This window comes from Acinonyx jubatus, chromosome A3, assembly GCF_027475565.1.
Source record: "Acinonyx jubatus isolate Ajub_Pintada_27869175 chromosome A3, VMU_Ajub_asm_v1.0, whole genome shotgun sequence".
Taxonomy (NCBI): Eukaryota; Metazoa; Chordata; class Mammalia; order Carnivora; family Felidae; genus Acinonyx; species Acinonyx jubatus.
Genome location: NC_069388.1, coordinates 8639582 through 8711468, shown reverse-complemented (window position 1 = coordinate 8711468; position 71887 = coordinate 8639582). Strand labels below are relative to the sequence as shown.

General features: G+C 46.2%; 2 long non-coding RNA genes across 3 annotated transcripts; both read left to right on the top strand.

Annotated features, from left to right (window-relative positions):
• Positions 1-32795: 32795 nt before the first annotated feature.
• LOC128311087 (uncharacterized) lies at positions 32796-50491 on the top strand. The gene is made up of 3 exons (XR_008289037.1): positions 32796-32905; positions 33972-34148; positions 50320-50491. It is a non-coding gene; the product is annotated as an uncharacterized LOC128311087 (long non-coding RNA).
• Positions 50492-50521: 30 nt separating this feature from the next.
• Positions 50522-70237, top strand: LOC106970337 (uncharacterized). Of its 2 annotated transcripts, XR_008289036.1 has the most exons (4): positions 50528-50656; positions 58373-58642; positions 66223-66328; positions 69680-70237. It is a non-coding gene; the product is annotated as an uncharacterized LOC106970337 (long non-coding RNA). The 2 variants fall into 2 exon arrangements; XR_003416335.2 differs by lacking the exon at positions 58373-58642 and having other exon boundaries at positions 50522-50656.
• The last annotated feature ends 1650 nt before the right edge of the window (positions 70238-71887 follow it).

Genomic DNA, 71887 nt, shown 5'->3' with positions numbered 1-71887 from the left:
AAGTGGGGATCCCCGCTAGACAAAAACCTGATTGTGGTCATGTGAATGGAGGGTTGATGATATAACAAAGTGTTTCCCTGTTTGTGGTCTGGGAGAGGACTTCAGTGGTACAGGGACAAGGCATTAATCACACAGAGTCCCAAAGTGAGAACATAATACCCTCTTCATTGTCTAGTCCCTCCTTATGATTAGTCAAAGAAGAAAGTCTCAGCGTGACGCTAATATGTCTTTAACACCTCTCTAACACTTGCAAATCTCCTTTTGGAACTGAGAGCAGGTCACGGGCTCAACCGAGAGCGGGCAGCAGGCCATGCTACATGGCGAGAATTTAGCATAAATAAATAAATAAACAAATAAATAAATAAAGTATTTAAATGATTACCTTCTATTTATGGAATATGATTTGATTTTTCATTGATAGCAGTGATACAGAGTGTCCTTCTAAAAATGTATTTAAAGTGGGAAAGTATTTTTAAACGTAAACAATGGGGCGCCTGGGTGGCTCTGTCATCAGTTAAGCGTCTGACTCTCCATTTGGGCTCGGGTTGTGATCTCACAGTTCATGAGTTCGAGCCCCGCGCCGGGCTCTGTGCTGACAGCTCGGAGCCTGGAGCCTGCTTCCGATTCTGTGTCTCCCTCTCTCTCTGCCCCTCCCCCGCTCACGCCCCCCCACCCCCCCCTCAAATAAATAAACATTAAAAAGTTTTTTTTTAATCTCTTTACTGACCGCTTGGAGCCTGGGCCTGCTTCATATTCTGTGTCTACCTCTCACTGCCGCTCTCCTGCTCATGCTCTGTCTGTCTGTCTGTCTCTCGCAAAAATAAATAAATTAAAAAAAAAATCCCTTTAGTGTGGCAATCACAGTTTTAAGATTTTTACACCCATCAACTTTGTTCCACACTGAGGTAACGGATGCACAGAGGGGCTAAGCAACTTGCTCAGGGTCACAGAGCTAGGAAGTGTCCGGGCTGTGACACGTACCCAGGCAATCAGTACTACCCACCCCCGCCCCTGTTAGGAAAGTGGCCTGGGGATGCCTGAAGCTTGGAGAGTCCAAGGTGGTACGTTTTGGAGCGCTGCCTGCTCGCCAGGACTCTTGAACTGCCTTTTCCCCACCCCCTTCCACGGAGTGGGTCCCAGCCACGAGCTTGAACTGAAGGACCATGCTCCTCCAGCTAATGTCGAGGAAACAGGCAAGACTTGACCAAGGCAGGGCGAATCCAACTGTTCCCTGAGAATTAGCCGTCAGTCTCCGCGGCGGAATTGTATTGCAAGAGATGTGGTGTCCCCAGTGGCACTGAAATGTGTCAGATGGAGAGCCTCGGACACCTATGTTTTCTGCAGACCAGTCTAGAAAGAGAACGAAGATGCGCAGAGAGAGGCAGAGTCGAGGGGTGGGGTCTCCCTGTGCTCCTAGTGGTTTCCACTTCCGGATGGACTCTAAGTCAGGCGGTACCCAAGCCTTTCGCTCTGGACTGATCTCCTGCTTTCTGAGATAAATGTCCATTGTGACCTAAGCCAGCTAGGTTGGGTTTGTGTCCCACCCCCCTCCGCTTTTTTTAAATGAAAACATTTTTTTTTAATTTTTTTCAATTTTTATTTATTTTTGAGAGAGAGAGCATGAGTTGGGGAGACACAGAGAGAGAGGGAGACACAGAATCTGAAGCAGGCTCCAGGCTCCCAGCTGTCAGCACAGAGCCCCATGCAGGGCTCGATCTCACGAACCTCGAGATCATGACCTGAGCCGAAGTCAGACGCTTAACCAACTGAGCCATTCAGGTGCCCCATTAAATGAAAACAATTTTTTTTAATCTTTTTTTTTTTTTTTTAATGTTTATTTATTTCTGAGACAGAGAGAGACAGAGCATGAACAGGGGAGGGTCAGAGAGAGGGGGAGACACAGAATCTGAAACAGGCTCCAGGCTCTGAGCTGTCAGCACAGAGCCTCACGCGGGGCTCGAACTCACGGACCGTGAGATCATGCCCTGAGCCGAAGTCGGCCGCTTAACCGACTGAGCCACCCAGGTGACCCAATGAAAACAATTTTTAAAAAGAAATGGAAACTATGTGGAAGCAATAGGGGGAAGGCGGGGGTCTCCAGATCTACAGGAAGAGCTTTCAGGAAATGAGAGGAGTATCCTCAAGAGTATTCATTCTTCCATGAGTTCATCTCAGCTAGCATACATCGAGCACCCCGTGTAGCCCAGAACTCTTCCTGGCCCCTGCAACACAGGGGTGAATGGGATACGAAGGCTTCAACTCGGGGCGCCTGGGTGGTTCAGTCGGTTGAGGGTCCCGCTCTTGATTTAGACTCAGGTCGTGATCTCACAGTCTGTGAGATCGAGCCTCGCATCGGGCTCTGTGCTGACAGTGCAGAGCCTGCCTGGGATTCTCTGTCTCCCTCTCTCTCTGCTCCTCCCTCCCTCTCTTTCAAAACAAATAAATACACATTTAAAAAAGAAGAAGAAGATGGGGCCCCTGGGTGGCTCAGTCGGTTCGGTGTCCGACTTTGGCTCAGGCTCAGGGCATGATCTCCGGGTTCGTGAGTTCAAGCCCCACGTCGGGCTCTGTGCTGACAGCTGGGAGCCTGGATGCTTCCAATTCTGTGTCTCCCTCTCTCTCTGCCCCCCACCACTCATACTCTGTCGTTCAAAAAAATAAATAAATGTTAAAAAAAAATTTAAAGGTTTGTAGTGCTTATTACTTGTCAGGCATTGTACTAAAAGTTTTACTTCTCACCGTCTCAGTTGAACCTCACAACATGTCTGTGAGGCAGATACAATTACTACCTATATATTTCAGATGAATTATCCGGTTAAAGAAAAAGTCCAGATGGAAATTAGAGTCTGACTAGAACTATACAACGAGAATGGAGGGCTCTACATGAAAACCCGTGGGTTGAGGGCAGAGCAGAATGCAGAAGGAAATACGTAGCTTTAAGATGCATTTTCAAGGGGAAAGAGATTGGCAACAAACATATTAACTGAAGAAACTTGGAAAAAGTAACAAAATAATTTCAAAGAATGAAAGACAGGAATGGGCAAAGTTAAATGTAAAATGGATAAAATAGAAACCAAAAAGGTCGGGCGGGGGGGGTTTGATTATTTCACAGATGAGGAAGCTGAAGTGTGAAAAGGTTAAAATAATGTGTCCAAACCTGACAGTTAGCAAGGGGCAGAAGAATTGAGACTTGAATCTGGATCTCTTTAGATTCTAGAGCCTGATTCCTTCCTTCCTTCCTTCCTTCCTTCCTTCCTTCCTTCCTTCCTTCCTTCCTTCCTTCCTTCCTTCTCTCCTTCCTTCCGTCCACCCTCCCTCCCTCCCTCTCTCTCCTTTCCTTCCTTCCTTTCAAGATTTTAATTTTTTTAGTATTTATTTATTTATTTATTTATTTATTTTGAGAGAGAGAGGGAGAGAGAGAATGCCAGCCTGGGAAAGGTCAGAGAGAGAATCCTAAGCATGGGATGGGAGCTCGATCCCATGCACTGTGAGATCATGACCTGAGCTGAAATCAAGAGTTGGACACTCAACCGACCGAGCCAACCAGGCACCCCAAGATTTTAAATTTTAAAATAGTCTCTACACCCAACGTGGGGCTTGAGCCCACAATCCCAAGATCAAGAGTCACACACTCCTCTGACGGAGCCAGCCAGGCACGCCCAGGGCCTAATTTCTTAACTACAGAAGGTTTGGCCTCTAAGGGCTCTCAAATGCTAACCATTCATCTTTCTTACAACTTTTTCTTTTGTTAATTTAATTTAAATTTATTATAATTTATTTATTTTTAAATCCACATCCAATTAGTTAGCATATAGTGCAACAATGATTTCAGGAGTAGATTCCTTAACGCCCTTTACCTATTTCGCCCATCACCCCTCCCACAACCTCCAATAACCCTCTGTTTGTTCTCTATATTTGAGTCTCTTCTGTTTTGTCCCCCGCCCTGTTTTTCTATTATTTTTGCTTCCCTTCCCTTATGTTCATCTGTTCTGTGTCTTAAAGTCCTCATATGAGTGAAGTCATATGATTTTTGTCTTTCTCTGACTAATTTCACTTAGCATAATACCCTCCAGTTCCATCGACGTAGTTGCAAATGGCAAGATTTCCTTCTTTTTGATTGCCGAGTAATACTCCATTGTATATATATATACCACATGTTTTTTACCCATTCATCCATCGGTGGACATTTGGGCTCTTTCCATACTTTGGCTACTATTGATCGTGCTGCTATAAACATGGGGGTGCATGTGCCCCTTTGAAACAGCACACCTGTATCCTTTGGATAAATACCTAGTAGTGCAATTGCTGGGTCGTAGGGTAGTTCTATTTTTAGTTTTTTGAGGAACCCCCATATTGTTTTCCAGAGCGGCCGCACCAGTGTGCATTCCCACCAACAACACAAAAGAGATCCTCTCTCTCCGCATCCTCGCCAACATCTGTTGTTGCTTCAGTTGTTAATGTGAGTCATTCTGACAGGTGTGAGGTGCTATCTCATGGTGGTTTTGATTTGTATTTCCCGATGATGAGTGATGTTGAGCATTTCTTTATGTGTCGGTTGGCCATCTGGATGTCTTCTTTGGAGAAGTGTCTATTCATGTCTTTTGCCTATTTCTTCACTGGATTACTTATTTTTTGGGTGTTGAGTTTGATAAGTACTTTATAGATTTTGGATGCTCACCCTTTATCTGATACGTCATTTGCAAATATCTTTTCCCATTCCGTCGGTTGCCTTTTAGTTTTGCCGATCGTTTTCTTCGCTGTACAGAAGCTTTTTATTTTGATGAGGTCCCAGTAGTTCATTTTTGCTTTTGATTCCCTTGCCTCCAGAGACATGTTGAGTAAGAAGTTGCTGAGACTGAGGTCAAAGAGGTTTTCTGCCTGCTTTCTCCTTTGGCATTTTGATGGCTTCTTATCTTACGTTTAGGTTTAGGTCTTTCATCCATTTTGAGTTTATTTTTGTGTCTGGGGTAAGAATGGGGTCCAGGTTCATTCTTCGGCATGTCACTGTCCAGTTTTCCCAGCATCACTTGCTGAAGAGGCTGTCTCTATTCCATTGGATATTCTTGCCTGCTTTGTCAAAGATGAGTCGGCCATACGTTTGTGGGGCCATTTCTGGGTTCTCTATTCTGTTCCGTTGATCTGAGTGTCTGTTCTTGTGCCAGAACCATACTGTCTTGGTGATTACTGCTTTGTAGCACAGCTTGAAGCCCGGAATTGTGATGCCTCCAGATCTGGTTTTCTTTTTCAAGATTGAGTCGGCTATTCGGGGTCTTTCTGGTTCCATATACATTTTAGGATTGTTTGTCCGAGCTCTGTGAAGGATGCTGGTGTCATTTTGATAGGGAGTGCTGTCTTTGTTATGACTTTGACAGAAAATGCACTCTGTTTGCCTCTAGAGGGCTGCTTCTGCCAACCCTTCTACCTGTGAAGTGACCATGAAGCTGGGGGTCCCAGGGAGGGGAATTCGCTCTGTTCAGCCAGCCTCACCTGGCGAAGTACCCAGAGGAGAACCTGAAGGACTCTACTGACATTTCTGCATATGAAGGAGCGACTTTGGCCCTTTCGTTGCACCCTGAACTCATAGGGTGACCAGCTGGTTCCGACTGGCCCAGGACTTCCCCCGTTTCAGCACTAAAATTTCCACGTCCTGGGAAACCCCTCAGTCCTTAGCAAGCTGGGATGGTTGGTCCCCTTAGCAGATTGCCCCCAGGGCTTGGGGATTCCAGAACCTTCTGAGGGTAGAGTCCTGAGAATCTAGGCCAGTGGTCTTCAAGAGCAGACTATGTATGTGGCTGAAAATCGGGGCGTAGTGAGAAAAGGGGTTTCTGAGTTGAACAGACATCTGACTTCCCATCTGTCCCTGTGCAAGAAGCCAGCACCACGGTTCAGTTTTCTTAGGTATAAAATGGAGATAATTAAAGGAAATGGTACACGCACCCCTCCCCCCTGCACCTGGTAACTGCGTGATAAATTTTAGTTCCCTCTTTTTAGACTGTGATTGAAAATCACTATAAGAAGTGGGCATAGAGAGCAGTTCTGCACATGTAGAAATTGCTTCTCAGAATATTTTCCCATGATGACGCCACTGTAAAATATCTCCTGGGAAGTGTCTTTTAGAATTTAGCATCTGACAAATAAAGTCTTTCCCTGCCCCCCTGCCCGGGCTCCGACTTTGTTCTTTTTTTTGTTTTGTTTTGTTTTGTTTTATTTTTATTTTTATTTTTTTTACCAGATTTCTCCTCTTTATGGCCGGGCTCTTAGAAATCTCAGGGTCATATGCTGAAAATGTATGTAATTATTTCACTTTAAAAAATTATTTACTTATTTTTTAATGTTTTATTTATTTTTGAGAGATGGAGAGAGACAGAGCGTGAGCAGGGGAGGAGCAGAGCGAGAGGGAGACACGGAATCTGAAGCAGGTTTCAGGCTCTGAGCTGTCGGCACAGAGCCCAATATGGGACTTGAACCCACAAACTGTGAAATCGTGAGCTGAACCGAAGTCGGATGCTTAACCAACTGAGCCATCTGGGTTCCTTTGAAAATGTAATCATTTTAAAAGTCACTGACTCTTGGGCACCCGGCTGGCTCAGTCGGTGGAGAATGCGACTCTTGATCTCGGGGTCATGAGTTCAAGCTCCATGTTGGGTGTTAGAGATTACTTAAAAAGAAAATCTTTTCTCCAGAAACCAGTCCATAGACCTGCATGGCACCGTGGGACAGTGTGAAAATCGTTAGGCTAGATAAGCATCACAGGTTCTGCATCCATCGAAGTACAGCAAAGCTTTGCCACCTTAGTCTCTCAGACTTCTGTTTGTAGACACAACACCACATTATCAACAGTGGCTCAAATTTTATTGGCCTAGTCAGCCACCATTTTAACCAAGGATCTGGGAACCTTTTCCAAATGAATTTTTGTGGCCATCCAGAAATAAGTCACATTTGATAATTACATGGGTATTCCATTAAAATTTTTTTTTTAATGTTTATTTATTTTTGAGAGAGACAGAGCATGAGCAGGGGAGGGGCAGAAAGAGAGGGAGACACAGAATCCGAAGCAGGCTCCAGGCTCTGAGCTGTCAGCACAGGGCTTGACGTGGGGCTCGAACTTGGGAACCGTGAGATCATGACCGGAGCCGAAGTCGGAGGCTTAACAGACTGAGTCACCCAGGCGCCTCGATGAATATTCCACTTTTAAATAATAAATCATATTACTATGCATATACACTTAACAATACTGTATTATATATTTGAAAGTTGTTAACAGTAGATCTCTGAAGTTCTTATCGCAAGAAAAAAAAGCTCAGCATGTGAGGTGATGGTAAACTCATCGTGGCAAACATTTTGCAATACATACGTGTGTCAAATCATTATGTTGTACGCCTCATGTTACGTGCCAGTTATATTTCAATAAAATTGGAAAAGATAACAATAAAAAAAAGAAAACCTTAAAAAAAAAGCGACTCTTAAGTAGTCTGTCCTCCTTTGAATGGACTCAATCTACTGACTTGTTCTTATTGGATACATACTATTGAGTTTTAAAAACGATTTATTTCAAGTTTATTTATTTTGAGAGAGACAGAGAGAGTGCGAGCAGAGAGAGAGGGAGAATCCCAAGCAGGCTCCGTAGTGTCAACGCAGAGCCCGTTACGGGGTTCAGACTCACCAAACTATGAGATCATAATGTGAGCTGAAATCAAGAGTCAGACACTTAACTGACTGAGCCACCTGGGCACCCCTCCACAAAGTCATTCTAAGCTGAAGGTGATGCCGTGGATATATCTTATAAAGAGATAAGGAAAGTGAGGCCCAGAGAGCTTAAGACACTTGTCTAAGGTCACAAAGTCGGTAGTCTGGCCCAGAGCCCAGACTCTCAACCACGACCCCTACCTGTCTGCAATGCCACACACCTGTGACATCATCCCCAGGTCTCCTGAGCACACCCAGTGGGACTGGCTTTCCTGGGAATCATTGATGCCATGGCTTGCCAAGCAGATATTATTCAACACATTCGAACCAACTTGTAGGAGTCAAATTCCTCGGGCTCACTCTCTTTTCTTTTCTTTATATATATTTTAGTAATCTCTACACCCAACGTGGGGCTCAAACTCATGACCTCGAGATCAAGAGTCACATGCTCTTTCAACTGAGCCAGCCAGGCACCCCCTTGGGCTTTCTTTCTTTAATGTTTATTTATATTTGAGAGAGAGAGAGAGAGAGAGAGAGAGAGAGCATGAGCGGGGGAGGGGGAGAGAGAGGGAGACACAGAATCCGAAGCAGGCTCCAGGCCCTGAGCTGTCAGCACAGAGCCCGACTTGGGGCTTGAACTCACGAACCGTGAGATCATGACCTGAGCCGAAGTCAGATGCTCAACCGACTGAGCCACCCGGGCGCTCCAGGCTTGCTTTCTTGACAAAAGAGCAGGTCTTTGGATACAACAGCTGACAGTAAGTAATACAATTTTAGGTGAAATTTGAGATTCACAGAACGGAAGGTAAGCAGAAGCAAGATAAAATGTCCTGATATTATGGGTATCACCTGTTTTTATACAGAACGCCAGCAGATTCAATTTCTATAGCATCTTTTTTAAAAAATGTTTTCTTTTATTATGGTAAAATATACATAACATAAAGTTAGCCACGTTAACCATTTTTGAACGTACAATTCAGTCCCGTTGATGCCATTAACAATGCTGTGCAACCATCACCCCTATTTCCAGAAGTTTTCATTACCCCAGACAGAAACTCTGTTCTCATTAAACAATAATTCCCCATTCCCACAGCTACTTTCTGTTTCTATGAATTTGACTAGTCTAGGTATTTCCTGTAAGTAGAACCGTGCCATTTTTGTCCTTTTGGGTCTGGTTTCTTTCGCTTAGCTTAATGTTTTCAAGGTTCATCCACAATGTAGCATGTATGAGAGCTTTATTCCTTTTTAAGGCTGGCCACTATTCTACTGTATGCACACACCCCATTTTGTTTGTCCATCCTTCTGTGGATAGACACTTATGTTGCTTCTACCTTCTGTTGGTCGTGCTGTAATGCACAAGGAGGTCTGAGTACTTGTTTTCAATTCTTTTGGGTTCCATCTAGGAATAGACTTGCTGTTCGCTTGGTAATTCCATGTTGAACTTTTTGGAGAACTCCTTGATTCAGTTTTTGAACAGAATGTTTCCAAAAAGGAGAACAGGTAGACAAAGAAAAAGAAACCACACCTAAACCTCAGAGCCCCGTCTCAGAAGAGGTGTTTTGCACTGATTATGTTCCCCCCCCCCCCCCCCCCCCGCTTCCTATCAAGCATTCCATCTGTAATTCTGCTAGTTCACATTCAGAAAGAGAGACTTAGAAAAATAGGGTTTGGGGTTTTCTTTTAAGGCAAGCCTTTTCTTCAGAAGTCCTGATAAAATAAAACTTCTCTAGAACTTGAAACTATTTGAAAACCGTGCTTGATCTTCAAGCCAAAATAAGTCTCTTTTTCTGAGCCTACCTTGGTTTTACTGTTTGAGGTTGCCTGTGAATAATTGCACACGGCACGACCAGCATGAGGCAAACTGTATCGATACGTTTTTTTCCCTCAAAGGTGTGTTTCCTTGGATTTGCGATCTTCCTGGTCGGATCACGGTTAGTAAGTCGATCTTCCTCGTTGAGACCTCACTTTCTAAGCAGGCAAGGTACCTACTATCTCAGACATGCAACATTTGATGTCACTTGTGTGACTTTTCTAAGACTGAAACTCGGCCACCAAGGTATAGTCAATGGAGGATAAAATTCTCTAGGAAAGTCAAAATATTTCAGGAATCTTAAATATTCTATTTGCACAGACAGTAAAGTATGCTCTCAATCCATGGAACCAGACCGTGTGGTAAACACCACTCCTCGAGGAGGAAAAGAAAAAAGAAAAAAATCCACCCTGACTCTATACTTGGTGCACTTTGCTCTACGTATATTCTTGGACTGAGAGTTCCCCTCTACCAGTTCTGAGCAGCAATTTGTTATTTTTCTCTAAACCTTTCAGGGATGGCCAGACTTTCTTACTAGTTGAATCTAGTAAAATGCTGCAAGAATGTGCTTGCGTGCTATTGAATCCCTCACTGGGAGCCCAGCTAGGGTTTCTTGCCAGAAGTAGAAATTGCCTCTTTCACAAATTCCCCTTCCTGAGCAAACGATGGTAACCCACACTGGGGGCCACTAACACCCTATCAGTGTATTTTTAAACAAGAGAAAAGGGCTCCACCTTGTATCATAAATTACAGTAACATCATCGCTAACCACAGAGGTGCAGTTCCTGTGAGCAGAAACGAGTCTATTTCGGAATCTGGGGGATAAGCAGAAACTTTCTAATACAAGTACAGTGGCAGGCAGGCTGGTAGGACATCGGGGCGGGAGGAACCTTGGCTTGTCAGTTTCCACGGTGGAAATGCACCCACCAGGCCTGATTTCCGGCTTCCACCTGATGTCCCCAAACTCAGAGTCAGGAAGACACGTGTGGATCAGAGCCAGCACAGGGGAGCAAGACTACTATGCTCTCCAACTCTCCTTCGACTCAAGACCCAGGGGCCGAAATCTCCCGAAGCAGCAACATCCCATTTTTCTTTCTCGGAGAAAGTTAAAAATGAGGTTTTGCTACACCCATATTCCGTCTCCGTACAAAATCCCAGAGGCTCTGCTAATCCTTTCCGAGTAACAGAATTTACTTAAATTGTTCCAAAGTTAATATTAGACCTCAACCACTGTTCTGATCCAGCGGATAAGCATTCTAAGAAATCAAATATTTTTTGGTATTAAAAAAAAAAAAAGGAATCTCATTAGTGCTTCCCTTTTGTGGAGCTAATTGCCATTTAAAAATAATTGTCACGTGGACTTTAGGACTTGGAGTTATTGTAACAAAATGTTCTTGTCATGTTGATGTCATTCTAATGACATGTTATTGGTATTTTTCTGCTCCAAATGTGGATGTTTCCCAGGAAACTGACCAGTGGGAAGGAAGGTGGGTAGAAAGTGGAAGTGTGTCAGAGACTGTAAGTTAAGGTTCTGGTTAACTCTCGTACTTTAGGTTCCGGGGTAACTAAATCTTCTGGGGAGGAAAAGCTTTCTAATTTCTCAGGACAAAAAACAAACAAACAAACAAATCCCTTCTCTAGGATCCTTTGGGCTTCCTTAGTATCCCGCCCGAATCTCTGTGTAACATTTCTGGGGTGTTTTCCACACGGGTCTGGTGCTACTGATTCCTTTCCTTATTCTGTTAGATCAGACTCTTCATCAAGGAGCTGGCGTCTCTGTGAACGCTCTCCAGTGCCCAGAAAAGCACCCGGATTTGTGGAATGAGTGACATAGATTGTTTTTTTTAACTAAAAGATATGGGGGCACCTGGGTGGCTCGGTCGGTTAAGCAGCATCCGACTTTGGATCAGGTCATGATCTCACAGCTTGTGGGTTCAAGCCCTGCGTCGGGCTCTGTGCTGATGGCTCGCAGCCTGGAGCCTGCTTCCGATTCTGTGTCTCCCCCTCCCCTGCTCACACTCTGTCTCCCTCTCTCAACAATAAATAAACATTAAAAAAATAAAGAAACTCAAAGATAACATCCGGCCTTCTAGATTCTAATGGACTCCTCTTTTTTCGTGGATCCATTTTCCACAAGCGAGCCCCAGTTAGGCCCACTCCCATGATGGCTTTATTTAGCAAGGGATGCTATGGCAGGCTGCACAGAGCTGAAGATGTTTACAATGACTCCAGCAAATGACAAGGCGCTGTGGTGTGGGTTGAGGTGGGAGGTTAGTAGCGTGGGCAGAGGGCAAGGCGTGTGGGGTTGAATCACAGCCTCATCACTCACCACCGAGAGAGGCCCTTTAATGGGTCTGAGTCTTGGTTTGTTCAACTGTAAGCCGGGATCATGTCTAATGTTTAAGGATGTTGTAAAGATTAAAGGAGATCATGTACGTAAAAGGCATCATGGCTGACTGGTCCAAAGTAAGCTTCACTCAGTCAATGTTGTTCCTGTCTCTTCCTTCTTTCTTCCTCCGTCCACTTCCTAGTCTTGCTTCTTTTCCAGCTCATCTTTATTTATTTATTTTTTTTTCCAGCTCATCTTTAAAGTAGTGAAAACATACGTAACATAAAGCGTCCCATTTTCGCCATTTTAAGTGTGTAGTTCAGTGACGTGAAGTACCTTCATACTGTTGTTACGGAGGGAGCCATAACATCAGCCCTCCATCTCAAAAGCTTTGTCATCATCCCAGACTGAAACTGTCCCCATTAAACACGAACTCTTCATTCTCCCCAGCCCCTTCCCCACCCCCACCCCCTTGCCCACGGCTATCACCATTCTGCTCTCCATCTCTATGGATTGGACTATTCTGGGGACCGCGTATCAGTGGAATCCTATGCTATTTGTCCTTCTGCGTCTGGCTTACTTCCCTTAACACAATGTCTTCAACGTTCACCCATATTGTAGTCTGTGTCTGGATTTCAGTCCTTTTTAAGGCCAAATAGTATTCCGTTGTTTGCACCCACCCCGTTTTGTTTATTCACTTGTCTGTTGATGAACGCCTGGGTTGTCCCCACCCTTTGGCTATTGTGAGTGGTGCTTCTGTGAACACGGGTGCACATGTATCTGTTCCAGCCACTTCCCCTTTCAAAAGTGGGCTCTATTGGGGCACCTGGGTGGCTCAGTCGGTTAAGCGTCCGATGTCAGCTCAGGTCACGATCTTGCGGTTTGTGAGTTCGAGCCCCGCATCGGGCTCTGTGCCGACAGCTCGGAGCCTGGAGTCTGCTTCAGATTCTGTGTGTCTCTCTCTGCCCCTCCCCTGCTCGTGTTCTCGCTCTCTCTCTCAGAGAATAATACATATTAAAAAAAAAATGTTTTTTAAGTGGGCTCTATTCTCACCCCAAATATTGTTGGTAAAGGTTCTAGAACAACTTCAAACCTCTTCCTTCCTCCTAGAGATCTTGCCCAGCCCCCCCACCCCCCTTCTCAAAGAGCCTCTGACTGTCACTCTCCAGCTCTCCCCTTAGCTTTATATTTCTCATGAACGTCCTCATCATCTGATACCCTAGATATCGATCTGTTTATTAACTGTCTCCAGGGACTACTGTGTCAATTCCCGGACAGCAGGGATTGGCTTTGACTGTATTCCAGCTCTCAGGACAGTTTCTGGCATACAGTGGGAGCTCAAAGAAAACGTGGTGAATAACTAAATGGCAACCGGTTGCCTTTCCTCTGCCTGGCTCTCACCCGCTCCACCCGGAGTGCAGCTGGGGCCCCGACCTCGTGGGAGGAACGTGTCTATCAGGCCTGTGGGAAAGAGCAGGCAGCCGGGCCCCGGGGTCGTCTGGACGGACAAACACCAGCGTAGGCTCACCCGCAGCCAGAGATGCAAGCCAAGCTTTCGAGTTGTTGGGCATCTTGAACGATCCACGTGGGGAATCACTGTGCACCCGGCCCTTCCCTGGACTCGGTCTGACAGGCAGCCTCGGTCCCCAAGGTCCTGGAGCAAGCTCTGACTCACACCTGCTAACAAAAGCGAGTCAGGCTTCAGTGAGGACGGCGCATGATGCCCGGCAGTCTCCTTTCAAAACAAACCCACCTCCCCTGCTCCCTCCAGATTGTTTCATGCAAAAACATGGCCTCGTGGCCACTGGCTCAGCCGACTGCCGCTTCCTTCCCAAGCGTTCGTTGGGACGCTTTTTCTTCTCCCTCTTTCTTTCCTGTTCTTGTGGTTTCTCAAAGACCCCCACTTGCTCAGGCCCAGACCTGCTGCAGCGACAGAGAGACGATGCAGCAAAGCCGAAAGCCCCCGGGAGCAGGCCCGAGATGGGAAGTGGGCCCCCTGCCCCTGCCCTTCACTCAGCTACTCACTTAGTCCGAGGTTGAAAGGGACAAAACGAATGCCCTCTGCCAACTCAAAAACCCATTATTTGGTTTCCTCCTGGTCTGTGCATGTTAGAAATAAGCCGTCCACCTGCTCCCCGGCTAGCTGCGTAAACGGGGACTAGTTCCTGAACTCCTCTGGGCCTCAGGTGTCCTCATTCCTAGAAGGAAGCAGTTGGAGTAATAACAAACACCAACAACAAACAGGAATGTCACGAGCACAGACGCGGCACGGGGGAGCTCAAGTTCCATAGAACTCGTTCTGGAAAGGGTCTTTGCAGGGAAACCCCGGAGTCCTAGCTTCGCTCTGACGTCCTCGGCTTGGAGGTCTCAAGAGTTCCCAGATCCTTCTGCAGAAATCCCGGAAACCAGGAAACCTGGAAACCCACCTCTGTGGGAAATAAGGCAGTTTATCCCAAGGCGGGGGTTCTGGGGGTGGGGGGATTTGGCCTTCAGGGGCATGGGGAGGTGTCTGGACAGAGTTTGGCGGTCCCGGCTGGGGAAGGGGGCCCGCTAACGGCGTCTACTGGGTAAGGCGAGAGATGGTGCTAACCTTCTCACAATGCACAAGGCAGCGCGGCAGCAGAGGGCTGTCCGGCCTCCAATGTCACGGGCCGAGGTGGAGAAGCCGCGCCCGCTGGTGGGCCTGGTGTGAACCGTCTGCAAATGCTCCTTTTCTCTGGCGAGGCTTCCCTCCTTCCCCACGCAGGTGCTTGTTAACCCGCACGGATCCATCAGATCCGGCTGTGATGCCTTGATTTCATTCATTCACTCCACAAACACTTAGTGAGAATCCCCCCCCCCCCCCCCCCCTGCTCCCGCTGTAGGTGTTGGGGAAGACAGAGGTGAACACGGTAGGGGGCGATGCCCTCGGTTCCCATACCGCCCCCAAGTGGAAGTTTAAAGGAAAACAGAGGAGCTCCCACCCGCCGCCCCCCCAGCTGGCCCAGGGGTGTGGGTGGGCGGGGCCTTGGGTGGGCACCACTACCCCCTCTCCCTTCAAACCACATCCCTGAAGGTCCTGCCTGTGCCTCCCGGGCCCCGGGCACTGGGTGTGAATGACCACGCTTTGCGAAGCCCGGGGTTAGCGATGCCTTTTTTTTTTTTTTTTTTTTTTTAATGTTCATTTTTGACAGAGAGAGAGACAAAGCATGAGGAGGGGAGGGGCAGAGAGAGAGGGAGACCTAGAATCTGAAGCAGGCTCCAGGCCCCGAGCTGTCAGCAGAGCCCGACGCGGGGCTCGAACTTACGGACTGTGAGATCATGACCTGAGATGAAATCAAGAGTGGGAAGCTTAACCGACTGAGTCACCCAGGTGCTCCAAACCTTTCTAGTCCTAACTTTTTTCAGTTAGTTAGTTTATTTATTTATTTATTTATTTGGAGAGAGAAAGAGAGAGAGCAGGAGAGGGGCAGAGAGAGAGGGAGAGAGAATCCCAAGCGGGCTCAGCACTGTCAGCACAGAGCCCGATGCGAGGCCCGAACTCACAAGCCAAGAGATCGTAACCTGAGCCGGAATCAAGAGTCGGACAGGTAACCACCTGAGCCCCCAAGGTGCCCCACTGAATGTGCCTTAGTCCCTCTAGTTTGCTCAGAAACTTCTGCCCCTGCCCTGCCTCTTTCTCCTCACTCTCCTTCCCTTGTCCCCCATGTTTCCAAGGTCACCCTGGCTCACGTTACCTTCGTTGCTTTCCCTGCCCCTTGTTCCCCCCTCCCCCCACGCCCCCCACCCCTTCCCCTGAGCACTCTAACTGGTCTCTGTCTCCAGAGGAGAGAGAGCGTCCTTGAGCTGCACGTGGAGATCATTTTCTCAGGGGCCAACGGGAACGGTCAGTAGAGCTCACTCTCCAGACCTCCCCTCTCCCACCAAATATACTTCCCGTTGGTTCCCTCCTCACCATCCCCCTCATCCCATCTGGGGTCTGGCGAGGACTTCCTTGCCCAAACTTTCCCCCCACCAGCCTGACGATGCCACAGAACTCTCTGGAAGCCTAACCATTCATTCCAAGGCAGTCTGGTGGCTATGGGTACAGGCTCTGGAGCCAGACAGCCCAAACACATATGCTGACCCCACCATTTCCTAGCTGTGTGACCTTGGACATGTCACTCAATCTCACTGTACCTCAGTTTCCTTATCTCTAAAATGGGCAGAATGATTGCCCCCCGCCTCTTCGGGTTTTATGAAGGCTAACCGAGTGAATATATATCAAATGCCCAGAATGATATCTGGCATGTAAGTCCTCAATACAGATAGCAATGTTTCCCCCCCTTTTTGGGCGCCCTTCGAGATCAGGAACTTTCTGTGCCACAAAATATCCATCGCTGTATTTGTTTAGAGCTACCGAGCTGCTCTACACACGTCTGCTCCTCCCCATTGATCCACACAGAGTTTCATCTCCTCTAATCCTTGAGTCCTTGCTAGCCAAGAGAGGGCCTGTATGTGGAGGCTTTGCAGGAAACGCAGCCCCTTCTCTCAAGGAGCAAAACAAAACTCATGAAAATTGACACAAAGACGTTTTGTTTGGCCTTCACGGGCAAAGTCAGCTTCAAGGTGCACGCCCTGAGTAGGCTCGCTTAGTTAAATGCTCACGTGGCTGTCCACGTCTTGAAATTCTTAATAATTTCGAACCGGGGGCCCCGTGTTCTCGGTTTACATCGGGCCCTGCAAATTGGGAAGCTGTTCACAAGCCGGCTGGCACCGTTAACTATTCTTCTGAAACATTATTTAACTGCATTAAAAAAGGGGGAGATTTTCCTATGAAAGTTTCTCGCTCCTCCGAAGCGATCGGCAGGTCTGACCATGCTGAGCTGGTTTTTCTGCACAGCGAAGAATTACCTGGGGCTGAACATCTCCTTCTTGTCTGTCACCTTCAGTCCTTTACTGAGCCGTCTGCTGTGTTGGCTCGGGAGTCTGTGTCCCCAGACCTACTCTTTGCAGTGCCCACGTGAGCCACTTTATAGGACAGACCGGGGTACAAAATGGCCCACGCACAGAGCTCCAGCTTTTCCTTAGAACCAGAACTGCCTTCTGTGTGGTCCTTACACGGGGCTGGTCTGCTGCATTCGACAGATTAGCTGCATGGAATCCAAGCAAAAGTTGGAATTGTGCTTTGTGTGGTATTGCTTTTTTGTTGTTTCATTTTTCCTCCCCAATATTCAGTATCTATTGTATTTTACAAAGCGTCTGCCCGTAACCGATTGGAAAATAAAAGGAAACTGGTCCTGCAGCTTAGCAAGACTCCACAGACCTTTTCTTGCACCATGCTCCAGGCTGACTTTGTACCCGGGCCGCCTTCTTCACCTGTAGCCACAGGTACACATAGGTTTATACCCAGTAGAAAAACCAACAAACAAAGCAAAAACCTTTGGTAGATGGAACCCCAGCTAGATTTCACGACCTCAGGTGAGTTTCACAGCGTGAGTTGGGTAATGATGCTCTTCCCACTTAATGGATGGGGAAACTGAGCCTGAGAGAGATTAAGTAACTTGCCTTTTTTTTTTGTTGTTTTGTTTACAAAACATACCTTTTTGTGTGTAGACGATGAAGCAGGAGCCAGAAGCCCCTGTTTCAACCCAAGTTCTCATACAATGTGTGTTGGATGTAACATGTTCTCTCTCTTTTCATCGGTAAAATGGGGTCAATGTAAATTCCTGCCACCTGGGGCTGTCGGGGTGGGGGGAGCTGCAATGACGCTTAGCATAGTGCTTCGCAAATAAGAGATACTCTCAATAAAACTGAGCTGTTATCGTCAGAACTCCTGCTCGGACCATCAGCCGGACAGGCGCTCCGCCACACGATGTGCCGCTTTCTGGTGGCTTCGGGGGTCCAGGCGCTTGGGCACGTCCCCGCTGCACCCAGATCCAGGCAGAGTCTTTCCCTCCCACTCTTCCTATTGGCTGAGAACGGAGCCGATTATAAAACTGTAGCGCTTGGCTGTCACTGATTGGAGGAGGCGCAGGGGCCGCGGGGCGGTATCCGGGCTCGGATGCTGGGACGGAAGGAGATCGTGGGTAGAAGCAGGTGAAATCAGAGCGAAGTGTGTAGTTTAGTGACGAGTATCGCACTGCTGTCCGATCTCTTCGTTTTCATAGACGAACTACGCTTCTGTAACACGTTCGTAATAGAGGAAGTCGAGAAGGCGACCCAGGAACTAACCCTCTGTACTTTTAACCTCTTTTGTAAATTTCAAATTATTTCTATATAAAAATACCATGGCGGGGGTTGGGGGGGGGGGGAGGAAAACAGTACAGTTTAGACGTTTCCCATCTTCCCCCGAGACACGTTAATATTACAGTCATACATTATATTGGGGGAGGTGTTAGTTAAACGTTTAAGTACATACTTATTTAAAAAATGATTTAAACTTTTACGTTCCCTACTTATTTAAAAAATCATTTATATTAAACATCTATATTTGTTTATATTAAAATCTATACTATATATATTTACTTATTATATATATATGTATTTTATTTTATATATAAAATTGCCAGAGTACCAAGTTCATCAGGTACAAAAGGTCGTTGAATCTCCTTTAAACCGTGTCTCAAGTGACCTGTTCCCTTCCTTGGAGAAAACATATTTTACAAGTTTCTCATGTATCTTTCCGGAGCCATTCTGTGAATATACAGGCAATCTCTTTGATGGGCGCCAGGTACGTTTTGTTTGTTTTTATTTCACAGTGTATTTTGGAGATTACTTCATATCTGTGAAGAAGTTCCTCATTCTGTTTTTATTGCTACATAGTATTCCATTTAACTAACATGCAATCGGTCTCCCCTGGCTGAGCATTTGAATAATATTCTGCTCCTTTGCTCTTGCAGACAGCGCTGCAATAAACAGCCAGGTACACTATTTCACGAGCGTGGGAGTCCCTCTGAGGAATAAATTCCTAGGGGCCATGCGTACATTTCACAGAACAGGGAAAGCGAATCGCAGCCAAATTTTTCCCATTCAGGACTCGAGAGGTGATAAAACATATTCTCGAGTGCCAGCATTTTGTGTTGGAAGTGCCATGTTCAAGGAAAGGCTTCATTCTCCCGCACAACAGAGGCAAGAGGGCACGCTTCAAACAGCTCATCTGGCGATAATAACCTCCCGAAAGCAGAGAGGCAGACAATAGTACCAATAAGTTTACACACTTGAGAAATGACTTGAAAATAATTGGGGCTGGTATAGCCATCTGCCTGGTTCTTTCTTTCAAGAGCCAACCCGTTTATTCCACCCGGGCACCAGGAGAGCCCCGCTCTGGCATCAGCACACTCTGCGGTCATTGGAGGAGGCAGTGTGTTTCTGTAAAAGCCCTCGGAACTGGCCTGGAAGAAAGATGCTTCCTTTCTCTTTTCCCCTGACTGCCAATTGGAGAAGACGGCTTGTTTTACTTGTTAGGTTTTTGTTAGTTTTTTTTTTTTTTTTAGAGAGAGAGAGTGAGCAAACAGGGGCACGGGGAAAGAGAAGCAGAGAAAGAATCTCAGGCAGGCTCCACACCCAGCGCCAAGTCTGATGCGGGGCTCGATCCCATCACCCTGGGATCATGGCGTGAGCGGAAATCAAGAGTCGGACGCTGAAGCAACTGAACCACCCCGGCGCCCTTTGCTTCTTGGTTTTAAACACCTTTTCCGTGGCTTGCGAAAGCTAATGTTTCAGTTCGCTCAGAAAGAAAGACTTCATTTCATTAGCTCCTGAGTTTTTTTTTATATCAGTCCCAGCTGGGGGTACTTGTCTATGCTGTTCACGAGTTGCTCCTACAAAGCCCAGAGTGGGCACTCTGCCACCAAAAGATATATTGATAATTAAGAAGGATAATAAAATTAGAATACCTACTGTGTCTTGAGAATTTATGGTTTCGCATGCATTGTCACTTTTAATTCCACAAGAACCTTGTGAGATAAAGCCGTTATTATGTATACGTTCTAGAAAGAACACTGAGGTCTGCAGAGATTGAATTATCCCTAAGTTTCTGCAGCTAGTAAATAGTACAGAATCCGGATTTCTGTCCAAAACAAATGCTCTGGAACATAGTCCAGAAGTGATTTTCAACCCAAGGGTGATTTTGCCTCCCGGAAGACATTTGACAATGTCTGGAGACATTTTTGGTTGTCACAACAGAGTGGGGAGTGCTGTTAGCATCTAGTGAATAGAAGCCAGGGATGCCGCTAAACATTCTACAGGGTACAGGACAGCTCCCCAGAACGAAGAATGTTCTAGCCCCAGGTGTCGAAGTGCCATGTTTGAGACCTCTTGTGATACAGGGAGAGGTACTTCCATCCAAAGCATTTCAGATTGCTATTTGTATTCTCTATTTTGCTGGGACCCATGTACTCAAATTAAATACAGTGTGATCAATATTACGAGACTTTGAATTATGTACACTTGTGTTTCTTTGAAATTTTAAAAATTATAGGGGCACCTGGGTGGCTCAGTCAGTTAAGCGTCCGACTTCGGCTCGGATCACGATCTCGCGGCCCGTGAGTTCGAGCCCCGCGTCAGGCTCTGGGCTGATGGCTCAGAGCCTGGAGCCTGCTTCTGATTCTGTGTCTCCCTCTCTCTCTGCCCCTCCCCCGTTCATGCTCTGTCTCTCTCTGTCCCCAAAATAAATAAACATTAAAAAAAATTTTTAAATTATATGCATTTAAAATAGTGTTATATAAAATATCAAAGGGGCGTCTGGATGGCTCAGCCAGTCGAGCATCCAATTTTGGCTCAGGTCACGATCTCATGGTTCTGTCTGTGGGTTGGAGCCCTGCATCAGGCTGTCTGCTGACAGTCCAGAGACTGCTTTGGATCGTCTGCACCACGCCCCCCTCTTCCCGCCCCCCCCCCCCCCCCCCCCCCCCCCGCTCTGCCCTTCCCCAGCTCGCATGCTCTCTCTCTCTCAAAAATAAGCATTAACAAATTTTAAACATAAAATAAAATACTGAAAATGTGTTATCGACCACAAAATTTGATGTATTGTGAACGTCCTCTCAAATTGCAAATTTGTCAGGAAACATAATTTTGGAGCCAGGAAGTTGAGGGAGTTATAAAGCGTTTATGGTATAGGCACATGACAATGCCGGTAAGCTGGCAAAGAGAAATGTTTTGAATTGTCCGATTCATTCAGTTGCAAATCCCTTGCAAAAAATACACCAGCCCTGTGTGGAGAACCGAATGAAAGAACGGTAGGCATTCTTTGATTTATATTTTTGATTTATCTCAAATCTATATAGATTCGCCATAAACTATCCTTTAACCAATACCCTAGGCTCGTGCATAATGCTTCACAAATTATTCCTCAGATAATTTGCACTTATCAAACTTGTAATTATCTCAACAAATACGAAGTTGTCTTTGAATGAGACTATTTCCATAACATACAAAGCTGGATAATTTTAGATTGTTCCCGTGTGTGTGAGTCTCCCGGAACGTCTGTGGGCATCTGGAGGCGAAAAGTGTGTTTATTCTTCAGTGCAAATGATTGTCATTGTCGTGAGAGACACTGGAAGAGACGGCACAGGATTGCTCCGACCTTGCAGCAGATATCAGGGGAAATGCCTCTTCCAGCTCAGATGTTCCTTGAATGGTCTTTGTTAAGGGAGTTACAGCAAGAATGACGAAGAAACTCTGCGGTCACGATGGAGGACTGCTTGGTTCACCTGTTATATTTGGGCCTATTCGCTTTTCAGCGAACTGAGTCACCCTGAGGTGCAATGCATTTTCCCAGAGATAGAAAGGGAGAGAGTAAAACAAGGCCAGACAGGAACTATTTTCGGGCTTGGGGGCCGGACAGCCCCTGTCGGAATTACTAAACGTTGCCTTTGTAGTGTGAAAGCAGCCATAAACAATAGATAAATGAATGAACGTGGCTGTTTTCCAATAAAGCTTTATTGACAAAGGCGGGCAGCGGGCCTCGTTGATCAAACCCTGGAGTAAAGCATAAATAGATAAAGATACAGATATGAGGGGCGCCTGGGTGGCGCAGTCGGTTAAGCTTCTGACTTCAGCCAGGTCACGATCTCGCGGTCCGGGAGTTCGAGCCCCGCGACGGGCTCTGGGCTGATGGCTCAGGGCCTGGAGCCTGTTTCCGATTCTGTGTCTCCCTCTCTCTCTGCCCCTCCCCCGTTCATGCTCTGTCTCTCTCTGTCCCACAAATAAATAAACGTTGAAAAAAAAATTAAAAAAAAAAGATACAGATATGAATAGGTATAAATAGATACTTGGGCTGTGGCAGAGAATGTTAATTGCCTCTTTACCACCCATTTCTCCTTCTTTAAGAACAGAACCTTCATGCTGTAGAGGCCAACTATAGCCTCAACTCTTGCCAATAAAGGCGATTCTTGAAATGAAAGCAGAAAACTTAGACGAGATGTCTGGGAATGCTCTGTAAAGAGGCCTCATCTAGCTGGAGGGTGACATTTTGCCTTCCACTTTTCTTTTTTCTTGCTTGGAACATGGGAACGATTGCTGGCACTCCAGTGGCTATTTTGTGACTAAGAGGGCAAATCCAAGAACACATCAGAAACCTCATCCTTCTTCTTGTTCTTCTTTTTTTTTTTAAGTGTTTTGGGGCACCTGGGTGTCTCAGTTGGTTAAGCAACTGACTTCGGCTCAGGTGATGATCTTGTGGTTCGTGAGTTCATGTCCGCTCAGAGCCTGCTTTGGATCCTCTGTCCCCCTGTCTCTCTACCCCTACCCCACTCTCTCTCAGAAATAAGTAAACATTTTTTCCTACAAAGTTTATTCATTTAAGTAATCTCTACACCCAACATGGGGCTCAAATTCATGCCCCCAAGATTAAGACCAACATGCTCTACCTACTGAGCCAGCCAGTTGCCCAGAAACCTCATCCCCTTATGTCGCTGAGCCAGTGAACCAAAGCCAGCAGCAGCTGACTTCCAGACTTCTTAAAGGAGAAACAACCCTTATAAGCTTAAGCCACTGGTTAAGTCAGGTCTCTAGTTGCTGTATAACCAAACTTCTGATACATGTTGGTAAGGATCACGGATGTAATCGTTCAACGTACAAATATTAGAAGCAACGGTTAGTTAAGGCTATGTTAACTATGCAGAGCCAGGATTTACAACTGAAGATTCTGAATCCATCGGATCTGGTGGCCAATCCTGACTCCAGTACTGACCTTGGATAATTACTTTCTCTATGCCTCCGTTTCTTCTTCCGCAAAATAGGAATAATGCTACGTGACTTACGGTATTATCGAAAGCCTTAGATATAAATGCGTGCGTGTATAAAGTGACTGGCACTTTATATTTGGGAGTAAGTGCTCCCAAAATATTAATCTAATCTGATTGTCACTGTTACCATTAATTTGTTGAATTACCATTGCCATCTGGTGAGTGACCATTCGCCTCTTTGAAAGAAGGCTATCGCTGGGGACGATTAGTGATGGCCTTTCTTCGCCACCACTCATTTTGTGGGCCTCCCCTCCATTATTAGAACAATCCATAGAAATCCACCCACGGTCTCCGGGTTTTTCGTAGTTATTATACGTCTGGCAGAGTGCAAGTTTCTGGGAGTTCCGAGATGAGGAAGACGGTTCCTGTCTTCAGTAAGCAACAGCCACCTGCAAAACAATTAAACATTTGAAAAACAGTATTGAGTGGACGCTAGGAAGATGAAATGGGCATGGTGGGGAGGAACAGGGCTTTGGTTCTACATCGTTGTGTGGAAAGGCTCTAGAAATATAGGGGAACTGGAATCTAAATGTAAGTAATGAAGAGAGTGGTTTCTAATATTATCTGTTATGAATAGCCAAAGATAATAAGAGGGAGAATTTTAAAGAATTTTTTTTTCAACGTTTATTTATTTTTGGGACAGAGAGAGACAGAGCATGAACGGGGGAGGGGCAGAGAGAGAGGGAGACACAGAATCGGAAACAGGCTCCAGGCTCTGAGCCATCAGCCCAGAGCCTGGCGCGGGGCTCGAACTCACGGACCGCGAGATCGTGACCTGGCTGAAGTTGGACGCTTAACCGACTGCGCCACCCAGGCGCCCCAAGAGGGAGAATTTTAAATGTTTATTTATTTGGGGGAGAGCGCCAGCGGGGGAGGGGCAAAGGGCAGGGGACAGAGGATCTGAAGCTGGTTCTGTACTGACAGGCTGACATCAGCGAGCCCGATGTGGGGCTGGAACTCAACAAACTGCAAGATTGTGACCTGAGCTGAACGGAGCCACCCAAGCGCCCCATAAGAGGAATACTGTTGAGATCACTGACATGTTATATATTGTTCTTTTTCTCCTCTTGATCCGCTTTTCAACCTGCCTCCCTTTCTGGCCTGTATGGACAGACTCTTCCGCTCTGGTTTCCACTTGGGTCTGGCCAGCGCGAGGCACCTGCGGGAGACTGGCAGAAGGGCAGTGAGGTGGGGGTATTTCTTTGCCCAGCTCCCCGCCTGCCCCTGGCTGGCTGCTTCCTCTACTGAAGGTCGCCCGCTCTTATCAGGTGGCTTTCTCCCACAGCTGCTTTCTTCGGGTCCTGGCCACCACACCCTACCCTTGTGTCTTCTGGCCTGGGGGCAGGTCAGGTTCCCTGACGAAATTGCTAGCCTCAGAGTGCTCACCGGGTCTTACTCCTCTCTCTTAGCCGTGCTCACGCCTTTGCAGTCCTCCCTATTTCAGGAAGGTGTCCAGTGTTTGCGTGGACCCACAGACGCAGTTGCTAGCAAGGGCAAGATCTGGGTGAAGTGGCCCGAGGCCAGGGCGACAGGGAAGGGCGGTGACTGCGGCGTCCTGGGCAGAGCTGGACCGACAGCTGTTCCTCAGCTCTGGCAGCTTGTGCCGTTTGGAGAGCTGACCCTCGGGGCTGCCAGACCTTCTAAGTTGTGGGTGGAAACTAAAAATACGCATTAAAAATTTTTTTTTGATGTTTATTTATTAAAATTGTTTCAAGTTTATTTAGTTATTTTGAGAGAGACGGAGACAGCGCGAGTGGGGGAGGGGCAGAGAGAGAGGGAGAGAGAGGATCCGAAGCGGGTTCTGCGCCGAGAGTGGAGAGCCTGATGAGGGGCTCAAACTCACGAACCGTGAGATCATGACCTGAGCCAAAGTCCGACGCTTAACCGACTAAGCCACCCAGGTGACCCGAGAATTGCTCTAAGGCTGCACCCAGGTAAGAACCCACAGTAAGATTGTGGAGCCTGAATGCCTCATCTGGGGCTCTCCCTTCCTTCCTTCCTTGCTTCCTCCTTCCTATTTGTTTATTTATTTATTTACTTATTTATTTATTGAAAGTAACCTTTATGCCAAATGTGGGGCTCAAACTCACAACCGTGAGATCAAGCCAGGTGCCCCCTCCCATCTTCTTCATTAACTGGGTCGCCTTGAGTGAGGCACTGGGCTTCAGCCTTTCTTAGCTCTCTATATCTGTGTCTGAATCAACTTTTTTTTTTAACTTGGATTTTATGATGTTAACCTGGGGTCCATGGGTCCCCCAGATAATATATAGGTGGTTTCTAGAGAAGTCTTTATTTTTTCATGTTTATTATTTATTTATTAAAGTTTTACATGTTTATTTATTTATTTATTTATAATAACATCATTTAACTTTATTTTTTCCAGCTTTTTAAAATGTAATTTATTGTCAAGTTGGCTAACATACAGCGTATACAGTGTGCTCTTGGTTTTGGGGGTAGATTCCCATGATTCATTGCTTACGTACAATACCCAGTGCTCATCCCAACAAGTGCCCTCCCCAATGCCCGTCACCCCTTTTCCCCTCTCCCCTGCGCCCCATCAACCCTTAGTTTGTTCTCTGTATTTAAAAGTTTTAAGAGAGAGAGAAAGAGAGAGAGAGCGTGCATGAGTGGGGGAGAAGCATAGAGAAAGAGAGACAGAGGATCCAAAGTGGGCTTTGCACTGACAGCAGGGAGCCGGACACGGGGCTCGAACTCACAAACCGTGAGGTCATGACCTGAGCTGACATCGGAGGCTTAACCCACTGAGCCACCCAGGCGCCCCGAGAAGTCTTAAAAATCATAGGCCAATTTTTTAGGTGCTTATGTATATTTTTGGGGGTGGGGAGCTGTGCTACAACTTTCCGCAAAAAATTAAGAGCATCTGTGATGGTGTTGGAAGACAAATTAAAGAATAACTCAGACCTGTTAGGTGGCTATCATAAAAAAAAGAAAGGTAAATAACAAGGGGTGGTGAGGAGGTGGAGAAATTGGAGCCCTTGTACGTTGCTGGTGGGAATGCAAAATGGTGCAAGTATTTTGGGAAACGGTTTGCAAACTCCCATCCCCCCGAGCACCAACGCTGAGTTGAACACCCGTGAGGCTATGTACTGTGCTAAGAGACGAGACTAAAAAGGTGAGCAAGCACAGCCCTGCTTCTGCCCTCTGAGAACCCATGGTATTATGGCAGAGAAGGCCTCGATCAAACAAACAGATAAACACAAAAACTCCAATCTTGACAAGTGTGACCAACACGAAGTGGATGGTGTTACAAAATTATGTGAGGATCAGAGGAACCTAGCTTGGTCCCGGGGTGAGAGCATCAGAGGAAGGCATCCCCAAGGGTCAAGGGAGGGGGGATCTGGGGGGGGAAATAGGAGTGGAGTTTGGAGAGGGGAAAGCAAACCGCTTGAGCAAAGGCCCTGTGGTAGGAAGCAACCTGGACCATTTAAAAAGTCCTGAGTGGGTGGAGCTAAAATATACGACAGGAGGGTGGGGGAGAAGCCTAGAAAGGAAGGCAGAGGCCTGGCCAGGCGGGGGCTCAAAGGCTATTCTGGCTGGATTGTGTCCCCACCTAAAAGATGTAGTGAAATCCTAGCCCCCAGGGAACTCACAAGGTGATCTTATTTGGAAGCAGGTGGGCTTCAGGTCCAGTAAGACTGGCGTCCTTCTAAGACACAGACATGGACACACAGGGAAAGGCCCTGTGACAACAGAGGCAGAGATTGGAGTGGTGTGGCTGCCATCCAAGGAAGCCAAGGGCTGAAGGCCAGCTGGGAAGAGGAAGGATTCCCCCTACAGCTTCCGGAGGGAACACGGCCCTGCCAACACCTTGCTTTCGCATTTCCAGTCTTCAGAACCATTCGGTGATACATGTCTGTACTTTTACGACACCGTGTGTGTGTGTGTGTGTGTGTGTGTGTGTGTGTGCATGCGCGCGCGCACGCTTTGCTATGCCATCTGTAGGAAACTAATGGAAAAGTTATTGCAGAATTTTGGTCTTTGTCCAAAGACGATGGGAGGAAAGGGGGTCAGAGCACGTTCAGGGAGACTAGTTAGGTGACTGCAGGCAACCAGTTAAGAGGCGGCAGGGAGACTGGTTAGGCACCTGAGGGGGATAGGAGGCTACAGGGAGACGAGGTAGGAGTTTGGTGTGGTTTCCCGGGGGAGAGATGCCGGCAGCTTGGAATAGGGGTTGAGGAAGCCACATGAACGGATTTGGGATCCCTAAAGGTGAGTGAGAGACGGGGGCACATCAACAGTGGCTTCCAGGCTTCTGGCTTGCCCTCCTGGCCGGATGGTAGCACCGATCACCGAGCAGGTGAACCCGAGGGAGACCAGACTCTGCTCAGCACAGGGTCTGCACAGTCGGCAGAGGAGGTTCAATGCAGTAGAACAAACGCACACACGACAAGCCCCTTTTTATTCGTATAAACAGGATTGAAATACGCACAGGTCTGTAATGTTTTGTTTTGTTTTTTTACTTTTTACACAATAATATATCTGAGTGGCTAGTACAGATCGGCATGTGGGAATTGATCTTTTTCTCACGAACAACTGCTTGATAATTCATCGGCTGGATGTTGTTTAACTTATTAAACCAATCTCCTATTGATGCATTTAGGTTGTTCTAGGTTTTAAATATTCTATGGTGGGTTTTCCCATTTTTAACTTGACCCACTAAAAGAATTATGTACATTTTTACATTGGGACCCACTACACACACACACACACACACACACACACACACACACACATTTATTTACATAGCAAAAGTTTTACAGAACAGATCTTATCCTTCCTATGTGTTCTACATCCTATCCTATCCTATCCTATCCTATCCAAAAAATGATAGTTGGGATCCACTAAACTACTCTCACCACCTACCGATAGGTCACAGCCTGCAGTTTGAAAAACATTTCAGGGCATGCTTATTAAGTAAAAAGACAAAAGCGCTTACTTATACTCTGTATCATTCTGAACATTTTGTGAATAACAACTTATTTCATCCTTGTGAAGTCCCAGTGGGATAGGAACATGTATTATCCCCATTTTCCAGAGACGAAAACTGAGGCACAGAGAGGTTAGACAAGTGCCCACGGTCACAAGCTCATATGGTGGGGAGCTGTACTTCAGACCTGGACAATCTGACTGCTGTTTTCACTCTTAGCCATCAGCCCACGTAGTCTTAGGAATTGATGTGACACCAGCCAACTGTTTAGGAATGTACGGTTCTAAATAGCCTCATTCAGTATTTCATAGTCCTCATTCAGGGTCTATTCCTTTACAGGACGTTTAAACAGGACACGACAAATGTACGTTGCTATTCAATACCTTGATGACTGTCGAAGGTAAACAAAGAATCCCCACATTTACCAGTCTTCTCCAGAAACTCCGCATCAGCAACACACACACACACACACACACACACACACACACACATCCCAAATCCCCAAATCCTCAAACCCCAGATGTAATAATATTAGAGAGGCACTTCTTATTCAGAGGCAGTAGGGAGCTTCCCCATTATTTATTGATTTCCCCCCAAAGTTATCAAGTTCTAAAGCCTAATTATTGGTGTAATAGTTAGCCACGATGTTTGGAGAATTGTAAGCCCCTTTAGCTAATGCATGGCATATGTCAGAGGGATTCAGCTAATTCACATATCTGTCTGCACTATTAATAGAGAAGGTTACATGCCAATTATCCAGGCTTCAATCAGCCTGTTTGGATACAATAGACTCAGTGTTCACACACTCGATGTGCCACATTCCTTCTAGACATCAGAAGCAGCTGGTCCAGATAAAGACCACTGGGGTTTTGATATTTAGGGATCACATCCACCGAGGAGCTGGAATTGAGACTTGATTGCTACATCTTGACTGCAGGTATCTTTAACCTGGATTCTTTTGAAAACTGCCTAGTGGGTTTGCAGTTCACTGGTCTTTAAACGTTTCCTGCTCAGACTTGTTGGGTGGGTGGGTGGGTGGAGGTGCTAAGAAGAGGAGAGAGACAAAGGCACGGATAGCTGAACCGACAAAGGACAGAATAATAGGAACGGGTGAATGGATTCCAGGGAAATAAGGGACCCGCACATATTCTTGTGCCCAGTTTTAGGATCAAAGAGGCTAAGATATTTTGCCCCCAAGATTTCGACCTTGCTTGTTGAAAAAACATATATAGGTGTTTGTATGCGTGTGTATGTGTATTTCACCTCCCCCCCCCCCCCCTTTCATTTATTTTTTTCCCTCTGCTTCTGCTTCAGAAACTGGTCTGGAAGTGCCACGATCTCATCAGAAAATGCCGCTTCCGGTGGTATTTTTAACCAGGAACAGAAGCAGAAGTGTCTGGAATCACCCGAGAAAGCCCTAGTTCTCCGGAGAGCTGTTCTCAAATTCTGCTGGCACAGAGCACTGGATCAGTGATCAGGGAGTTAAAATGGCAGATGTTGGGGGCTTTGCGGGGGGAGGGGAGGCAGATACCTGAGACTCTCCAGCCGGTTTTCCTATCCTTCCCCTTCCCTCCGTGTCTCCTATCACAGCACTAAATCAGAGCCGCTGCCCACTTGCCTAAGGTCACACAGCCTGACTCTGGCACACACGTAAACAGTCCGAAACAGCCAGTTGCGCGGCTGCTGTCTCATTACCCTCCCCGACACTATCTAAATACTGCCGTAGACCATCATACCTTCCAAAAAAACACTACCAACAGCTAATAGACAACAGGCAGATACAACATGCCAGCCGTTGTTTTGTGTGCTATTCAGCTCAGTGTGTATTTTTTCCCACCCTCCCAGATGAAAATACAGTAATTAACTCCATGCAGGAAGGGGGAGGGGGGGAAGAAACTCTTTTTTTTTTTTTCTTTCCCTAGACTTGAAAAGAAATTCTGGCAGATAATTTGGCTGAACATGAAAAGAGAGAGGCTGCTTACAGCCGCCCAAATAAAGTGCTAGGTTGGTGAGGCTCTGCGGGCTGAGTTGAGTATTTCACGGCATGAAAAGCAGACATTTATCTGTTCCCATGGAGATGCGTTTTCTACTAGTCAATCAGACACTGAGGAGGTCAGACAATAGCCTGTGGATCCTTTTTGAATCTTGAGAGACAGTCAAGTCTTCCTTCATTTTAACATTCCACCGAAATTTAAAGGGGTCTAAATGATGTCTCAGATATACCTACAAACACTGCCATTGTAATTTCAAGGGATGCAAAATAAGTGGAAACTCCATCTGTCAATGAGGAAGACGGGCGCCACGGACCCCCCCTTCCAATTTCAAATCAGAGACCGTTCTGTCACAGTCCTCATTTGCAAAAATTTGGCTTCCAAACTGAACCCCTCCCTCCTGAATAAAATAATTCATAAGGTCATAAATTAAATGCTGATAATTTCCAAATGACTGTTGGAGACAGAGCAGGGGCACTTCAAACAGAAAACTTCCTGGAAGCAAGAAAAAGCTGCCCCAGAGAGACCGCCCCCCCCTCCCCCAACCGCTGGAAGATAGATGCGTTGTAAACTTCATTCCTGGTATTTCCTTGCCTGAAAATGCTTGCAGAAGTGATTAGGGCTGCTATTTGACCTTATGTGTTTGTTATCAATCCCAGAGAACAGATGATGCTGGCTTGCAAAATATGTTTATTTCAGCAGGTAAATTACAATGTAAATGCCTGGAAACCTGGACTCGCAAAAGACTTTCGAAACAATCTTCTTTCAAGTGTGTCTCTTCCTACATCATTCTTGCGCATGCCTAAGGCAGAAGAAAATGTAACAGAGGTCTTTCTAGAGCTAATTGAGAAGGGAGAGGGTATTTCCATGGGATCACGTTGGAGGCAGGCTATCAAATGGGTCTTAAACAGAAGCCTGTTCACAGAATGGCAGCTTCACAGAAAACAGCAGACGGCCAAAGTCAGGATTTTGTCATAGAGGAACCTCATTCTTGTTAATGGAGTCATTCAAGTGCGGCTCAACCGTGCAAGGCAGGAAAGCAAATACAAGTATGAGCCCTGCTTGTAACAAGACAGGCCTCTTCCTTGACTTGGCATTTCCATGGCCCTGAAGGCAGAGATTCCTTCTCTGCCTGCTTCTCCAGGCGGGCTATCTGGAACAAAGACACCAACCGGGACACTTGGGACACCTCGGAAAGCAATTTGGAGCAGTCCTAGCAAATAGCATTTGGGGGAAGGAGAAAAGCTCCCGTATATCTAATAATGTATAATATCCCATCGTTAAGGAGGCAAAAAGCAGAAATTTAACATTCTTGGGAGTTCCATTTCTGTGGAAAGACATGGCCCACATTTCTCATGCATTATGGGTCAGTATTTGACCATTTCCTCCTCTTATTTTCTTTCTCTCTTTTTAAAGTAAGCTCTACGCCCAACCTGGGGCTTAAACTCACCACCCTGAGATCAAGAGTCACATGCTCTACCGACTAAGACAGCCAGGCACCCCTCATTTTAGTTTTTAAAATTTAAAATAGGAGCAGTACATAATCTCATTATGTACTAAAAGACTCAAACAGTATAAAGTTCCGGTAAAAGAATCAAAAATTCCTCTTTCCCTTTATTTAACTCCACTAGCTTAGGAGCTTACTACAGAGAGCTAATAACTACTTTTAATAGTATGACACATATCTGTCCAGACATGTTCCATAAATATGCAAGTGTGTGTGTGTGTGTACATAAACTCTTTGTTTTAAATATATCACCAAAATCATATTTATAGACACCAGGACAACTTTTTGTTTAATCAAAGTATCTATCATGGGCAATTTTCTTTTCTTTTTTTTTTATCATGGGCAATTTTCTATAATAACATGGAGTTTTTTAAAAAAAATTACCTATACATTTTGGGGAGAAGGTAATACAGGCTTCCGATTGGGGGGAATTCAAATCAAAGGGTTTGTGGCGAAGAGAAAGTCCTCCTCCTCCCCCACAGAAAATCACTAACAGTTTTCAGTGTATCATTCCAGAAATAGTCTACACACAGATCAGCATATATATATATATATATATATATATATATATATATCAAACACACCTTTCTTTGTCTTTACCTTGCATTTTTCACTTAGATCTTTTGCAGAGCATTTCATGTTAAAAAAAATGCGCTCTTTAAATGGTGGCATAGTATTTCTCTGAGTGGTGTTCGTTAATGTATTTCACTTGTCCCTCTTGATGGACTTTGGGTGGATTTCAGTCTCTACTTCTGGAAACAGGGCTGTAATAAATACTCTAGTCTAGGGCACACCCTGTGATTCTTTGCTTAAACACACCCACTGCTTTCTGAAAGCAGCAGCTTTACTCCACACCTATCCTTAATTTTTAAAAAAATGTTTATTTTTGAGCGAGAGAAACACAGCGCAAGCAGGGGAGGGGCAGAGAGAGAGAGGGAGAGAGAGAATCCCAAGCAGGCTCTGTGCCCATAACAAGACACAGGGCTCAAACCCATGAACTATGAGACCATGACCTGAGCCGAAATCAAGAGTCCGATGCTTCACCACCTGAGCCACCCAGGCGCCCCCAACACCTGTCCTTAACTTGCCTTAACCCGAAGGAGTTCTTCTTTTTTTTGTAAGTGAGGGTTAAAAACAGAATGAATAAGCCATTAAAAATCTATTATGAACACGTGCCCTTTCATGTAGTTTTTAGTCTTTCGTCCAGCTTGAGAGAGGCTCATGAGGAAGAAAAAAAAAAAAGTCATGCTCCCTTTCAACCCCCCCCCCCCCCCCACCCCACCCAGAGGTCAGCCCTGCCAGATTCATTGCGTTCGCATCCCATGCCTGCTAGTTACAAATGCCGGCTACAGATTGTGTAATTCTGTCCCATCTACTGCTCTCATCGGGGGCTCAGAGCAGGATCACGGCTCACTCTTACAATTTAGGTAAAGCTTCCTGTTCTTTTTTGTGCGCAGGAGTGAAGCCTTGGGGATTTAGAACAAAGTGTGTCCTTGGAAAGAAGTGGGTGGGATTTTGTGTGCGCCATAGGTTGGGGAGGGACCTCCCCCTCCCGGGGGAGGAGTCTGATTTCATTATACAGTTGGAAACCTGGTGAAATCATGTATACAACTGAATCTTTTTGCTCAGCTAGTGAGGTCTTTTTGTTCTTTGTCTTGCAATGTGTACAGCAAATTTGTGTTACGCCTGGGAAGAAGGAAATTTGAGTTAAAGAGGAGGGCAGCTCCCTGCGCCTTGTAACAAGCAAGCTAATTGAAAGAGGAACTGGGCTTGCCAATGTTCAGAGCAGGAAAACCGAAGAAGTTACCATCCCCAAGTTAAAAATTACGTGGGGCTGGAGAATATAGCGCCTGCTGTATTTGTCATTGAAATTCACGATCTTGTTTGCTGTTTATCTTGAGGCGGGAGTGGGGGGTTGCGGGGGTGGGGGGGTGGGGGGGTGGGGGGAGCTCTCCTGCTGGTTAGAAAAAAGGAGGCTAGCTCCAGGAAGAAATGCTAGTAATAAGAAAGGGAGGGATTAGAAGCCCCAGAGAGAAAGGGAGGTGTAAATAATACGTGGGCATTTGACAATCAGCACAAAGAAATGGGAGACAAAGCCAAGTGCCTGATGCCCGAAAATCCTAAAAACTTAAGTGGGTAACCCAGATGCCGGAAAAATGTCCCAAAGAAAAAAAAGGAAAGCAAAGTCCCAGAAGATCTTTTTCCTCGGTGATGATGTTGTCCAATGGAGTCAATAAACATTGGTTTTGCCATGGTGCTCATGTGAGCAACGCTGGGTGCACAGGAACCAGCTGCCCCGATGCGTCTTCAAAAACGTTCTCCAGGACAGCTCGAGCCTTCTGATAGATGGGGTAAACCGGGGGAATAGAGTCCTTCCACCAAAAAGGAGATTGGGGCAGAGGGAGCACACAGTAGGGGCAGAATGATCTTTCTCCCCCAAGAGCCCAATCTATTTAGATCCTACATCCCTCGGCTCCTCTGTTTTCCTCCCAGAACTACCTTGAATGGAATTGCTTAGGAAAGAGGGAAAAGGCATTTTTAGTCAAAAGCGAAGGAGGACAAAGTTAAACTCCACCAACAATGGAAACTTCTTCCGGATTCTTCCGGAGGCTGCCTGGTGCACTGGAATGTGATGCTTCCAGACTGCAGGATTGCCCTCTTTACTGTCAGGTGAGAATAATAATAAGGTAACGTTTACAGAATACTTACATGGAATAATTTATACGCTGATCTATTTTATCCTCAGAACCAGATGGGGTCGTTATAGGTGTGTCCATTTTGCAGGTGAATGAGGGGTTGGCCAAATTATCAAGTAACTAGAAAATGGTACAGGCAGAATATAATTCGAGATCAAGGTTGACAGTTACCGAATTGTCAGCCAATGGCCGACTCTGATTCAATGCGCGTTTTTATAAATAAAGTTTTATTGGAACACAGCCATGCTCATTCGGGGGTACATCACCTGTGACTGGTCTTGAGCAACAGTGACAGAAACGCTGTGCCCCGCAAAGCTTAACACTTTGTCCGTTCCTTTACAGAAAAAATTTGCAGATCCTTGTTCTGGTTACTGGAGCCCGGGCGCTTAAGCCTGGATGTTTCCTTCTGCTCAAAATGCCTCTTTTTTTTTTTTTTTTTTTTTTAATGTGATGCTGAACAGGAAAAAGAAGCAGTAATAGTTATTGGAAAACTGAATCTGTTAGGGGCCCCAGAATATTAAAAACAAACAGACAAACAGTTCTTCCTTTATCCCTTTTTCATCTCAAACTTTTGTTGTTGTTGTTTTATTATTTTTTTTAATGTTTATTTATTTTTGAGAGGGGGAAGGGCAGAGAGAGAGGGAGACACAACATGGAAGGCAGGCTTCAGGCTCTGAGCCATCAGTCCAGAGCCTGATGCGGGGCTCAAACCCACCAACCATGAGATCATGCCCTGAGCAGAAGTCGGGTGCTTAACCTACGGAGCCACCCAGGCCCCGCCCCCCCAGGCCCCGCCCCCCCGCCTTTTTTCATCTCAAACTTTGAAAAGCCCTTAAATTCTAAATTTAAAACAGACCAAAAAAACCTTCATTGCCTTATCAGTTTAACGAAACTGCTTGTCTAAAGACCTAAATTTCTCGGGTAATTTCCAAAATAATGAAGAAACGGAATACAGTGTTTCAGGAGACATACATACATTTTTTCCCCCGGTGTATGTTATTTTCAAAACTACAAGTAGAATAAGTTGTTAAAGTAAGAGGCTACCAGATTTGATAGTAAGATACAGACTCTCGGCTTGTGAAGCTTTGGTTATAAATGTAAAACTTCTGTAACCAAAGGAGAATTGAACCCTAAGCGTATTTGGGGTTATTTTCTCTTCTTTCCTACTAAGACAAGTTGGAGATCTTGGAAATTGATCTGTATTGCCAGGTAGGCCACGATTTTGGTGTTGTCACAGTGGCTTAGTTTTTTCAAGGTCTCTAGGATTGATCAGTGTAGTGACATATCCAGGTTAAAAAAAAAAAAAGTTAGCAAACAAAATTCATGATAGTGTCTTCTGTGTCTCCCACATGCCAGGCACGGGACTAAAGTCCTGACTACGTGTTACCAAGTCCTCCTGATAACTCTACAAGGAAGGCATTTTTATTTTATTTTTTCGATGAGAACAATGAGGTCCTGGGGCATACCGTGTCCCAGCTAATGCATGGTGGGATGACCTCAAAGTCTTGACCCCAAATTCCATTCTCTTTCCCCTCCAAGAGGAGGTCTGTCATTGATTGTTCAACTAATCCTTTTGTTCAACTAATTCTTACCTACTTTGGGATCTACCGCGTGTCACGCCCTGTGCTCCATTCTGAGGATTTGGCAGTGAACAAATCAGACACCTAAGTCCAAACCAAGATATTTTCAGACGATGAGGGATGTCAGCAAGGGAAGGAAACCGGACAGATAGGATGGAGAGTGTCCGAGTTGGGTGTAGCAATGCGGGAGGGAGGGAGGTCAAGGAAGAGGCTTGGGTGATGGGTGGAGGCCACAAGGTAAAGACCTAGACCCGGGAAGAAAGTTCCAGGCAGAGAAGCAGCAGAGGCATGTTCCTTGAGATGGGAAGAAATGTAGCATGTTGGGAAGTTAAGTTGATTCTTTCCGGCTCTCGCCAACTGAACCATCATTACCAGCTGTCCAAGCTGGAAGGTCATAGGTGCTTTCAAGGAACAGGTTAGCGGAGAGTTTATCCTCAGTTCTAACAACTGTTATCTCCTTCCCCTCATCAGGCAGGGAAGTAAGGTGCTCCTCCTTTATTTATGACTGCAGATAATAATAATAGTTACCAGTTACCGAGGGCTGACTGCTTACCTGTGTCAATCTCACTTAATCTGCAAAACAACCAATGGAATATTTTAGAATGGTCTTAGAATAGGACGACGCTGCCCTGACAGGCTTAAGGGAATTGATTTCTAGAATTTACATGTTTATATCACATTTACATACGCCTGAAACTGCCTGGGGATGCTGCTGTGTGCTTAAGTTCACATTCACCCTCTTCCTACCTTACAGAGAGGTCTGCGCTCAGCATTGAGCTGGTAGATGGTGTAACGGTTTTCAAAGTAACAGGTTAAAGAAACCCTCCTCTTTTTTTTTTTTTTTTTAAGATTTATTTATTTTTGAGGAAGAGAGAGAGAGAGAGAGAGTCAAGCAGGGGAGGGGCAGAGAGAGAGACACCAAATCCAAGGCAGGTTCCAGGCTCTGAGCTGACAGCACAGAGCCCGATGCAGGGCTCAAACTCACAAACCACGAGACCATGACCTGAGCTGATGTCGGACACTTAACCAACTGAGCCACCCAGGCGCCCCAAAGAAACCGTCCTTTAATGATTAATCAAGGTGCCTAAATGTGGACATCCTATATTACTTTATCTTACATACATTTCTTTCTAAGGTGCATTCAGAACAGTCACAGAAGGGTAACAGTGTTGTTGGTTCTTAGAAATACAACTGGAATGTTTTCTAGAACCATCAAATATTTCAGCATACACTGGGGATAAAAACACCTGAATACCTCAGGATAAAAATGTGATATGGTTTTCTTTCATATTTAGTGAGTGCTATTCAATGGATTAGTTAAGAGTTATTTTATCAAATCATAGAATGAATTATGGATTCTAAGCACATACACTGACCACAGGTTTTTCTTTTCTTTTCTTTTTCCTAATTTTATTTTTTATTTTTAAAAATTTACATCCAAATTAGTTAGCATGTAGTGCAACAATGATTTCCGGAATTAACAAAACAAATGATTTCAGGAGTAGATTCCTTAGTGCCCCTTACCCATTTAGCCCATCTTCCCTCCCACAACCCCTCCCGTAACCTCAGTTTGTTCTCCATACTTATGAGTCTCTTCTGTTTCATCTCCCTCCCTGTTTTTATATTATTTTTGTCTCCCTTCCCTTCTGTTCATCTGTTTTGTCTCTCAAAGTCCTCATATGAGTGAAGTCATATGATTTCTCTGACTGACTAATTTCACTTAGCATAATACCCTCCAGGTTCATCCACGTGGTTGCACATGGCAAGATTTCATTCTTTTTGATTGCCGAGTAATACTCCATTGTATATATAGACCACATCTTCTTTATCCATTCATCTGTCGATGGACATTTGGGCTCTTTCCATACTTTGGCCATTGTTGATCGTGCTGCTATAAACATGGGGGTGCATGTGTCCCTTCAAAACAGCACCCCTGTATCCCGTGGATAAATGCCTAGTAGTGCAATTGCTGGGTCGTAGGGTAGTTCTATTTTTAGTTTTTTGAGGAACCTCCATACTGTTTTCCAGAGTGGCTGCACCAGCTTGCATTGCCACCAACAATACAAAAGAGATCCTCTTTCTCCGCATCCTCGCCAACATCTGTTGTTGCCTGCATTGTTAATGTTGGCCATTCTGACAGATGTGAGGTGGTATCTCATTGTGGTTTTGATCTGTATTTCCCTGATGATGAGTGATGGGGAGCATTTTTTCATGTGCCAGTTGGCCATCTGGATGTCTTCTTTGGAGAAGTGTCTATTCATGTCTTTTGCCTATTTCTTCACTGGATTATTTGTGTTTTGGGTATTGAGTTTTGATAGGTTCCTTATAGATTTTGGATACTCACCCTTTATCTGATATGTCATTTGCAAATATCTTCCCCCATTCTGTCGGTTGCCTTTTAGTTTTGCTAATCGTTTCCTTCGCTGTGTGCAGAAGCTTTTTATTTTGATGAGGTCCCGTAGTTCAGTTTTGCTTTTGTTTCCCAGGTTTTTCTTTTCTTTTCTTCTCTTTTCTTTTCTTTATTTCTTTTTTTTTAACAAAATATTTACTATTTTCCTACTAAAAATATGAACTCGCTTGAATTGTAATAAAATTTAAGATGTCTACTTAAAAACATGCAAGAGGGGCACTTGGGTGGCTCAGTTTGTAGAGCATGCAACTTTATCTAGATCTTGGAGCCTGAGCTGAGTTTGAACCCCACATTTTTTTATATACAAAAAATATATGCAAGAGGGACTCAGTCAATTAAGCGCCTGACTTCGGTTCAGGTCATGGTCTCACAGTTTGTGAGTTCAAGCCCCGTGTCGGGCTCTGTACTGATAGCTTAGAGCCTGGAGCCTCCTTCGGGTTCTGTGTCTCCCTCTCTCTCTGCCCCTTGCCTGCTCATGCTCTGTCTGTGTCTCTCTCAAAAATAAATAAACATTAAAAAAAATTGAAAAAATATGCAAGGCACTAGGTATTTTGTCCTCAAAATTATGTAAGAGAAAAAAAAAGATCATTAGTTTAGCATACCCTGGTTGTTGTCTACCTAATCATAATTGCTAATTATTTTCTTTGCAGATAAAACTCAAATTTACATGCACACACATGCATATATATTTAGTTTGATTTTTTTCAACTGCTGTGTACTTCAGGAAAAGTTGAAACCTCAACAATTCCAAGGGATGGAGTTTTGACTGGTCATTATGAGTGGTTCTCAATTCTGGGCATAAGGTCAGCTTTTCTTCAGAGCTTTTAAAAATTGTCAATGCCTGGATCTCACCCCCAGCTATTGTGATTAAAGGAGTCTAATCAGTTAAGAGAATTTTCTTTTTTTTTTTTTCCTTTCTTTTAATGTTTATTTATTTTTGAGAGAGAGAGAGACAGAGTGGGAGTGGGGGAGAGGCAGAGAGAGAAAGAGAGAGAGGGAGAGAGAGAGACAGAATCTAGAGCAGGCTCCAGGCTCCGAGCTGCCAGCACAGAGCCCAACATGGCCCTCGAACCCATGAACCTCGAGACCATGACCTGAGCTGAAGTCAGACAGTTAACCAACTGAGCCACCCAGGCTCCCTCAAGATAACTTTATTTCTGTTGGTAATAACAGGTTCAAGAATTATGTAATGTAATGATCACCAATGAGCTGGATAAAGTAAACAGGCTGGGGGGTATATCTCTGGGAAAGTTATCCCTGCTCTTGAAAAGGTAAACAAGGGAAGGAATGTTCAATTTTCAGATTTTCTTTAGATGAATAGATGCCAGCTGCACTGTGGCCGCCTTTTTGTGGCTATGAGGGGCAAATCTGAAGTTCAAAGCCAATACACTGAGGTGGGCAGAATGAGAAGATCCAAAGAACTTGGGACTACAGCCATTGAATCAACCTACCCTGAAGGTGCCCTATCAAGGAGGACATTTATCGTATCTTTAGGTGGATTCTCTGTTTCCTGAAGGTCTACCCGTTTTCAATTTTACAAAATAAGGAAACTGGAACACAGGTTAAGCTATTTGTTTACAGTTGCATGCCTGGAAATTGGCAAAGCCAGGGCTTGAATTTGTCCGACTCTATCTCCTGTGCTTTTGATGAGTAGAGTATAAATAGGGATTAGCAAATTATGGCTTGTGGGCCAAATCCCATCCACGGCCTGTTTTTATAAAAAAATAAGTTGTACTGGAACAGTCAGACCCAGTTAGTTCACGCATTATCTATGGCTGCTTCTCTCCTATTCCAGCAGAGTTGAGTAGTAGTGAGAGATGTTATATGGCCTGTAAAGCCTAAAATATTTACTTTCCAGCTCTTTTCAAAAACGTTTGCCGACCCCTGCTGGTCTAAGCCAATCACGGTAATCGTATCTGTATCTGTGATTGTATAGGGATGACTGTATGATCCAGTTTGGGCCAATGAGATTTAAGCAAAATTCGGCTGGGGGCGGGTGGTACCTTGGAGAAAGATGTTCCCCATCCCACCCTCCCATAGAAAGAAGTGTGCAGGAAGGCAGTCACCTCCCTGGCTGCTGCCCTGCCTCTGAGTCAGAATAAGATGATTGGAGCTGAGGCAGCCATCTTGAAACCACAAAGGGAGTATAAAATACATGGGAGATGGTGGAGAAGGAACCAAGAGGCTAAGTATTTGATGACACTGCTAGTCCCATGCAATGCTGCACAATGCTCGAACTCCTTACCTCCAGATTTTGTATTTGTTAGACCAGAATTTGTCTCTATTTGCAGGCTGTCCCATTACTTGTGACTGCATCGGTCCCCCCGATACAAACTTTATGTCTGAAATTACTGCCCTTATTTTACACTTATGAAACCCAAAGCTCAGGGAGGGAAAAGGACTTGCCTACGGTGTGTGCATCAAATGAAGTTTGTCTTCCTCCGATGACTCTCCCTGTTCCAGCGCCCTTCATAGTAACACACAAACTCTCGGCACTTGGGGCTTGGTTTGTCTATGTGAAAATTCTGTAACCAGAGGGGAATGAACACTACAGCAAATGGAGTCCCCTACCCTACAGTGATTTCTTCTCTTTCTTCTTCTCTGCTAACAGAAACCGAGTTTACTTTGGGCACCAATGTACCCAGCTCCAAGGGTTGAAGGATATTCGGTCTAAGCCAGTCATGGCTTTCCTCCTTTGCGGGAAGTTTTACCCTCTAGGTGATCTGATTCCAGGCTGGGTCTGGGTGATGCATGAGAGTCTGCCTTTCTCATGAGTTCTCAGGTGATGCCAATGCTTCTGTTCCATAGAACACGTGTTGACTGACACTATTCTGTCCTAGAGGTGACAAACTTTTTCTGTAGAGGGCCAGATAGCAAATATTTTAGGCTTCGTGGGCCATGCGGCTTCTGTGGCAACTAGTCAATTCTGCTATTGCAGCAGCTTGAAAGAAGCCACAGGAAACACATAAATAAGTGGCTGGGGCTGTGTTCCAATAAAACTTTATTTATGAAACCAGGTGATGGGCCAGATTTAACTTGTGGGCCATAGTTTGCTGGCCCCTGGCTTAGATTAGTCATCTCCTGGTGCCCGTGCTTGCTCTCTGAACTGCTCAGCTGACTGATAGCTGAACCAATAGGGATTCTCTTAGGAAGGAAGACACGGGTGATGGCTATTGGGTACCAGGGAAACGGTTGCGATCTAACCGAATTTGACATGGAACGATTCCTAGGTTATTTCTGGCAGAGGCGAGCGTTTCCACACGACCTAGCTACAGGTTACCATAAAATCCAGTCTGTCCAAATTTTGCGACCCTTATAACCAAACACTGATCAGCAAAGCGCGCGCAAAACAGTTTATACAACGTGTTGTGGAAGCTCCATAAAGCCTCAGCACTCCATTCCTTCAGGGGCCCTGGTCGTACCTTAAATGAAAGGTTCACGCAAGGCAGGCATAACAGTACATCAAAAGCAGGATTCTGTGCTGTCTGCTTGGCATGATGCGGTCAGAAATCCTCCTGTCCAGTGGCTGGACACAGGCTCAATTGGGGAAGGAGAGGGGAAGGGTAGTGGTGGGTAAAGGGTGGATTGTTGTAGCCTATGAAGCATGCTAGTCGGCTCACATGTCTTGAATACCTTTAATTTCACCAATGCAAATAAATACACGTCTTTCTTCCCCCCTCTTGCAAATCTATTTCTAATGTCAGTGTGCTCATGCTAGTTGTCATCAGTCCCTAGTTTCATCAATAAAAACCCTATTTCTGGGGCGCCTGGGTGGCTCAGTCGGTTGAGCGTCAGACTTCAGCTCAGGTCATGATCTTGAGGTTCCTGAGTTCGAGCCCCGTATGGGGTTTTGTGCTGACAGCCCAGAGCCTGGAGCCTGCTTCGGATTCTGTGTCTCCCTCTCTCTCTGCCCCTCCCCCACTCACGCTCTGTCTCCCTCTCTCTCTGTCTCTCTCAAAAGTAAAATAAACATTAAAAAAATTAAAACAAAAAACCCCAAATACCCCATTTCTGAATTGCAAAAAGCACCTGTCATAGCTGCTGCTGGAGCGTGGTCCTTTCTGCCTTGGTGTTTGCCAGCTATCCCCAAACGATGCATTCTTGCTCGCCAGTTAGCTAACCACACTCCTGCTGAGTTTCAACTAACTGGACTTTGTGGACAGCTTATTGCACTGATCATACTGAAGTATTTCTCAAGTACAGACTGTGTAATGAAAGGTAACCACCTGTGTCTGCTACAGGACTCATTGCGGGAAGAGAGAGGATACATTTGAGAGGATACATTTAAAGTCATTTCGTTTTGTGAACTTTCAGCCCCGTGGCCTCCCGCGCTTATGTAAGTTTCTCACTTTCCGAGGTGCAGGTACAGATAAGGAAAATGCAGCATAGACGGAATAAAAAAATTTATCCCAGCCTCTGCCGTCAGTGAACCCGGGTTCAAACCTAGTCTGTCGCTTACTAGCTGTGTGCACCTAGGTAAAGTTGCAAATGCGCTCAAGGGGTGCCCTCGGGTAGAATATAGTGCTCTACGTTTTGCTCTCTGGAGGCCAAAGCGATGGCCTCATCCATAAAATGGGTGTAACGGTGATCGTGGCAATTAAGGAAGCCGGGCATGGGAACCAGCCCAGCACCCACGCATAGCGAGCTCTCTCCGTAACTTGTCTGCCGGTACCTAATTCTTCATTGGTTTTCAGATAAGATCCAGAGCTGAAGGCATCTTCCTGAAGACAGAGGCGGAGCCAGTGAAAATAATAGCCACATGGTAGTTCCGCCCACACAAAAGTCATATTCCAGGGGTTTGGGTGAGTCTTTTAGCTTAGGTTTTTCTAGAAAGTGAAGACCAGCTATCAGAGGTTCACGTTTTGCATTTGGAGGAGAAAGCTGGAACAATATCTAACGTGGCGTTTGGCCGCTATAGACGGAGTCAGATCGAAAAGCCAGTCATCAGAGTTCTTGGTCTTCTGTGTCCAGCAGAGAAAGTTCCGAGATTATGTGTCTGCGTCAGGTAGAGTGTGTTTATCGTTTTTGTCTTTCCTCCACCATCTGAACCCGTTTCCTAAACCTGGGGAGTTGTTCCCCTTTGATTTTTGGAAAGCAGAACCCACCTATCACGGCAGGAGGGAAAAATGTAGATCGATTCCCAGCGCTCCTTGCAGCCAGGGTGTGGACACATGGCCTAGGGCTTGCCAATCAGAGGCAGCTGCCCCAGACTTTGGTTTGGAACCCAGCGATGCCAAGAAGGATGGGCTGGGTGGAGCCCGCATTAGTGACTTGTGACGCTAACATTCCTTCATCCTTGGTGGCCTTGACTGTGGTTCTCCCAGCAGAACCCGACGTCCACAACCGGTGTGGGTGGTGGGTCTGGTGCAGACAGCAGGGTTTAGGCCGGGGGCTGGCAAACTTTTCTGGGAAAGGGCCAGATAGATATTTGAGGCTTTGCTAGGCAAGACGCAATATCAGGCTGATGATGCAGATACTTACACAACCATTTAAAAATGTAAAACCATTCATAGCTCATGGGCCCTTAGACAATATGGCAGCCCGATTCGGTCCATGGCTATAGTCGGCTGGCCCCTGATCTGGAGCCCTGAGAGGACATCAGTGCTGTTTTCACAAGATCATGTCAGTGTGGCTCCAGACGTAATTCCCAGCTGCCCCAGGAAAAGGACCTTTGCAGATGTAATCCACTTAAGATGAGGTGATACCGGACTGGGGGAGGGGGTTCTAATTCAGTGACTGGTATCCTTAGAAGAAGAAGGAAATTCAGGGCCGCCCGGGTGGCTCAGTCGGTTAACTGTCTGACTCCGGCTCAGGTCAGGATCTCGCGGTTCGTGGGTTCAAGCCCCGCGTCGGGCTCTGTGCTGACAGCTCGGAGCCTGGAGCCTGCTTCGGGTTCTCTGGATTCTGTGTCTCCCTCTCTCTCTCTCTCTCTGCCCCTCCCCAGCTAAGAAACAAGGGGGAAATGCTATGGAAGATGGAGACAGAGATTAAAGTGATGTAGCCATAAGCCAAGGAAGCCAAGGTCTCCCTCTCAGAACCTACAGAAAGAAACAACCCACAGCAGCGCAGTGGGCTGGGGCCCAAAGGCAAAATGCTCTTTGCTGTTTCCACCCTCATTGTTCCACAAGCTGAAGTGGGTTTCCAGGGAAGGTATGACGTGTGAAATTCAACTACCTGAAAGAAAAGCTGCCTTGGGAAGCTGAATGCTAAAGGCATTTGTAAAAATGTAAAAACAAAGTCACTCTACTTGCTAAATTTGGGGGCAGGGGTGGAAATAGTTAATTTTCATGAAAATACGTTATTGATGTTAATATGTAAGATGTTATTTATTTATTTATTTATAATGAACACTTATTCATTTTTGAGAGTGAGAGAGACAAGAGTGTGAGTGGGGGAGGGGCAGAGAGAGAGGGAGACACAAAATCGGAAGCAGACTCCAGGCTCCGAGCTGTCAGCACAGAGCCTGGCACAGGGTTTGAACTCACGGATGGTGAGATCATGACCTGAGCCAAAGTCGGATGCTCAACCAACTGAGCCACCCGGGGGCTCCTGTTATTGTTATTTTAAAATGATTTTAAAAAATTAACATTTCAAAAATGTCTCAGATTTGGTTTTGAGCAGGTAAACATAAATAGGTCTAACTTGCGTAGATAAAAGCTCCTTGGGGTTATCCGTGATTCTGAAGGGGGTTCAGGGGTCCTGAGACCAAAACATTTGAGAACTGTTGGCTTAGGGCAATGTCTTGCCTCCTTTCTTGGACATTTTACTGAAGGGAGACGATTTCCTGTCATTTCCCACAAAGCAAGAAAAAAAAAATTGTTAAGAGGGCAGGCTTGGGATTCTGAAGGCTTGAGTCTAAAACTTTCTTCCAGAGCACGCAAAGCTGGTGATACGAAATCAGTGGCTTAAACCCTCGGAGCCTCGGTTTTCTCGTCTGTGAAGTGGGTATCATAAGACCCACCTTTTAGGGGAGTTCTAAAGATTAAAAGTCCTCCCTGACTGTGAGCTCAGTAGAAAGCCCTGTTCTGTGGAAGAAGGGGGTGGCCCAGACCAGCACTTTTGAGACTTTAAAGTGCACACAGATCACCTGCAGATCTTGTTAAATGCACATTCTATTTCCTTTCAATATCTATCATGATCAGACTGGCCATTTCCTTTTATTATTTGATTCGTTGACTGTCTTCTGCATTCAAATGCAAGTACCCATGCAGAGCTCGAGTCATGTCCGTCTTGGTCAGGGGCTCATAAACTACAGCTTGTGGTCCAGATTTGGCCTCTTGTCTCCTTTTTTGTAAATGAAGTTTTATTACAACACAGACCTGTTCGTTCTTTCCTGCTTTTGCTCTCTAACAGCGAAGGAGAAGAGTGATAGCGACTGTATTGTTCACAGAGTGAAGATATTTACCCTTTCCGCGGCGCCTGGGCGGCTCAGTCGGTTAAGCATCCGACTTGGGCTCAGCTCATGATCTCACTGCTCGTGAGTTCGAGCCCTGCTTCCAGCTCTGTGCTGACAGCTTAGAGCCTGGAGCCTGCTTCCGATTCTGTGTCTCTCTCCCTGTTCCTCCCCTGCTCGTGCTTCTCCCCCATCTCTAATATAAAATAAAATAAAATAAAAAATTTAAAACAAGAGATATCTACCCTTTTCAGAAAACCTGTGCTGACCTTGGCTGTCGTCAGCTGCTCTAGTACAGTCTGGCCATAGTGGACACTCAGCAAATACTTACTGAGCATGTATTAAGTACGCTTTACAGGTATCATCCCATTTAATCCTCCGTGAGGCAGATGCCAGTAAGGGTCCACAAGCCTGAAATTCCAAAAGCTGTGTATACTTTTAAAAAACAACTTTGGCAGCAAAGTGAGCTGACCTCCCTCATCTGGCTACAGAACACGACTTGAATGAAGGTGAGGCTGTTGACCGTGGGCATCCATTCTCCCGAAGTCAGTCTTTGCAGGTTTCTCTGCAGACTTGTGGATGAGGCAGATCCCCGGGCCCCGGCCGGAGATCCTGTGTAACAGGGCCGAAGCCCCACCTTACCTTTTTAAAACCTGAAAATTCTGAATTCCAAATCCTTTTCGGCGCCGAGGATTTGGATGAGAGATTTGGACGTGTACTTTCCCTTATTTTAAGGCTGAGGAACTCAGAGGCTGAATAACAGTGCTCGCGTGTGGCAGAGCCCGGCTTTGAATCCCGGAATCCCATCCCTAGGATGCATCCGTAACCGGGAGGCTATCTTAAAAGAGGCGGGTGCTGGTGCTCGTCGACTGGTTGAATTAACCAGTAAATGCAGCTGACTGAGCCTTGTTCCAAACCCTGGGCTGTTTACCTGCTGCTGGAGAGACTCCTGCTTTTTCCGGGAAAGAACATCTTTCCAGGCCAAGCGCTGCCGCTGTAAATGTGCATGCGAAACACGCACGCATGCACGCTTGCGCACACACACGCGCACGCACGCTCATGCACGCGTGCAACACATTCACGCACACCCCCACACGCATGTGTGCACACACATGCACGCGTGCACACATTTTCATGCACACACCCACACACGCACGCGCATGCGCACACACATGCTTGCACTCACACGCACACATGCATACGTGCAACAAATTCACGCACACCCCTACACGCATGTGTGCACACACATGCACGCATGCACACATTTTCATGCACACACCCACACACGCACACGCGCACACACATGCTTGCACTCACACGCACACATGCACGCACACACACTCATGCACGCGTGCAACACATTCACGCACACCCCTACACGCATGTGTGCACACACATGCACGCGTGCACACATTTTCATGCACACACCCACACACGCACGCGCATGCGCACACACATGCTTGCACTCACACGCACACATGCACGCACACACACTCATGCACACGTGCAACAAATTCACGCACACCCCTACACGCATGTGTGCACACACATGCACGCATGCACACATTTTCATGCACACACCCACACACGCACACGCGCACACACATGCTTGCACTCACACGCACACACGCACGCACACACTCATGAACGCGTGCACACACTCATGCACGCGTGCAACACATTCACGCACACCCCTACACGCATGTGTGCACACACATGCACGTGTGCACACATTTTCATGCACACACCCACACATGCACGCGCATGCGCACACACACGCTTGCACACATGCACGCACACACACTCATGCACGCGTGCGCGCACACACACATGCACACACACAGACACACCAAGACTCAGAAAGGAGCTCTATGCTACTATATTTCCTAGAGCCTTGTGGCTGCCTGTTTCCAGCAATCTCATCTTTATGGATCAGGTGACAAAACCCACTAGGTACCAGGCGGGGGAAAGAAAACAGACGCTTTTCTAGCCAGGCAGCGTTGAGCCGAGCAGTTTGTCATTGTGGTTAAACCTCTTCTGCCTCCATCAGGGCACGGCACCTTGTAAAAAAAACAAAAACTATTACTGCTTTCTCTCTCTGGGTTCAGGGGCTGCCCTGGTCCTGAAAACTCAAAGCCACGGCCAACAGGAAGAGTGTAATTTGTCTGTTGGGTACTCAGCCTGGAATAGGGCAATGGGGTATATAGTAATGCTGTTTCCAAAGCGTGAAAGCGTTATTTCCTCTAGTCGAGAGAGGAAGTGAGCCCTCCCCTTGCGCGCTTGAAAGCTTCCTTGAGAAGATGTGAAGTTGCCTCTAGAAGGCAGTGGAAAATTAATGTGGTTCTAAGTGAGCCAGAGTGCCTTCAAAAAAGGCTTGGAGGCGTGAGATGGGCTATATAGCTTCACAGAGGCTGATGTTGATTAAAACATGGTTATAGACAGGTGACTACTATAGGATTTCCTTAAAAAGGCATGTATCTGCGTGCGTGTGTGTGTGTGTGTGCGCGTGTGTGTGTTTCCGTAAAAATATAGAAAAAAGAATAGGAAAAATACACTCCCCGTTAACACAGGAAGTAGATGAGAAGCAGGCGGGGGCGGAGGAAGGTGTGTGTGTCAGAGAGAGAGGAGGGCAACTTTCTATTTTCACTCGTATATATTGCAATATTCTTCCTTTGGTTGTGGACTCTAAAAAAAAACAGATAAAATTAACTTGCAACAACAAACAAATAAGAAGCCCTCAAGGAATCAGCTTTATAATAATCAGAAAGCCCTATAGCTTCTAAGAATTAGAAAGCCCCAGGCACGATGACTTCCTGGTTTGGGCATTCCTAGTTACATCATGTTTGGAAACTTGACAGAATTCTACCTTGTCCCTAGACGGTAGATTACTTAAAACGGTTATCGGCACTTCCTTGTTGAACAAAAGGGACACATTCGGTTCCCTCGCTCTCTGTCCTCTCTCCCTCTCTCGTACTCGGCTTAAAGTTATTAACCTTCTTTTTTTGAGAAATAAGAAGCATCTAAAATGGTGGATGGTTTTTATAATGTATCTTTCAGAATATACATCCTACTCGCTTAAGGCCTCCAATTATATCTTTGCGGATATAATTCTGCAAATAATATAAATCCGATATAAAATCGGATCTCTTTCAAAGACCAAGACAGGGAGGCAGTAGATCCTGGAGGGGCCTTTAGATTAGGCACAAAAATATTTGGCCTTTGGTTAACCTGCTGTAAAGCAACCTGTTTGCCTTGTCACTTTCAGATGGTCATTTCGTAGAAGTTTCGCTAGATTGTTTGTGGCTTTTTTTTTTTTTTTGGGTTGTCTGTTACTTTTGTCTGATTTATTCCTCATAAATCTGTTAAATAGAAAATAGGAGGTGGGTGAGGAGCCTGGGGAGGGTGGGATGGTGAAAGGGAGGAGCACACCCACCGCTATTTGCAAGATATCAGGAACTCAACACAAGGTGGCTGGTGACAAGCCCCGGGTTGAGAAGCGTTTCCAGCTTGCGGGTCTGAAACTGGCGTCTCGCGGGGGAACAGCATGCTTCATTACTGGAGCTTTAATCGTCAGCGCTGGAAGAATAAATGACCAGCATGGGTGGATCTTGATTAGGATTTGTGGAGCGGACACATTATTCTCTCAAGGCTGGGATTTCTAACTATATAGGATGCACCACTGGTCGGAAAAAGTTTGTCCGTGTCCCTCGGGTTTCCAGACTTACAGAATAGTACCAGAAAAGCTTATTTGCACCCAGGTTTTGGCACATGCTTCTATTAAATGAGAATCTTGCACGAAACTTTGCTTTTATTCATCAAATGAGATGAAGATGTCCTTTGAAATGATCTTAATATTAGATTTGGTTGCTTTTTCCAAGCATTATTCTCCTATTATTTCTTTAAAAAATTTTTTTTAACGTTTATTTATTATTGAGAGACAGAGAGATACAGAGCGTGAGCAGGAGAGGGGTAGAGAGAGGGAGACACAGAATCGGAAGCAGGCTCCAGGCTGCGAGCTGTCAGCACAGAGCCTGACGCGGGGCTCGAACTCACAAACTGTGAGATCAAGACCTGAGCCGAAGTCGGTCACCCAACCCACTGAGCCACCCAGGCGCCCCTCTTTTTTTTTTTTAATTTTTAAAAGTTTATTTATTTTGGAGAGAGAGAGACAGAGTGTGAGCGGGGGAGGGGCAGAGAGAGGAAGACACAGAATCCCAAGCAGGCTCCAGGCTCTGAGCTGTCAGCACAGAGCCAGATGTGAGGCTCGACCTCACAGACCACGAGACCGTGACCTGAGCCGAAGTCGGAAGCTTAGCCGACTCAGCCACCCAGGCGCCCCTCCTATTATTTCTTATTGGATCATCATAGCAACCCGGAGGTGGTCAGAGTTAGCAACCTACACGCCATAGAAACTAAACTCATGCATGTAAACCATTGGCCAGAGAGCAGTTAGAATTCCCAATCTCTTTTGCTCAACACTTTCAGTAAAGAAAGGCATACATTTTTTTTTTTTTTTTTATCGGATGTTATGCAGGTGGAGTTAGGCACCTCCAGGGTTCCTCTCATGCTAAAGGTTCTGGAAAAGTCCCAAGAGCACACTAAAATCCAAAGAAGAGGTTTACCGAAGCATGAGTCACCCTAAAACACCTACTTCGGACTTTGAGGAAGGGACTCATTTTCCCTCTGTCGTCAGGTACACAGCGGCACCGTTTGCAAAGCCCCGCCAGCAGCTTGTCTGTTTATACTTTGTTTATTACCCTAGGTGGCTGTACAGCTGTGGATTTTTGAGGACCGCACGAGGCTGCTGTGAGTTAATAATCCCAGAGAACCGCAGGCTCTCTTTTCCTCCAGGGGTGTGGCCCTTCGTTTACAGAAAGGAAGGCTGAATCACAGAATGGAAAACGGTGACACATAGCCCATCTCCAGCAGAGCGGGAAAACAAAAGTATGGCTGTTCCCTGCTTCACCTTGAGTCGGCATTGTCTTAAAGGTAGACTTTGATCCCAAACTTGAGTCCTTTTCCATGGCGACGCTAACTCGAAGGACAGGATCTCCAGGTCTCTGTGGATGATCTCCCTGTCTCTGCTTGAGAGAAAACAGGTAACAGCGATCTGGTTCCTATGCAATTTAGGGAGGGCAAGGGATCGGTTTCCAGCATGCACAAAAGCGAGGTAAAGTGAACGATGATGACAAAATGTATGATAAGTAACCATCACGGCTCACTTACAGCTGTATGTTAGGTGCTGTAGGTGCTTTGCTGGTACTCATTCACTTCACGCTCACATCAAACCCTCAAAGGGAGATGCTGTTATTTTTTAATTTTTATTTTTTTTAACATTTACGTATTATTGAGAGACCGAGAGAGACAGAGCACGAGCAGGGGAGGGGCAGACAGAGGGGGAGACACAGAATCCGCAGCAGGCTCCAGGCTCCGAGCTGTCAGCCCAGAGCCCGACGAGGGGCTCAAACTCACAATCTGAGAGACGGTGACCTGAGCCGAAGTCAGATGCTCAACCGACTGAGCCCCCCGGGCGCCCCAGGAGATGCTGCTACTACCCAACTTTACAGTTGAGATAGCCAAAGTTCAGAGAGGCTAAGAAACTTGTCCAAGGCTGGTAATGTCCTCATCTTTGCCCTGGAGATGATTAGGAACGTAAGTTTTGGCATCTACGATCGCAGTTTTAGTTGGCCGGGCCCATACTGGTCCATTTGGTGGCTTTGTGCTGATGAGCACAAATGATGTGCTGATGAGAAAAAGCGGCTCCCTCAGGGCAGGTGGGCTGATGGCTCCCACTTGGCAAGCGGAGGAAGGACGAAGTTTGGGCAGAAACTCACTTCTCTGCCCTGGGTGTCCTTGCATAGGGCCACCCTGTATGCCTGCAGGGGTGCGTGGCTCCCGCACATGCTAGCTCTGAGACCACGAGCGGCACCCTCTGTGTCTTTGAGTCTCTGTTTCTTCATTTAAAAATCAGGTGGTGAGGGTCCGCACTGAATCTACCTGGCCTGTGGGAAGAACTAAGGAGGCAAAATCAAACATGAGATAGTTACATTGCACCTTCTGTGGGATCATAAACTCCTTGGCAACAGGAAGGAGTCATTTAGAGACTCGTTTTGAAATGCCATGGACTGTATATCACAGGAAAGGCTGTGGTGCTTCCTAAGAAGTAGATCATGTCTTCCATTCTTTTTTTATTTTATTTTATTTTATTTTATTTTTTATTTTTTAAAATTGACATCCAAATTAGTTAGCATCGAGTGCAACAATGATTTCAGGAGTAGATTCCTTAGTGCCCCTGATCCATTGGGCCCATCCCCTCTCCCACAACCCCTCCAGTAACCCTCAGTCTGTTTTCCGTATTTAAGAGTCTCTTCTGTTTTGTCCCCCGCCCTGTTTTTATATTATTTTTGCTTCCCTTCCCTTATGTTCCTCTGTTTTGGCTCTTAAAGTCCTCATATGAGTGAAGTCATATGATGTTTGTCTTTCTCGGACTAATTTCACTTAGCATAATACCCTCCAGGTTCATCCACGTGGTTGCAAATGGCAAGATTTCATTCTTTTTGATTGCCGAGTAATACTCCATTGTATATATATATCCCACATGTTCTTTACCCATTCATCCATCGATGGACACATGGGCTCTTTCCATACTTTGGCTACTGTTGATCGTGCTGCTATAAACACGGGGGTGCATGTGTCCCTTCGAAACAGCACACCTGTATCCCTTGGATAAATGCCTAGTAGTGCAATTGCTGGGTCGTAGGGCAGCTCTATTTTTAGTTTTTTGAGGAACCTCCATACTGTTTTCCAGAGGGGCTGCACCAGTTTGCATTCCCACATGTCTTCCACTCTTACCATTGAAAGATGTTGGTGCTTGAATCACTTGTACAATTAAGCTACGTTCCCAGGAAACTGCCTTCCTTGGATTGCTGCCTTGAATGCACTATATTGAAGTAACAGGGTCAATAACACTAAATTTAGGAATTGTCTTCAGAATGGCTTTCAGTGAGTCTGAATCCTTACAGATATTATGTGGGATGCTACACGCGAGAGTGTGGGAGTATCAGATGGCCCCCTGTGCATTGCAGAGCCGCCCCTTAATAGCTGTGGGATTTTGGACACATTTCTTTTTTTTTTTAACTTTTTTTTAATGTGTATTTATTTTTGAGAGAGAGAGAGAGAGAGACAGACAGAGCACGAGCAGGGGAGGGGCAGAGAGAGGGGGAGACACAGAATCCGAAGCAGGCTCCAGGCTCCAAGCTGTCAGCGCAGAGCCCGACTCGGGGCTCAAACTCATGAACCGTGAGATCATAAGCCAAAGTCGGACGCTCAACCAACTGAGCCACCCAGGCACCCCTGGACACATTTCTTAGCCATGCTCTGTATTAGTTTCCTCTTCTGTGAAATGGGGATAATAACAGCCTCTCTCATAGACCTATGAGGGGTAAATGAGAAAAATTCATCTAAGATGTGTCACATCATCCGTGGCAAATAGTAAGTGCTCAAAAAATGTTAGCTGGAAGGGGCACCTGGCTGGCTCAGCCGGTGGAACATGCGACTCTTTTTAATTTTATCTGAAGTTCATTTATTTATTTTGGGAGAGAGAGAGCACGAGAAGGGCAGAGAGAGAGGGGGAGAGAGAGAGAGAATCCCAAGCACTGTGACAATGCAGAACCCGATATGGGACTTAAACCCACAAACCGTGAGATCATGGCCTGAGTCAGAATCACGAGTTGGTTGCTTAACCTACTGAGCCACCCTGCACCCTTGCTTTATAGAATATTTGTACCGGCTCCCGAAAGTGGGTTCTAATTAGCTTAAACTATTTAGAGTGGTCCATTTCTTCTTATCAGTGATTAATTTATGTGATATATGACATCATTGATATATGACATCATTGATATATGACATCATTTTGGGCAATGAGATTTGAGGGAAAGTGTGACAAGGGTCTCAGGGAAAAAGTACTTTCTTCGTAAAGAGAGGCTCAAGAAACTGAAGAAAAAAAGAGTAATTTCTCTGCCTCTGGATGTGGTTGTATGAAGACGTGATGGCTGGAGCCATGCAACAGTATTGCGAACATGAGGGGGGCTGGCTTGGTAAGACCAGGCCCATCTGCTGGGGTTTGTAGAACAGAAAGATGGTAGGGGTGCCTGGGTGGCTCAGTCGGTTGAGTGTCTGACTGCGGCTCAGTTCATGATCTCCCGGTTCCTGAGTTCGAGCCCCGCATTGGGCTCTGGGCCGACAGCTCGGAGCCTGGAGCCTGCTTCGGATTCTGTGTCTCCCTCTCTCTCTGCCCCTCCCATGCTCACACTCTGTCTGTCTCTCTCTCTCTCAAAAATAAATAAACATTAAAAAAATTTTTTTAATAAGAAAAAAAAGAACAGAAAGCTGGTAAAAACCCATGTTATTCAAGAGGCCACTGAGCTGCTGAATTAGCTGAAGCTTCTTCCAGTTCTTCCAGATTTTTTTTTTTTTTTTTGTCAGTGGACAGAGTCCATACTGCTTCTCTCTTTATTTCTTTATTTTTTAATTAAAAAAGGTTTTTTAAGTTTATTTTGAACGCAGCACAAGTGGGGGAGGGGCAGAGAGAGAGGGAGAGAGAGAATCTCAAGCAGGCTCCCAGCAGCCAGCACAGAGCCTGATGCTGGGCTTGAACTCCTGAAACCATGAGATCGTGACCTGAGCTGAAACCAAGAGTTGGTCGCTTAACCCACGGAGCCACCCAGGCGCCTCTATTTTTAAATTTTTACTAAGTTTATTTTTATTTATTTTGAGAGAGGGAGTGTATGTGCTCATGTGCGTGAGGGAGGGGCAGAGAGAGAAGGAGAGAGAGAATCCCAAGCAGGCTCCACACTGTCAGCACAGAGCCCGTCTCGGGGCTCAAACCCACGAACCGTGAGATCATGACCTGAACTGAAATCAAGAGTCAGACGCTTAGCCTACTGAGCTATCCAAGTGCCCGTCTTTTTAAATTTTTATGAATTTTTTATATTTATTATTTATTTATTTATTTATTTTTCTTCTCCTTCTTCTTATTTTTCTTTTCTTAAATGCCTATTTTTGAGAGAGACAGAGAGACAAAGTGTGAGCCTGGGAGGGGCAGAGAGGAAGATGCAGAATCCGAAGCAGGCTCCAGGCTCCGAGCTGTCGGCACAGAGCCCGACGCGGGGTTCGAACTCACGAAGTGTGAGATCGTGACCTGAGCTGAAGTCGGACGCTCAACCGACTGAGCCACCCAGGCGCCCCTTGAACTTTTTATTTTTAAAGTAGTCTCTGTGCCCAGTGTGGGGGCTCCAACCCACAACCCCGAGATCACGAGTTGCACGCCCCACTGGCTGAGCCAGCCAGGCGCCCCTCTTTACTTCTCGACTGCCTCATTCTGTAGCGTGTAAGGTTCATGAGAGCAAGAACTTTTTGGTTCCTGTTGATAGATAGGTCTAGCTCCCCATATAGTGCCTGGTACACAGTGGTTGTTTTCTCTCTCTCTCTCTCTCTCTGTCTGCATATTGAATGTATATACTCTGGTGATTGAGTGCAGAATTAATTTGGTTCAAACACACCTGACTTTGAACTCTGACCCTGCCACTTGCTAGCAATGTGGGCCTGGTCAAGGGTGCTGCTGGGCCTCAACTTCTTCATCAGGAAAATGTTTTCCCAAAACCTGTCTCGGGGCGCCTGGCTGTCTCTGTTGGTCGAACGCGCGACTCTTGATCTCACGGTTGTGGGTTCAAGCCCCACGTTGGGTGTAGTGGTTGCTTTAAAAAGAATCTCTGGGGTGCCTGGCTGGCTCAGTCGGTTAAGCAGCTGACTCTCGATTTCCAAGTGGGTCACGATCCCATGGTTTGTGAGTTGGAGCCCTGCGTCGGGCTCTGTGCCGACAGCACGGAGCCTGCTTGGGATTCTCTCTCTCCTTCTCTCTCTCTGCCCCGCCCCTGCTCGCGCTTTCTCTTTCAAAATAAATAAATAAAATAATAAATACAACAATAAATTTAAAAAGGGATAAAATAAATAAATAAAAATAAAAGAAGTAAAAAAATTGGGACGCCCGGGTGGCTCAGTCAGTTAAGTGTCCAACTTCGGCTCAGGTTCCTGAGTTCAAACCCTGCGTCAGGCTCTGGGCTGATGTTCAGAGCCTGGAGCCTGCTTGGGGTTCTGCGTCCCCCTCTCTGCCTGCTCCTCCCCTGCTTGTGCTCTGTCTGTCTCTCTCTTTCTCTCTCTCTCTCTCAAAAGATAAATAAACAATAAAAAAAATTAAAATAAGGAAATGAAACTTAAAAAAGTATTAAAACAAATCTTCACAACAGCCTGTCGCATCCCCGAGTCGTTCGAGGTGTTCGAGACCAGAGTTAAGGAGTGTCAAGTTCTGAGGTGTCCTGGGGCCCCGCACCTGCTCGGCAGGAGCGTGACTGCTCAACAGGCAATAGTTAAAGGCCCTTGCCCTGGACCCAGGAGCCGCCCTCATTGCTTTTCCCAAAGTGAGTGTTTTGAAATATTTCATCGGGCAAAATGTGGGAGAATTGAGAAAAAGATGTAAACCTAAACAAATATCTCAAAACTGCTGTCTGCCCAGGTCAGCGGCAAGAAGCTGTGTGCATTCCGCACAAACAGATGTTAGTACAGGGGGTGTTGCCGCAGCGTGGGGCCACCGGCCGTCTGCACCGCAAATCTTGGAATTCCTCTCAAGAAAGGCATTGCTGTCTCTTCCCCCCCCCCAACCCCCCCCCCCCACCTCCCCAGGTTGACCAGCAGAAACACTGCTGACAGCAATGAGGGGAAAGGTTTATCCCACTTGGCTATTTTTAGCTCCCCCTTGATGTCTTGCATTTCACATTTTGAGCTTGTTTGCAAAGTTCCCTTCCAACCCAAATAAACCAGGTTCAGTAATGAAAGGACGCAGGTTACTGCTTTCTGATTCTCCAGGGAGCAGGCAAGGAAGCCAGGTTCCCTGTGGAATGTTCTGGGAGGGTGTCGGCCTCCGAGAGGATCCTGTAAGAGGCCAAGCTTCCTTCAGCACCCAGCTTTCTCTGGCCCCCTAAGATAATCCTCTGGACCATAATCTTTCAGGACTTTCTATTCAGATTCCATAAAATCTTTTTTTGGGTTTTCCTGTCCCCTGCTGGGAGTATCACTGCCATACCTGGTGAAAGAAAATACACCATTTTTATTCATTCATTCATTCATTCATTCTGCAAGTCAGCAAATAATTATCAGGTGCCTACTGCATGCCAGATACTGTGTTCAAGAGTCCCTGTTCTCGGGGCGCCTGGGGGGCTCAGCCGGTTGAGTGTCCGACTTCGGTTCGGGTCATGATCCCGTGGTTCGTGGGTTCGAGCCCCGTGTTGGGCTCTGTGCTGACAGCTCAGAGCCTGGAGCCCACTTCATATTCTGCGTCTCCCTCTCTCTCTGCCCCTCCCCCGCTCAGACTCTTTCTCTCTCTCTCTCAAAAATAAATAAACATAAAAAAAATTTTTTTTAAAAGTCCCTGTTCTCATGACACCTCTTTCTTTTTTTTTAATTTTTTAATTTTTTAAATTTTTAAAAAATTTTTATTAATTTTTTTATTTAACTATTTAACTTGTTTTATTTTTTATTTTTTTTTAAATTTACATCCAAGTTAGTTAGCAACATGGCACCTCTTTCTAATAGGAGAGCTAATCAAGCACTAATAAGTAAAAAAAAAAAATTTTAATCAATCCCAAATTGAACAGAATACCGTTATATTTATTCTAATTACAATGCATAAAATAACTATTATTAATACACGACAACCTCAATATAGGACTTATTACCTGCTGGGTCGTATCCGAAACTCTTCACATACCAACTCATGTCATGCCATTTATAAAATAGGGGAAATTAAGAAACCAAAACCTAAGTATCTTTAAAAAAAAGTTTTTAATCTTTATTTATTTTGGAGAGAGAGAGAGAGAGTGAGTGGGGGAGGAACAGAGAGAGAGGGAGACACAGAATCCAAAGCAACTGTTAAGTATCTTTTAGACGTCCTACGGCCAGTTTACTAACCAGTGGGATTTGAAGGTCAGCCGCGTGGATTTTAGAGTGCACCTTGAACCCCTACCACACACTCCCTATGATCTTGAAGACAGCACGTTGAATAAGTGACAAGGTGGAGTCAGGACCTGCCACGTCCCGTGAAGACGTCAGCGGGGTGATGACGGGGACTCGGCTTATGGATGGGGAGGGGGCCAGGCACAGACCGCAAAGATAAGAAGGGGTCAGAGGAGAGCCCTGCAGGTGCAGAGAGAGAACAGCAGATGCGCACACCAGAGGCAGGCAGGTAGGAGCCAAGCAATTTCAGGCACAGCGGCAGGCTCACGTGACCGGTGGGTGTGATGGGGACGAGCCGTATTGTGGGGACCCGAGGCTGCACAGGTAGGCAAGGGGATCTAATTCAAATACCACTCCTGGAAGAAAGCTGCCCGATGAATCGTCTTGCTCAGGCTTTGCGTCAGCTCGTGGGGGCTGGCCTTTGGGGCACCGCTCCAGGAGATGCAGAAAACCTGTTTCACATCATCTCTTGTGGTTGAAAACCTTTTCGAATCTTTCCTTTCCGAGCATCTGAGCATAATCGAGTCTCTCTGGAGTGATTGGTGGTCTGCCCTGGGCGACAGCTCCGGACCCGGTGACCTAAGATTAGCTCTAAAGAACTTGTAACGGTTTGCGCCACGCTTAAACGCTAACCTCAGGACTTCCCCGAAGCGATGTTTTCTTGGTTGTGGTTTAAAGACAAATTCTGAACCCCAGGTTATTTTCCTAGTATTTCTCTCCATCTCTCTCTCTCTCTCTTTTTGAAGTAGGCTTCACGCTTAGCACAGAGCCCCACGGGAGGCTCGAACTCACGACGCTGACCTCGAGACCTGGGCTGAGATCAGGAGTTGGAGGCTGAACCAACTGAGCCGCCCAGGTGCCCCTAATTTACATGATTTCTAAAAATGGGGCCCAGGGGCCAAAAATAGGAAGAAAGGAAGGTGAACTTCATACAGTTGGTTTCCAGTGAATCACGATTTTACTGTCAGCTGTGTATGCTTCCGGAGCGGGGACTCCTTGTGGACCTCTGGCTGTCACAGGTAGGTAACAGGTGTGAATGCAGGAAAAATAAATAGCCCGGCCGATGATCAAATATTTTGCAATGAAGAGATTATTCACTGGCCCTGCTTGGAATTGATGTAATTGGTTAATAGTCTGAGGAGAACAGCTGGGAAACATTGGTGGTCCTGACAGCCCATTTTTGTTGCTCTTCAGAGGGTAATATCTGGGGATTTTCACAGCACATTTGTTAAGAGGAAATGAAGAGTCCGGGCAGCCTGAGTGAGAATCCCCAGATTCCTGATTCTCAGCTATGTGACCTTGGGAAGTTACTTAACATCTCTGTGCTTCCATTTCCTCATTTGCAAAATGGGCATGAAAACAGCAGCTACTTTTTGCAGGGTTGTCCTGGGGATAATTGATACATCAATTCATAACTGATTAAACTGATCTAAAGAAGGGGGGGGTGCCTGGCTGGCTCAGTCAGTGGAGAATGTGACCCTTAGTCCTGGGGTGATGGGTTCAAGCCCCACGCTGGGCATAGAGCTTACTTAAAAACAACAACAACAAACAACAACATACTGATGTAAAGAAGTTAGCTCAGAGCCTGGTATGAGACCTCAATAAACATTTCTATGTGTGTTTTTTTTTTAATTTTTTTAATGTTTATTTACTTTTGAGAAAGAGAGAGACAGACAGACCGAACATGAGAGAGGGAGGAGCAGAGAGAGAAGGAGACACAGAATCCGAAGCAGGCTCCAAGCTCCGAGCTGTCAGCGCAGAGACCCACGCGGGGTTCGAACTCACGAAGGGTGAGATCATGACCTGAGCCGAAGTCAGACGTTCAACCGACCGAGCCACCCAGGCGCCCCTGTATGTTTCTTTTTCCATCTCACCCCTTCCGGCCCTCCGTCTGTGGCTGTAGCACTGCTGTCCCATGGCACGTCTCTGGATGACCTCGGGAGGGGGTGGAGTGGTGATCTCAAGGTCCACAGAGCAGCAACCAGGGAGGCCCTTGCAGAGAATTGCCCCCTTACAAAAGGGGCTTTGCCCAATGGCAGGGTTTCTATCGACATTCTGGGACAGACGATCCTTCATTGTGGGGTGTCTTGTGACCTGTAGGGTGTTTAGCAGCATTCCTTGTCCCTACCTGCCGGATGCCAGTGGTACCCCTGTCCCCACAATTATGACAGCCAGTTGTCAAGTGTCCCTTGGGGGGCAAACCACGTGATACCTTTTAGCTTTATTGTTAAAAACAATATTGAATTATATACCCTTCTCGCAGGGCAAAAAGAGAAAGAGAGCAGGAGAGTAAAGGATGGAAAGGGGAAGAGGAGGAGGGGAGGAAGGAAGGAAGGAAGGAATTCTACACAAATGGGCAGAGTAAAACCAAAACGAATTAGAACAAAGCACTCCTATCTATCACTACACAAGTTTTATGAAATACCCTTGAGAACTAGTTTTCTTACGTGTGAATTTGTAGATCGAAATATCCGTGGACCCAACCATGGCACGGATACTAAGAGCAAAACCTCCTAGATTAGCAATGATGGGGGGCGCCTGGGTGGCTCAGTCGGTCACGTGTCCAACTTCAGCTCAGGCCGTGATCTCACAGTTCATGAGTTCGAACCCTGCACCGGGTTGTCTGCTGTCAGTGCAGAGCCCGCTGTGGATCCTCTGTCCCTCTCTCTCTCTCTGCTCCTCCCTCGCTGGTTCTCTCTCTCTCAAAAATAAATAAATAAAAACAAATTAAAAAAAAAAATGATAGACTTGAATCTGAGCTATGTGACGGTGGCCAAGATACTTCACACCCCCAAACCTCAGTTTCCTCATCTGTAAATGGGAGTTACCATCGTACCTAACTCAGCACAGTGCCTGCAACATTCACTTACTGTGGGCTCTTCATATTTGCAAAAAATATTGCCAAGCACAGTGCTTTCCACAAATTAACTCAAGTACTGATCAGATGACCCTACGAATAACTATTGTTTTGTTCCCATTCTGTGGGTAATGAACCTGAAGCTTAGAGAGTAATGTTGGGGGTAGAGGGTTGGTGGGGGGGGGGCGGCCACACAACTAGGAGACACGAAAGCAGGCGAAGAGCATGGCAGTTAGCCCTCTCAATCGTTCTGCTATCCTGCCATCTTGTTTGCTTTATATTATTCAGAATTCTTTTTTTTTAAATTTTTTTTACATTTATTTATTTTTGAGAGACAGAGTGAGACAAAGTGAGAGTGGGGGAGGGGCAGAGAGAGAGGGAGACACAGGATCGGAAGCAGGCTCCAGGCTCTGAGCTGTCAGCACAGAGCCCGACACGGGGCTCAAACCCACAGACCGTGAGATCCTGACCTGAGCCGAAGTCAGATGCTCAACCGACTGAGCCACCCAGGCGCCCCAGAATTCTTTTTTTTATTTAAACATTTTTTTTTAATGTTTATTTATTTTTGAGAGAGAGACAGAGCACGAGCAGGGGAGGGGCAGAGAGAGAGAGGGAAACACAGAATCCGAAGCAGGCTCCAGGCTCTGAGCTGTCAGCACAGAGACCGACCCAAGGCTCGAACTCAGGAACCTCAAGATCATGACCTGAGCTGAAGTCCGATGCTCAACCGACTAAGCTACCCAGGCACCCCCGTAGAAAGCTTTTTAAAAGTTTTTATTTCAGGGGCACCTGGGTGGCTCAGTTGGTTAAGCATCTGACTTCAGCCCAGGTCATGATCTCGTGGTTTGTGAGTTCCTGCCCTGCGTCAGGCTCTGTACTGATGGCTCGGAGCCTGGAGCCTGCTTTGGATTCTGTGTCTCTCTCTCTGGCCCTCCCCCACTCATGCTCTGTCTGTCGGTCTCTCTCTCAAAAACAAATAAACATTAAAACAAACAATTTTTATTTCAATTCCAGTTAGTTAACATACAGTGTTGGAGAAAACTTTTTTTTTTAATTGGAGAATAATTGACACACAATACAATATTAGTTTCAGGTGTAGAATGTAGTGAGTTAATATTCACATACATCATGGAATGATTACCCCAGTAAGTCCAGTTATGATCTGTCACCATACAACTTGTTACAATATTATTGACTATATTCCTTACGCTGTACATTACATCCCCATGTCTTATTTATTTTTGTACCTGGCAGATTATAATCTTCCTCCCTTCATTTGCTTTATCCATCTCCCCACCCCCTCCCCTTTCCACGTTGTCACAGATGGCAAGATCTCATTCTTTTTTTTTTTATTAAAATTTTTTCAACGTTTATTTATTATTGAGAGACAGAGAAAGGCAGAGCACGAGCAGGGGAGGGGCAGAGAGAGAGAGGGAGACACAGAAGCCAAAGCAGACTCCGGGCTCTGAGCTGTCAGCACAGAGCCAGATGCGGGGCTCGAACTCACAAACGGCAAGATCATGACCTGAGTCGAAGTCGGAGGCTTAACCGACGGAGCCACCCAGGCGCCCCGATCTCATTCTTTTTGATGGCTGTCTACTATTCCGTTGAATGTATCTACGACATCTTTTTGTCCGTTTGTCTATCAATGGACACTTGGGTTGCTTCCTGCCATGCCTTGGCTATTGTAAATAAAGCTGTGACGTAGGTGGGCTTTCAGTGTTTTTGTTGTAGAAAACTTTTATTTTTTGTATCTTAAAATTTTTTACATGTTGATTTATTTTTAAGAGGAGAGAGAGAGAGAGAGTACAAGTGGGGGAGGAGCAGAGATAGAGGGAGACAGAGGATCCGAAGCGGGCTCTGTGCTGACAGCAGTGAGCCCAATATGGGGCTTGAACCCATGAACCATGAGATCACGACCTGAGCCGAAGTCGGACGCTTAACTGACTGAGCCACCCAGGCGCCCTTTGTTGTAGGAAACTTTTAACAGAGTACAGACATCGACTACAAAGTCCATTTTCATGACAGATTTAACCTCACATCGCAGATGATTAGCTCACTTGGAGAGGCGCTCTCGGGAAATATTATAAACTCCTTTCATGTAAAAGATAAGAAACACAGCCTATTAGGTCAGCCTCTACTTGAATTTAGATCTTAAAAAGCACATTAGCTAGAAGCCTCGACTCTGGTGAACAGAGATCAGACATGTGGTTCTAGAATTTACCGTATGTAATGTAAGAATATGGTAAATTAGTAAACATTAGTATATCTGAATCCTTTAAAAGTACATGTTTGCTTACCCTTTGAGAGTCTTCCCTCTGCTGATAGGAAGACATGAATTTTTGATGATGACATTTACTTTTTTAGAAAGTTGTATTAGCTACAAGGCCTTGCATAATCTCGCTCCTACGCGGTGTTGTGACATAATCTCATGTACCACCGTCTAGCTGCCACGGGAGACTTTCTGACGCTCACATACAAGCCCTTTCCTACCTCAGGACCCTTGCACGTACCGTCCCTCTGCTTGGAATGCTAGTCCTGCAGACCACGTATCAGTGGCCGGGGCCTCCTTGAATTTCTGTACGCTCATAATTTCTCCAGATGCCTTCTCCCAGCCCCTTCTTTCTCATTATCTGCTTTCGCTTTTCATAGCATCGCCACAACCCGATCTATCTTTACCTTTTAAATTGTTTATTGCCCATTTGCCCTAAAAACGTAAGCTCCTTGTCAAACATGTTTGTGTATCCCCAGGATCCCGGCACAATGTCTTGCGTACAGCAGGTGCTAAATAAATAATCTCTGACTTTGTTTTTGACTCTGTGAGTTTACACATAGGTGACCCACTTTGGGTTGCGATCACCTTTGATTTATAGGCAACTGAATCTTGCTTATTTCCGGTTGCCAAGGGTTGCCTTCTTGGCGTGACAGCACCAAAGCATTTGTCGTCTTGTGCAGCATGAGTGGGAAGCTGAAATGTCAGGTGACACCAGAGAAAGGATCGGTCATGGCAGCTCCTTGGACATAGACACATATTAAACATTCAGGGCGTCAGTAGAGGGCTGGCTCGGAGAGAATTCCATCCTTAACACATGACAAGTTGGGGTTTGCAGTCAAAGTCCACTTAGCAAATGTTTATTCTACCACGCACTTTTCTTTTGTTTCCTGTAAGTATAGCTTCCCCCCCTTCCAGGATTTGAGGTCAGAGAAACACGAGGAGGCTATTAACATATCAATGGAGGGATCGCTCCGGAATCTAGAATTGGGAATAATATTTGCATCTCGAGCTCAGAAGCCGCCCAGGCAAGCCTGCTCATGGATGGCCTTTAATTTCCCCTTAAAACAGTGCCTGTTTCCGAATAAAAGATTAATACAGGAGGAGAGCTCCGTTTGTCGCGTGATTTATACTCAAATGCTGCCTCCTTTCCTTTCAGGAGCACGATGCATACGCGACCCCACCCCTGAGCCGCTTGCATTCAGTTCCTCCAGAAAGATAGCCGCTGGTCACCAAAGCCTGCCGCTTAATTGAATTTGTCTTTGTCCCCTTGATCTTCACGCTGGCAAAAATGTGGGGTGGGTGGGATGTATCCAGAAAAACCAGACCTGAAAAACACAGCCGATCGCTAGGAGACGGAGCTGAGGAAAGAGATACAAAGTGCACTTCACAAAATGAAACTCAGGGATGCCATTTGGAAGGTGGGTCTGTGCTGTGCTTCTCTCTGCGTTAGGCATTACCAGCTTCTCCAGTATGGCCCCAGTAGAAACAGGGCGACCTAAGAAGTAAACTACTACTCTAGCTTGGAGCCCTTCTACCATTTTTTGTCTTGGCTGGAATTTCCATGTCGTTTGGGGGAAGAAAAACCCATGAGAGGAGAGGGAAGATTTCTGTTTTGTGGGAAGTTTGGAAACCTCTTTCTAGAAATGAACGGATGTGAGTAATACCACCCATCACTACTGGCAACGGGTTATCAAACGACTATTTTTTTTAACCGTCGCACTAACCGCCTTCTAGTCTTTACCTCGTTGGATATGGGCCCCGACACCGTGAGGAGGTCCTATTAATATTCCCATGCAGACAAGGCTTGAAGAAGTGTTGTCCAAGTCTGTAAAGAGGCAGAGCCAGATTTTGAAGCTGGGTGCATTTGATTCGAAAAATCTAAGGAGAAGTGGATGCAGGCAGGCGTGCCTCCAGGGACGTTTGTTTCTTTAACGTGGCAGACGGAGGAAGTGTTAGCTTTTCAGGCAGGCAGCCAGTTGGGACTAAAGGTCTTGAGCTTTGAATCCTAGGTGTGGATCCCGTTAACCTTGGCTCACCGACTAGGCACCACCACCATGTCCCATGGCCAGGTAGGATTCCTAAAGGCAGGTTTCTCGTAACGTGTTGACTTTGGTCATCCTACGTGGTCACGTGGTGACTGACGACACGGCAGAGATGCCCTGAGCAGAGAGGGAAGCTAGGTCGGTAAGAATTGGAATATGACAGTGACCCAGAGCAGAACTCCCTCTGACCCCGGCCGACAAGGACTACATCCCAGGGACTGATCAAAGGAATGACACTCCCAAGATGTCACTCACTGACAGTTCACAATTTTGCTCTGATCTTGGATAAACCCCACGATCCCCAAGGTTGGAGCTGCGTGTGTGAGAGGCAGCCACTGTGTCCTGTTTCCCTCCTTGGTGGGGGACACGTAGAAGAGTTTGCGATCTAGGGATCACAGTCGAGCTAGAATCAAGGCTCTGGTAGAAAGAATGAAATCAGATTTGGGAAGCTTAAAAGGGAACGCGCCTGCTTTTCTAGTTTGGGATAATGATTCCTAACTCCCTAAGTTTGTGACTGTACTTGCCATTCGCCTTTCCATTGATTGCTTCATGAACTCAAACCGGAAAAACAAACAAACAAACAAACAACCCAAAAGCAAAACGAGATATTGGTGGAGCTTTGATATGTGTACCCTCTGTTACAGATACTGGGCCTAAGACAGGAGGAGAGACCAAGCTGTAAACAGATAACACAGAACAAATAATTCCACAAATAAGAACTTAACGGCCATTTTGATGCATGCTTTGAAAAGAAATGAATACAGGATGCGGACTCTATTTGAGCTGCATCTAAACCTCTGTTTATACGTCCTGTCTGCCTGGGGTCCCTTTTCTGTTTCCCTCCCTGAAGCATGTTGCCTAAACTCGTAGACTTACTGTTCAACCGCAGGGTTTTGAATCCTGTATTCTCACTCCGTGGCTGCGTGGCCTCGGAAAAGTTACTGAACCTATCTGAGCCTTAGGTCCCTTAGGTGTAGAGTGAAAATAATAGAAATACTTCCAGAGTTATCATTAACACCAGATGAGATGACTTAGGTAAAGCACTTAGCCTCCGAAACAGGCACAAAGAGGGTGTTCATTAAGTCTAATCGTTGTCCCCGGTCTCTGAATGTGATAACCATGTTGTTTTCCCTCCCCCGGGCTGAAAGGCACCAGACTGCTTGCTCAAGATGTGACGAGGAGGGGGATTTAGACAAGAGGGTCCAGAAGCCTGGACCCTGCCCAACAGCTGTGTGTCCTTGGGCAAGTCAGATGGCCTCTCTGGACCCCCGTTTCCTTCATCCATAAAGGGAAACTCATAAATCTACTGGAGAATTCGAGTTAATTTAGCTCAGTAAGCGGCAGCTGCTATTATCGTGACTTCTTATTACTGTTTGACTCCGTGCAAAACATAATAATGCCCGACTCTGCCTTTTAATCCCACAGTTTGGGTGGTGTTTATGCATCAGTCTACAAAATGAGATTCTGAAAATCTTTCTCCATAAAGTGAATTGTCTTTATCCCTGACGCTTCTCTTGAGACCTCTTATTCGGTGAGTGAATAACAAGAGGGGTGTTAGATAAGGGATTTCGTCCTTCAAACACTTCCTTCATCTCCACAGTTGCCACGGAATTTGTGTCGTTTTTGCTTGGGCGATCAGATTACGTTTCATAAACAATATCTCCTATGTTTAAAAATCTTTAAACGGCCACTTGTAAGCAGCTTGACGTGGACTACAGTTAATGCCTTGTTTGACTTGGCTCTTCCTTCGTCCATGGGGCTGACGGTCAACTGGTTATGCCAGCGCCGGACTCCTAAGCAGAGACCCACGTTTTCCAGAAGCTTCTTGCTTGAAATAGTTCCTTCGTTTTCAGCAAATCAGCTATCCCTTGTAACTTTCCAGAGATGGGCATTTTTGGTGCTTTCGTAGATTTCTTGTTTTCCCCGGTATTCACCCTCAGTGTCCTTCTCCCAGCACCTTCCAAGTCAAAATTGTCAGCTCACCTGACCCGTCAGCACCCTGGGGCCACCGGGCAGAAGCGGGTATCTGAAGGTGTGTTTGTCAATGCAATTTTCACTAAGTTTTAATTTTCAAACTGAGGGATTAACCCTCCTTTTGTTTGGGGCGCCTGGGTGGTGGCTCAGTCGGGTAAGCGTCCGACTCTTGATTTTGGCTCAGGTCACCATCTCACGGTTTGTGGGTTCGAGCCCCGTGTTGGGCTCTGCGCGGACGGTGTGGAGCCTGCTTGGGATTCTCTCTCTCTCCCTCTCCCTCCGCCTCCTCCTGTTCTTTCTCTCTCTTTAAATAAGTAAACATTTAAAAAAAAGTCCCCTTTTGTTCATTGGAGCTCGTGTTTATGGGCTTCTCCCGTATGTGACTCGCTGGATCTGAGCTATCCACTTAATTCTCCAGTTCTCGACAGCATCTAGCGGGTTCTACCTGCAAAAATGTGTCCCCCCCCCCCACTCCGCTCCCACTACCGCGATCCGCTCTCAACCTACCTGCTTCGTGCTGACTCTCCTCGATCCATCGCTCACAGAGCAGCCCTGACGGCTTTGGAAAACGCACAGCAGATCATGCCAGCTCAGTGTTGAAAACCTTTCCATGGGTCCCCATTGTACTTCAGGCAAAAATGAAAATTTCTCTCCAGGAGGTCTGGCCCTTGCTTCCTCGACACATGGATTCCAGCCACCCCTGTTCCCGCTTGGAGCCACACTCCCCTCCTCTCTCCTGGACAAGTCAGACTTGTCTTGGCCTCAGGGCCTTTGCCCTTGCTTTTCTTTGAGCCTCAAGAGCCCTTGTCCCAGACACTAGCTTGCCGGGCTCCCTAGTACCTGTTAGCCGTCAGCAACACTGGCCTGTCCTCCGAGAGCCTTCTCTGGCGCGGCCTGTCCCTGCCCCAGCTCAAACAGCTGCCCTGGTCATTCTGTCCCAGAGCACTGAACAACACGTGGCATTGCCGCTTATTTGTTTTATTCTGGCTTCGTTTTCTCTCGGAGCGAGCTCCGAGCCTCAGCCCTCCTGACATGGGGCGCGGGCTAACTTTTCGTTGGAGGGACCGTCCTGTGTATCGTGGGGTGTTTAGCTGCTTGCGTGGCCCTCCCACTAGATCCCAGTGGCACTATTCCTGTGCCCCCCACTCAACCCCCCCCGGCTTGTGACAACTAAAAATGTCCCCAGACATTGCCAAATGTCCTCTGGGGGGGCAAAACTGGTCTCGGTGGAGACACGCTGGCCTAGAATCTGAAGTCTTACCTTGGCCTAAAACAACGCCTGGCACAGGAATGAGTAGGTAGGAGTTTACCTGTCAGAGCGAAAGAGCGTTCCTACCCGGTACGGTAGGTGATCCCGTCTCCACCACACAGAGCTGCGGAGGACCCGGAACCCGCGTGACCTGCCTGGGGACACAGCCGACAGGTGTTGGAGCTGGAGGCCACCCAAGGCAGTCAGACATCTAAGTTCAATCTCTTTGCTTCAGGCCACGTGAACACGCAGCCAATACGATGATAATGCTTTCTAAGCCTCTCCTTATCAAGCACCACGGAGTGCCACCATCAATGGCCTCAATTTACCCTACATTCTGTGCAGGAGAGACCATTCTTAGCACCTTATTCAGCGGATTTCATCTACTTTGTACCTAGTGCCGAGAAATAAAAATAGTGTTTTGACATCTGGTAGCAACACCCTCTTACAGAGAGAATTATTGTGGTTGTAAACACGTTGCTAGCTCTTTAAAACAATTCAAGCTTTGGAATAGTTGTCACATCCACATGGTTTGAAAGGAAAACAGTATAAAGAGGAATATAGTGAGAAGCCCCATTCCTGTTTCCATCGGACCCATCCTCTGATTCCTTTTGATGAGTTTGCTGGGTGTCCTTCAGAGCTGTCTCTTCGTTTTTGTTTTTTTCAGATTAAAAAAAAATTTTTTTTTAACATTTATTTATTTTTGAGAGACAGAGAAAGGCAGAGTATGAGCAGGGGAGGGGCCGAGAGAGAGGGAGACAGAGAATCCGAAGCAGGCTTCATCCAGGCTCCGAGCCACCAGCACAGAGCCCGACGCGGGGCTCGAACTCACGGACCGCAAGATCATGACCTGAGCCGAAGTCGGATGCCCAACCGACTGAGCCACCCAGGCGCCCCTGTTTTTTTAAGATTTTATTATTTAAAATTGTTTTTTATTTAAAAAAAATTTTTTTTTAAAGTTCATTTATTTATTTTGAGAGAGAGAGAGCGTGGGGAAGGGCAGACAGGGAGGGAGAAATCTGCACGGTCAGCACACAGCCTGACATGGGGCTTGAACTCACAAACCACGAGATTGTGACCTGAGCTGAAACTAAGAGTTGGACGCTTCACCGAATGAGCCACCCAGGGGATCCTTCCTTCTTTTTTAGAGCTGCAGAATATTCCACATAGGATCACAGTCAAATGTATTCAACCAGTTTTCTGTTGCGGGGTATTTGGGTTGTTTCTTTCTTGTCTGTGATGAACAGTGCTGACACGAAGAACCTCGGTGTCCATTATTTTCCCGAACCTATCGGAGAGACACGTGTGCGCGTGAGCCGGGAGGGGCAGAGAGAGAGGGAAAGAGAATCCCAAGCAGGCTCTGCGCTGGGGTTCGGTCTCATGAACCGTGAGACCGTGACCTGGGCCGAAACCAAGAGTTGGACGCTTAACTGAAGGAGCCACCCGGGGGCCCCACCCCCTGTTTTTTTTAAGCGCTCTGCCATGGTACATCTGTTAAAGGCTGTTGGGCAACAAATGAACAAATCTTATGTTAGCATTCAAAAAAAATATGAGTAAACCTGCTGAAAGATGTCTAGGCTTCTGTTATTGTCACACGTGTCTTTCTATGTCATTAGAACCAGTTCATTTTTACTGTTTGTATCTTCTCTTTTTCTAAAGGTTAAAGCAACCCACCAATTTGCCTGAAAGCTGTTTACACCGGGAAATGTTAAGGGTAAGCCGGCCACACGCTTGTATGATAGCCCTTCCTGCCAAGTGCCCAGCCCATGTTGGGAGGGCTTGCATTGTCTGTTAGCAAGAGAACCTGTCTCTGGAAATGGTAGCTTTCTCTCGATCGGCATGAAAGGCCTGCTTGGCTCTTTTCAAGTTGCTCAAATTCCTAGTAGGGCTCTGGTCCTGATTTCTTCCACCTGCTTTTCAAAATTGCAGGTGACTTCTCTCCCGGGTGCCTTGGTTGGTTACGTCTGCTGTAGGACGTCCATCGTGCCTGAATCAAGCTTCTTCACTCTGCTTCCCGGGGCCATTTCCCTGCAACTTGCTTGCATGCTAATTTCCAGTGGAACACTTTTTTTTTTTTAAATGCGTGTGACTCAGGACTCAGGCTCAGTGCAGCACTTAGGTGTGCGTGAGGGAATGCTAAAACGTTCTGGCCAGAAGAGAACAGCATGGCCACGAAGAAGCTGAGATCATATGCTGGGCTCAGATCATGGTGTGTGTGTGTGTTGGATGGCTACAAATTTATCTGGGGACTTGTGGAAAAAGGTATTAAAACAAATAGCCTCACAAGGAATTACTGCCGTGCAGGGCAGTGTTACATAGATTGGTGAATCTTTATGCATTTTGACATGTGTCAGTCTTGCTGGCTTTGGCTATGACCTACATTAGGCACTGACTCAAGGTTCTTCAGGGAGATGCATTAACCTACCAAGTCAGAAGGCATGATGGTTGAGATGGGCCAGCAAGCTATGACCCACGGGCCGAATCCCATTTACGTCCAGTTTAGTAACTTCATGGTCATGTGGGGGCTGCATATTTGAGCAGGATTTTGCCAGGCAGGTTGGGGAGGAAGAACACCCTCGCATGGGTTGGCAGACTACAGTCTGAGGGCCAAATGAGGCATACCGCCTGTGTTTGTACATAAAGTTTTATGTGAACACAGTCAGACCCCTTTGTTAAAGTATTGCCTACAACTGCTTTCGCTCTGCAAAGGCAGAGACCGTATGGTCCCCCAAGCCTAAAATATTTGCTGTCTGGCCCTTTACAGGAAAAACTGACCCTGCCCACCGCTAGGGTTGGGATTAAGCACTGAAGCTATGAATCAACAGCTTGCCTTCCAATCTCAAGGTTACTTGTTTCTGTGTAACCTTGGTTACATACCTATAAAATGGAACTATGCATATTCCTGGGTTGCTGTGAGAAGTAAATTCAATAATTATCATGATTCATTTTAATGAAAGACTTCCAGAGTTTTTCCCATATTCTTGATGCCCTGGATTATAATCATGCTGGATCTTTTCTGTCGTTATAAAATTTAAACGTCAAAAATATTTGAGGAATTTGGGCTGCCACCCTTCTCGTTCCAGGAATAAAAGTTCCCGAAATGCTTGCAGCGTATTTTCGGTGTATTTGATGTTGATTAGTGGAGCCCGTGGCAGCTTAGGAACTGTCCATTGGTATGTCTTTGGTCTAGTTGGGATCTCGTTTCGAGACTAAACCGTTAAGGTATACAGGTGAAATTTCTAGGACACAGACAAACTGGTAAGAGGGGATCAAGGTTCACAGTGGTCTCCGTAGAGTCAAATAAAGGATTTGGAGGAAACAAGAGAATATTTACCAGGGATTGATGTGGATTCTGGCATCAATTATTTAAGTCTGGGAATTGGGAGACTTGGCCAGACAGCAGTTCCTGGGAAGTAGATCTGGGGCTTCTAGCTGGCCACAAACTCAATTTGAGCCAGATGTATACAGCTGACAAGGAAACAGTCTTAGCCTGCATTAACGGAGTCGGTATACGCCTCGTGGGTTCAAGGAAGGTAAAGCAAGAAAACAACTGAAATGAGCTAGACAGCCCACATTTGAAGAAGCAACGTTAGTTATGGAGACAAATCACACGTTTGAGTGGAGATGTTGCCGAAGTTGTGTAGGCTGAGGGGGAGCTGGGGGCATAGTCAGGTTGTTGAGTAATCTGGGAACCGTCATACTGAGGAAATGCCTGAAGGTTCTACGGATGGTTCCCAGGAAAGGAGATGACCACAAGGGAAGAAAGAGCTTTTCAAAAGCTCTGAAGCTGCTTTGCTATCTTTATTGGGTTTTGGGGGGGAGGGTGTGTGGGGGGGAACCTCAGGGAGATAAATGGGAGGTACTCCA